At 38.5% G+C, this 72089-nt stretch overlaps 2 protein-coding genes across 2 annotated transcripts in view; both read left to right on the top strand.

Moving 5' to 3' along the window:
* The first annotated feature begins 16444 nt into the window (after positions 1-16444).
* On the top strand, positions 16445-49535 carry LOC140150471 (polyadenylate-binding protein 4-like). The gene is made up of 11 exons (XM_072172490.1): positions 16445-16793; positions 33102-33295; positions 33953-34068; positions 36269-36506; positions 36963-37196; positions 37748-37972; positions 38579-38726; positions 39696-39848; positions 45380-45555; positions 46424-46660; positions 47091-49535. Exons 1-11 carry the CDS (start codon positions 16601-16603, stop codon positions 47151-47153), a joined length of 1977 nt encoding a protein of 658 aa, XP_072028591.1. The 5' UTR covers positions 16445-16600; the 3' UTR covers positions 47154-49535.
* A 12949-nt stretch (positions 49536-62484) lies between these two features.
* The window catches only part of LOC140150469 (solute carrier organic anion transporter family member 5A1-like), a 23283-nt gene continuing 13678 nt past the window's right edge, over positions 62485-72089 (top strand). The window contains exons 1-2 of the mRNA XM_072172489.1: positions 62485-62563; positions 67186-68037. Of these exons, the coding sequence (XP_072028590.1) occupies positions 67338-68037 (700 nt within the window). The 5' untranslated portion in view covers positions 62485-62563; positions 67186-67337. The remainder of the gene's footprint in view (positions 62564-67185; positions 68038-72089) is intronic.

Below are 72089 nucleotides of genomic sequence, written 5' to 3'. Positions count from 1 at the left end.
TCTGCTTCTATTGAAATAAGCTGATTGGTACTTCAAAGGGAACAATGAAGTCAGATTACAGTAAACTTATTGAATCACTTGCGTTTTCGTATCTGAACAATAGACTTACGGAAACTGAAAAGATAAAAAGACCCTTTGACTCAGTGGAACATAAAGACCTCTTTACAACACTACGTAAAGTTGGAGTCAATGAAGGTTATGTCCAAATTCTCGAGGACATATACACAAATGCCACAGCCAAAATCCACATTGAAAACGATGTTTCAAAAACAATCAGAATAATTCAGCGTGGTGTGAGACAGGGAGATACAATATCTCCCAAAATATTCACTACAGCAATGGAAGATATATTCAGAAAGCTGAACCTACAGGAGAGAGGGATCAACATAGATGGCGAGAAGCTAACAGATCTGAGATTCGCAGATGATGTAGCCTTGGTGACAAGATCAGTAAAGGATATGGAGGTCCAGTTAAGGGGGTACTACACCCCTGGCCAATTTTGTGCCTATTTTTGCATTTTTCTCAAAAATTATAACACATTGGTGACAAGTAAGATATGTATATTATAGGGGCAAGGACTGCAACTACTGTACTGAAAATTCGGAAACTCAAAGCAAGTAGTTATTGATTTATTGATCAAACATTGGTTTTCCCCTCATTTTTGACTGTAACTCCACAACTGTTGTCTGTCCTGAAATATAAATTTCCAGTGCAGTAGTTCTAGTCCTTGCCCCTATAATATTCATATCTTACTTGTCCCCAATCCGCTATAGTTTTTAAGAAAAATGCAAAAATAGGCACACAATTGGGCAGGGGTGTAGTACCCCCTTAAATGATCTGAATAAAGGAAGTAAAAAGATTGGACTGAACATACACAAGGGCAAAACAAAATATATGACAAACTACCAGTCAGAGGATGTCATTGAAGTTGAAGGCGATGTTATCGAAAAGGTGGATGGTTTCAAATATCTCGGCCAAACAGTGAAGATGGAGGACAACACCAGGGAAGAAGCTTTGATCAGAATAAAGGCAGGTTGGAGTTGCTTTGGAAGATTCAAGGACATTCTATGTGATAAAAAGTTACCAATGTATCTGAGAAGTAGAATGTTCAACCAGTGTGTATTGCCAACAATGACATATGGGGCAGAAAGTACCTGGAACAGAAATTACAAACAGCCCAAAGAGCAATGGAAAGGAAGATGCTTCACATTACCTTAAGGGATAAAATTAAGAGCACTGAAATAAGACGTCAAACTCAAGTCAAAGACATTATGGTGAAACTCAAAGAAGCAAAATGGAGATGGGCAGGTCACCTTGCACGAAGGGAAGATAACAGATGGACTAAACGGCTAACAGAATGGCAACTAAGAACAGGGAAAAGATCAAGAGGAAGACAGAAGAGGAGGTGGCGTGATGATTACTGCCTACATGGGACCTGCATGGACAAGAAATGCAAGAGACAGAGAACAGTGGAAGAATCATGAAGAGGGCTACGTCCAACAATGGTCGAACACAGCCTGGTGAGGTGAGGTGAGGTGAATTCGACTGCTCAGTGCCAGAAGTTGGCGCAATAGTTGCCCTGTGAACATTTGGCAATTTACACAGGTATTAAAAGCGACTGTTTTATGTGCAGTACCGCATGCGGTACTGCACACTTCCGCTGACAGTCCCGCATGCGGAACTGCACCTTCCGTACACATGGCAGCTATTCTGTTGCAAGGTTCCTTTTATGTGTTAACCATCGCACGTGTTGTTTACATCTGAGACCCCAATATCGATTAAGTGACGTCATCAGAAAAAGGTCTATAGGGCCTTGTGGAAATTAATACGCGCTGGGCGGTTAGCAGTACGCTTTATTTGTAAAAGGAAATCTGCAAAATATTATATTGCACTTACCCACTTCTGGCACTGAGCAGTCGAATTGATAAGTTGACTTGATTTGTGAATGCTAAACATTTTGTTTTCATCACAGGGTTCAAAGGTCACTAGGTCTTAATTATGCTCATCTGTCAAGTCACAGTTCCGTAACCTCAATATGTTTTGCACATTGATAGAATGAACTTTGATTGTGTTGGGTACAAAAAAATCAACTTTTTAGCTATGATGTGCCCTAGAACTTCTATTAAACCTTTAATGTTTCCCCTATAAACTCTAACCCTCATGCAATATGACACCTATTGTCTAGACCTAGCATACACACACTTGAGTCGTTACGTCATTTCAGTCGCCCATACCATTGTTCAAAATCCCTGATCAAGTCAGAAAAAGTGAGAATATTCGGGAGCCGGATCTTCAGCCAGAACACATATTTTCGCTTCTTTTTCAACTTACTCATCTTTTTCTGTTTTTTGTTTTTTGTTTTTTTTGTGGTATTTTTTTTTGTGGTATTTTTTACAGTTTAAACTGTATTTTTCGTGCAAATTGAGGGCGCTATTTACATATATTTTATTTTTATTTAGCCAAATAATATAAATTATTCCTAACATTTCATGATAAAAAGTTTTTTTTACAAATTTCGTTGCTATTTGTTACTCTTTTAGTGACATTATATTAGTGTCTACCCCTTGTAAAAATGAAAACACGATTTAAGATAAATAGCGCCATCAGTGTTCATTTTTTTTTTAATGACGTAGTTTTACATGTTATCAAACAATAGTGGGCGATGTAAATCTAATGGGTTGCTTTACCACGCTTACTATAAAACTTCTCGCACAGAGTTTTTACTCTCTTATTAATTTTTATTAATCCTACTCCTAGTTCCGAGTTGGTGATGAAAAGGCACGCCCAAGCATTTCATTTTTATATGCAGACATGCGCAGATAATTATAAGCTTGTGTAATTCATGTTCATCCAGAGCATCTGGATGGAAATCACGAAAATAAATGTGTAATACAGCCTGTCTCAAAAAAAATTGTGCAAGTAAAAAGCGCCCTCTGTGGCAATTGGAAAATACTGTTGTGACAAGATGCTTACATCAGCGTCACGGGCGCAGTCTTAGCTCTCAAATGCCGTTTGTTCTGTTCAATTTGCTTGTTCCAGTTTTGAGATATAGTTATTTAACCACGAAATGGTAAAATCACAATTGTGCCACTTTTACTAGGGAAGAGAGCTGTACATGTAAAATGATAGCTGATGTTGATGCGTCTAATGCATTCCCCTTTCGGGGCGCATGCATTAGACGCATCAACATCAGCGCGCATGCATTATTTTGTCTAATATCTCTCCCAACAAGTATTACGCGTTCATTAACCTATAAAAATGTATAAGTGCACAATATTTGTTTGCCTTTTAGCATGTCTGAAGTGACTAAGAGAACAGTATTTACCATGATAAAATCATTGACATGCACATGTATTTAATTTTACAGCAGAATGTGAAATATTTATTTATCTTTTAATCTCTTTTAAGTGGAAAAAGATAATCATCATTCCTGCATCATGATAAAACAGTAAAAACAGTCAGAAAATATTGTGTAATTGATGCATTCTTTTGATTTTACGAAGGAACTCTTGATAAACTTGATGCTATCACTGTTACATATAAGCCCTCTTCCCTAGTACATGTAGTAAAAGTGGCACAATTGTGATTTTACCCTTTCGTCTTTAACTAAACATACCTCGAGATTAAAACAAGCAAATTGAACAGAACAAACAGCATTTGAGAGCCAAGACAACGCCCTTGACGTTGATGTAAGCATCATGTCACAACCGTATTTTCTAATTGCCAGAGAGGGCGCTTTTCACTTGCACAATTTTTTTTGAGACAGGCTGTAGTGCGATTTGATGGTGTGAGATGCATACACTCGTCTTATAGTATGTATAGTATAGTATATTTATTAAAAACACATTGCAGCCAAATGGCTGAATTACATGGATTTTACAATTTGATTTAAATAGTATAAAAACATCAAATAACATTTTAAAGACACATTTAGAAATTGTAAAAACATCAAATTACATTTAGAATAATTGCACACGAGAAACATTTAAATATATATGAAAAAACATCAAATATTGCACATTAGAAATACATGTAATTAATAATACCAAACAAAAAAATGAGACCATGGGGGATTACACAGAACAGACCAGCTGTTTTAAAGGGGGAAAAATTTGGAAGGGGGATACATAATGAGCAGACCAGCTGCTTGCAAGAAAATAAATTGGATTTAAATATTTGGAAAAAAAATAGATAAAAATGAAAATGAAATAGCTATCACTGACAAAATTGCACTGAGCAGACCAGCTGCTAAAAAGTTTGAATACCTGATAACAGGGGGGGGGTCAACCAAATTAACACAAGATAATATTCAAAGACAAGATAATATTCAAAAATAAGGGATGCCGGTGTCGAGCATGCAGCACAATACAATACAGTTTGTCGTTATAAAGATGGTGTCGGTGTTTTCTCCGGTTTCGTTTTATCCATATACATACTAATATCTGCAATTGGTCTTATGAAACTCTTTTCAAACGGTATGCCAATTCCAATAACACATTACTGAAGTTGTTGGTAGATATACCAGCACTCATAGCGTGTCGTAAACGAGACTAAAATGTTTCCTTTTCATTCGCTATCTACTCTTATCAAAACAACTATAGGTTAAATTGTACGAATGATTTGAACATTGTCAAGTTTGAACAACCCCACATCGAACACGAAATGTGAATTTGAGGATAGATGAAGTAAGCCAATTGTGCCAAGTAAGGTGGTTTTTACTTGTTTTCTTGCTAGTTGACTCTCGCTGATTTCTGTTCTTTTTCCATGCAGTAGGTTTCTACATAAACTCCAACTATAGCGACAGGTTTAGCATACACCGGTTTATGATATGGTTTTTAAGTGATATCCGTGACATCCGAGTTTTCACTGTTCCGTCGTCATACATTATATTTAACCTGAGGATCGCGAGCAGAAGAGCCCCGGGCCGCCGAGGAAGAGTCCAAGTGTGTATTTCAGGTTGAAGTAATTGAACAGAGCACGCAACAAAGTCCGTTATCTGAAAAGCCTTTGTTTCTTCTTCTCATAATTATGCGTGAGTGGTGAAATGGAGTTGAACATGTTAAATGGATATTTTGTTTAAAGAAAGATAAACTTCTTTTAGGACTCATAAAAGAAGTTGTGAGCTGTGGAAAGTTTCCGAATGTCCCGACCAGGGCTATTTCGTCGATTTCGGAAACACTTTTAGCGTTTATTCAGTGTCGCATACGTGTGTTTACAGAACAATACTTGCAGTTTGTAGCATTGTACGCACAAAAGTGAACAACGGCATCCAAGCTGTCCAAGATGCACCTCCTCTAACAAGCTCTAACACTTGCAATGCATGCAAGGCTTTTTTCAGCATAATTCTTGAAAAGTGCCATTTTTCAATCACATCTATTCTGTTGTTGAAAGCTAAAAAGTGGACGTGAACGGCTTCAAAATCTGCATTAATTCCTCAGATTCATTCTGAACGTTTGATTCGATCATCTACCGTATATGCGATGTACTTTTACTGATTTAATTATTTAAATTTTCGGACCCCTGGTGGAAATGGCGGGCGTAAGCAACCGTAATTGTTTCGGCTTCGTCTTTAAACTTTCCGTTATCATTACGACATTGTCTTTCAACAACGACACAGTGATGAATGGAATGATCGTCGCGTCTCAGTTGTTGGTGGAACCTCTTTGGGATCAGCCTACGTCTCTCAATGAAACCCACCCATGTTTTGTTGATAACAAGACCGAGGGAGTTTTTTTCAAAGGAAGCGCGGATTACATATGTATTATTCAAGTGACAGCATCGCAAGGAACCGTCGCTGAGCTACAAATACACGGATACAATGACTCTACAGAACCGACGTTCCTTTATATTGAACGAGATGGAGACTTACAAGACTGTAAGAATAAGTATGTAGTATTCAATGTACAACCAGAAACGTGTAGCTCAACCTTGTTCGAGTCAAGTTTCCGAGTTAATTTGCAAGGTAATACAAGTCTTTACATAGGTGAAACACGTACTAACGATACCTTATTTGGATGCCCCGAGGAGCAAAATAATGTAAAGATAGATCACCATGGTAACAGAGTAAGTAGAAATAAATGTAGCAATGTTAAAGGGTATAAAAACAAAGTCATGTGTGATTCACAATTTAGCTATAAGTGTAAGCTTACGTTTTCCCAAAACTGTGCAACCTATCTTGGTGCCAGAGAAGTAGTGTATGAAGATTGCGCGCATGACCGGTTCAAAGCAGCGCGGCTGTGATCACCTACCCACTTCACACAACCCATTTAGATTTATCAAAAAATACAATTGTGCAAGTATCCGACAACTTTTTCAAGACTTGAAATATTTAGAGGTATTAAATCTGATGAACAATCGTCTGTTTTTGCTTAATCCAAAAACATTCTGGAAGTTGCCACATTTGGAAGAGCTTGACCTTCGTGCAAATCAGATATCAGAACTGGTGGTAGAATCCTTCTACGGCTTGAACAATCTCAAAAAAATTTGGCTTCACTTCAATTTGTTAAGCATAGTACCTGATAAAATGTTTCAAGATTTGACAAATTTGGAAACACTAGACCTCAGTCAAAATCAGATATCAGTACTGGAGGTAGAATCCTTACAGCTTGAACAATCTCAAAAAATTTTGGCTTCACTTCAATTTGTTAAGCATAGTACCTGATAAAATGTTTCAAGAGTTGACAAATTTGGAAACACTAGAACTCCATCAAAATCAGATATCAGTACTGGGGGCAGAATCCTTCCATGGTTTGAACAATCTCAAAATACTGCGGCTTGAAAACAATTGGTTAAGCACATTACCTCGTGAAATATTTCAAGATTTGAACAATCTCAAAACACTCGGGATTTCTGCTAATGTTTTCAGTAAATTACACGGTGGGATATTTCAAGATTTGATAATGTTAGAGGTACTACTCATTTCTGGAAATCATATATTACATCTGGATGTAGGAATGTTCCAACGATTGATGAATCTCAAATTTCTCTTTCTTTCTGCAAATCTGTTAACTAAATTACAGGGTGGGATATTTCAAGGTTTGACAAATTTGACGAGTCTATACCTTGACGGAAATGTTATATCGCACATCTGGATGTAGGAATATTCAAAGGTTTGGACAATCTCACAGAAATCTACCTTTCTGATAATATTTTGAGTAAATTACCTGTTGGGATATTTCAAAATTTGACATCGTTGGTGTGGCTACAACTTGAAAAAAATCAGATATCAGATCTGGATGTAAATATTTTCCAAGAATTGAAAAATCTCTATTATCTATCGTTTTCTAGAAATTTATTGAGTACATTACCTGATGGGATATTTCAAGATTTGATAAATTTAGATGGTCTATACTTTACTGGAAATCGGATATCGCATCTGTGTGTAGGAACATTCCAAGGTTTGAACAATCTCACATCATACCTCAACCTCCCTGTTAATTTATTGCGTACATTACCTGATGGGATATTTAAAGATTTGGAAAAATTGGAGGATCTAAACCTTGAAAACAATCAAATATCAGATCTGGATGTAGGAACGTTCCAAGGTTTGAACAATCTCGAAAAACTCGACCTTTCTGATAATATATTAATTAAATTACACGGTGGGATATTTCAAAAAATGAAACAGTTGAGAACACTGCACCTTGGTGGAAATCAGATATCCAATCTGGACGTAGGAACGTTCCAAGGATTGAACAATCTCAAAACACTCACTCTTTCTGATAATCACCTCGGTAAAGTACCTGGTGGTATATTTCAAAATTTGACAAATTTAGGTTCGAACAATTTCCAATATCTGCGGCTTCATAATATATAATTTGTTAGATAAATTACACGGTGGGATATTTCAAGATTTGATCAAGTTGAAGGTTCTGCAGCTTAACATGAATCGGATATCAGATCTGGATGTAGGATTGTTCCAAGGTTTAAACAATCTCAAATATCTCTTGCTTTCTCATAATTTATTGACTGAACTACCAGATAGAATATTTTACGATCTGATCAATTTGGAAATACTGTATCTTTATAAAAATCATTTCTCAGATCTGAATGTAGGAATGTTCCAAGGAATGAAAAGGTTAACAGAACTTCGGCTTGATGATGTTAATAATGGAAGTGTCGTGAGTACATTATCAGATGGAATATTTCAAGATTTGATAAATTTGGAAGAACTGAACCTTAATGGAAATCAAATATTAGATTTGGATGTAAAAATGTTCCAACATGCAATCTGAAAATACTCTTGCTTTTTGATAATCACTTGAGTGAAATACCAAACGGGACATTTAAAGGTTTGAATAACTTGAAAGAACTGGACCTCGGTGAAAATCAAATATCAGATCTGGAGGTAGGAATTATTCAAGGTTTGAAAAATCTCAAAAAGCTCTTGCTTAACGATAATTTATTGAGTATGTTACCGGGTGAGATATTTCAATATTTGATTAATTTGGAAGAACTTGATCTTGACAAAAATAATATATCAGAACTTGGTGTGATAATGACTCGAGGTTTGAAACATTTTAACAAACTATGGCTTTCTGATAATTTTTTAAGTAGTGTACCTGATGGGATAGTTCAAGATTTTATATATTTGGAAGAACTGTACCTTGATGGAAATCAGATATCAAAAGTTGACGTGATGTTTATAAATTTTAAAAATCTTGAAATACTCTCCCTTTCTGGTAATTTGTTAAGTATATTACCTGACAGGATATTTCACAATTCGGAAATAGAAAAACTGTACCTCGATGAAAATAAACTATTTCATCTGGGCGGGAGAGTTTTTCACGGTATGAAAAATCTCAAAATACTTTCACTTCAAAACAATGCCTTACGTTCAATACCTGATGGAATATTTCAGGATTTATTTAATTTGGAAGAACTTTTCTTGAACACAAATCAATTGGTTTTCTTACATAAAAGGTGTTTTGAAAATTTACGCAATTTGTATATACTATCACTAAGTGAAAATGAATTTCCCCTTACATTCGACATGAGTTTATTTTCAAATTTAAGGAAACTGGTATCGTTGGAAATTAATGGTACCAAGTTAATCGGATTCCCTCATTATATCTTCAAAAACACGTCATCATTGCAGTTTCTGAATATGAACTCTAACAAATTACGATCCCTGAACAATTATGTGATGGAGGGTTTAGGACATTTACAACTTCTAAATGTTTCAAACAATGATCTGACACATTTAGATAGCGACATATTTAAACACTCAGTCAAACTATTTCTTGTTGATTTGTCAGCAAATAAATTAAACGAAATTCCAAACATAGAGCACCTGGTTCGTCTGAAGTCCTTAAATCTCGTAAACAACACTTTGACTAGAATAACTCGCGAGTCTTTTTCTTCCATGTCAAATAGCTTAGAATTGCTAGTTAGTCAGCATGAAATATGTAATTGTTATGTCCATGATCATATCAAATGTAGTGCCACAGAAAGTAGATCACCATATCTTACATGTGATAGGCTGCTTTCTGATAGAATATTAACGGTGGTAATGTGGTTCATCGGTTTAAATGCACTTGCCGGAAATCTCTTTGTGCTAGTATCCAATAAAAAAAGGACTCAGAAAAATAAAGTAAATGCACTATTGCTTAGCAATCTTGCTGCATCCGACTTACTTATGGGAATCTATATGTTAACGATTGCTTCCGCTGATTTATATTTCGGTGATCATTTTCCAATGCAATCTGAAACCTGGCGGTCTGGCATTACCTGCAGAATTGCAGGAGCTTTGTCAATAATATCTAGTGAAGCCTCTGTGTTTTTTGTGACATTGATAAGCATAGACAGGTTAATTGCTATGAGATTTCCTTTTTCTACGCACAAATTAATAAAAACATCTGCCACAATCGTTGTGATTTTTACATGGATTATTTCATTTGCATTAGGCACTATTCCATCCGCTTTGTCAGAAAAAAGTTTTAAATTTTATGATAATTCTCATGTTTGCATTGGCCTACCCCTAGGTTTGACAAAAATATATTTAACTACAAAAAATGATCCCATAGTAGTCCCTCTGGTTACAAGACATGGTTTGGTCACAGTCACTTTTGATCTAGACTCATTTACTACCGAATTCAAGGGTCTGGCTAATGGGCTTTTTTATTCAGCAGCCGTTTTCATAGGCCTCAACGGTGTATGTTACCTGCTAATACTTGGCTGTTACATTGTAATAGTGCGGGCAGTTTACAAATCCGCCGAGCGATCTGGGCGTTCTCTTGAAATGAAAGAGCAGATCAAGCTCACAGCTAAAGTATCAGCCATCGTTGCCACAGATTTCTGCTGTTTGTCTCCGATAATCGTACTCGGGATCTTGGTTCAAACCAGGGTGATAACTCTACCCCCATCTGTATTTGCATGGTGTGTTTCATTTGTGTTGCCTATTAATTCTGCCATTAATCCATATGTGTACACCATTGCTGACCTCATTTCTGATTATAGAAAGAAACGAGCTGAAAAACGCGAATTGAAAAGAGATATTCAGCAACAAAAGCAAGGTAAATTAAATGAATAGATAATGACATATACAAACAGATGCATAAAAATTGGCAATTAAAATGAATAATTAATTAATGACATGATATTAATTAAAGTATCAAGCAAAATAAACGAGTGCAGATCCATCATGTGCCTAGGTTTTGGGTAACGTAGAAGTGATGCTCATACCCAGGCCGCAGTAATCTGCTCACTTTTCCTTGACCTCTGTGCTAACTCTCCTAACTTGTTTGGGGGTATTTCGTCACTCCTGTCGCGATTGTTGTTACACTTGCATGAGAAAACTTTTTGAAATTTGATTCAAGTTAAATGCTACAAAGTACATGTTAAAGGGAGTCTCCGGCAATCATAACATTATGCCTTATATGTTAGAAAAATAATTATCAAGTATGAAATCACCTGGTTTGATTTAAAACAAACTCATATTGACCATAAAAACAAATAAAAGCAGTCGGCTCTTAGCACGCGATATTCAAAATTCCCGCGCCGAAATTGTCTAAGTGCAATGACGTAATGGTTATTTGTGCTCAATTGTCGTCAGCCTTCATTGTATTACTGGGACGTCATTGCACTCGACAATTTCGGCGCCCGGGAATTTTGAATATCGCGTGTTGAGAGATGGATGTTTTAATTATAGTCACTATAAGAATGTTTTAATGATCATTATTTTTTCTTATACGGCATAATGTTGCTATTGCCGGACACTTCCTTTAATGATATCCAGTGTTGCGGATTTTCGTCCCCAGTTAGTTCATGATCGAGAATAATATTGTACACTAATATTTTGGACTTATATCCAAACATACCAACCAAACATCGCTCGATAGTTGATTTTTGTTCAACTTGTAAAAGCGGTGTTGCTTACTGTTTTTGAGCATACCTTATTACCTTGTGATCCTTACAAACTAAATTTTGGGGTTATTTTAAGTCATGGTTTTTGAGATTGTTCAATACGTCAAACGAAGTTGTAGCCTCCAAACGTGTTTCAATGTGATATCAAGACATGTTTGGAGTGTACGCTACGTTTTTTGTATGTTGTTGTATAAGATTTACTGACTGGTGTCTTGGTCAGCATGATCAGGGAAAATGATTGTAGAAGCAGATGTTGCTATTCGCCGTAGAAGTGACGTAATAGTCCGATAAACTACCATAGCAATAGCAATGATAGATGAATACAATTTTTGAATAGAACGCCCTGCACTACAAACAGATTGCACTCGTCACCTGTGTATGTCTGCAATCATAGATTGAATACAATACCGTTCTTTTCAAATCAGGTGCGAGTGATCAGCATTTCTTTGACATCTATATGGTTCAATGCATAGGTACCGCGTGAACGTTGTAGTGCAGGGCGATCTATTCAAAAATTGTATTCATCTATTGCTATGGTAGTTAATGCAATTATTACGACTGCGAATTATAGTCACGGAATAGCAAAAAGAATCCTATAGCTTTGTTCTGTATATTTTGATTACTAAATTGTCTAAAGTTGTTGCCATGGCGACCCTTTGAATGAAGAAGATGTAGATTCAAAAGTTGCACCTAAACCCATTGGTAATGTTGCTTTTGTTGCTAGAGTGCGCGTAGCCGTCACTGGTCACTGTGGCACACCGATATCGCCTGGTTAATAATTACATTGTACAGCAGAGACACTAAAATGAATACCCGGGGTCGATACACGTGAACGTGAATTTGATATTCAGACGATAAATCTTTGGATACCGGGGTAGAAAATGATGAATATCTCCCGTAATTTTTTTTATTCTAAAGAAGCCATATTTTTATGCTTGCACTTGAATATATGTGTTGAAAGGATATGATAGTCGTTAGCTTGCGTATTGAGAAAGAACCGTGCGTAGTGAACTCAAAAACTGACAAAAATTCTGATTTTATAAACTATAGCGCAGTGTAGGCCACTCGTGGAGGCAGTCTAAAAGCAGATGACCTCATGACGTATGCTCACTGTCCGTACAGTGGTCAGTCACCAGACTATTGTCAATAGCCTTAGTCGGATGTCCCTCGGCCAATTATGCGTCCCAAAACTATTATACAGGTCGGAACAAAATGACCATGCGTGGCTGTGGATTCAACCTACTATGGTGATTTCTGCCATGAAGATATCGGGGCGATGACACTGTGATGAATTTTGAATATGCAAGAGATATTATTATGTATCGTAATATGATAATCGATATTGTGTATCTTAGATATATGTAAGATATATTGTTATATATCGTAATAATGGTAATTGAGTACAGCGTATCTTGTGTATGTAAGAAATATTGTTATGTATCGTAGTATGGTAATTGAATACAGTGCATCTTAGGCGAACTTTACATATACAATAGTATGTAATATGGTAATGAGTACATTGCAGCTTAGGCGAACTTTGCATATGTAATAGATATTCTTGTTTAACGTAATCTGGTAATTGAGTACAGTGCATATTTGATGAATTTAGAATATGCGAGGGATATAATTGTTATGTATCGTATATGGTATTGAATTGAGTACAGTGCCTCTTAGACAAATTTGCATATGTAATAGATATTGTTGTTTAACCTAATAATTATGGTATTTGAGTACAGTGTATCTTTGTTGAATTTAGAATATGCAAGCAAAACAATATTGTTATGTATCGTATATGGTAGACAAATTTGCATATGCAATAGATATTCTTGTTTAACGTAATCTGGTAATTGAGTACAGTGTGTCTTTGATGAATTTAGAATATGCGAGAGATAATTGTTATGTATCGTATTTTGGTAATTGAGTACAGTGCCTCTTAGACGAATTTGCATATGCAATAGATATTGTTGTTTAACGTAATTCTGAATATGGTTGTTTTAATATCCATATTCTAAATTTCTATATTTTAATATGGCATATTCTAAATTCATCAAAGATGTACTGTATTTAAAAATACTTAACCTCATAAATTAAAATTGTGTTTATGGTAGTCATTTGAGTGTGTCTTTTTATTGATAATGTTACTGACATGACATGTCTTTAACAGTTGAAAATGTAAAATATAGAAACATGATTTGGCTCGAAACACAACCTAAAGATATATGCTCACTTGATTAAAGGGATTGGCTGGAATGGCAAGTGGGTCAGGGGTCAAAAACAAAAAGATTGTTACCCTTTTGACCACAGTATAAGTTTGATGTGAACATATATACTATTGAGTTTTAAAAGTTTTGAAAAGTTTATGAATGGTCCAGTGGTTCTGACACCTTTAGATGAAAAAGCGGTTTTATTTATAGCCAGTCCGTAATCATGGTAATTATTGATATTATTATCTTGTACTGTAATTGTGAATGTTTTGCATTAAATTGAAGTAGATAAATATTTTGTGTCCAAAGTAATCTTTTATGTATTTATAACTCTTTAATACAATCTTATATTTCTTACGGTATTTTGGCTTGAGGTAACTCACAATATCTATTTAGACAAAGTATGTAAACTTCTAAAAAGAGCTGTTAGTAGAAATTATAACTCTGTCTCACTATAGATTTCATTCCAGTCCTCTTTTTAAAGATCTCAAGGTTGTCAAAATACAGGATACACATTTTATCTATGTGTATTTACGTATAAGTACTAGTAATCCATGGGACTGCTTCTATCTATATTCAGTAGCTAATTCAATTTAATGCAAAACATTCACAATTACAGTACAAGATAATTATATCAATAATTACCAACTGGCTAGAAATAAAACCACCTTTTCATCTAAAGGTGTCAGAACCACCGGTCCCATTCAATGGAATAATCTTTCTCCTGATGCCAAAACTTTTAAAACTTTTAGTATGTTCAAATCATACTTTGTAACCACTATAATGACTTACATGTATTTATGTTTGTAATATGACATGGAAATAAATTTGATTTGATTGATTCATTTGTATATTCATTCATTCATTCATTCATACATTTTTTTCCATTCATGCATGCATTCTTCTCTTTCCTTTATTTATTTATTTATTTATTTATTTATTTATTATATAATTAAGAAAAAGGAAATAAATAAACAAATAAAATTATTTATTTGATTAATTCATCCATTAGTTTTTCCTTTCTTTCGTTATTAATCATTCAATTAATTATTTACATTAGTTAGTTTACTAAATTAATCACTTAATTATCACTTTATCCATTCTCTATTAAATAGTTGATATCAATTAATCAATTACTAAAATAATTAAAATTAATAAACTGTTTAAATTTCATTAATTCCTTTCTTTCTTACTATTTCTAGTTCATGACATTTGTCAATAGATATCCACGAAAAAAGCTTATTCCCAAAATTTCAGTTGATTCCGATTTTGCGTTTGCGACCGTAGTTCAAATTTCACGATATTTTTGCAAAATGAATTTATCTGCAAGAATTTTTTTGTACATTATAACCGTTATGTAGCCAGAAGTTTCTAGTGGTATAAAAATCTCAACTTTTTTTGAGAAAAGTTGGGGGATGATACTGTGGATCACGAAATGCCCTTTTAAAGCTGATTTTGCTAGCTGAGTAAACAGGGACTGTTAAGCTAAATTTATACTGCATCGCTGAGCGATAGCGATTGCTTTTTAGCCAATGAGCTGGAGCGCTTTTTGTTGCGTTGGGAAAAGCGCACTACTTCATTGGTCAAATACCAATCGCTCGTCGCTCAGCGATGGAGTATAAATTAAGCTCTTGCAACGGGGAGATGATAATCATGGCGATTGGTATCGACGTTGCCAGCTCAATTACGCGGTTGAGGTGTTACCATTATTGCCTCTGCTTTGCCAAAGATATTCTTAGCAACGAAGCTGAGTTGGTTTTTTTTTAAACTTTTCAGTTTGCGTAATACAACCTTTTTTAGTTCTTTCATTTTCAAGTTCTTTGTTCTTTCTCTTTCTTTCTTTACTTCTTTCTTTCTTTCTTTCTTTCTTTCTTTCTTTACTTCTTTCTTTCTTTCTTTCTTTCTTTACTTCTTTCTTTCTTTCTTTCTTTATTTAAGCCATATTATAACATTTCTGTAAAAATAGATTAGCATTTATTTTCCATAAAATGTTAGCTTTTACTGTCAGATATGCCACCTTTTAATTTTGAGCCGAACAAGTGAGGTAAAGCATTATGTATTTCTTTCTTTCATCCTTTCTTTCATTCTTCGGGGTCAAAAATTGTCAGGCCCCCCTTTTTGCATCAGGCCCCCCCTTACAAGTGTTTGTGAACGGTCCCTAATGTCATTAAAAAAAAGAGATAGGCCTAATTAGGAATATAATTGGTTTTATTTGGAATAGGCCTAAGTGGTTTAAAAACTCTGAAAAGTTACCGGTACCGTACCCCATTTTACGGTATCCTTCACTTTTAGCCTAAGCAATTATATTTTTTTACACTGGGTCTGGGATCACTGCATGGACCTATCCGATTTAATACATCACTTCTACAACGACTTTACGGCCGAAATTTACGTTATGGCCTTCATGTGGTACCAGTGTGTATCGAGTGTAGAGGAAATTGACCGTGTACAAAATAATTTTTGTGAACGGTAATTTGTAACTGAAAACGAGGCTAAATGAAAACCGCATTACAAAGAATGGCACGTGTCTCCAATCAATTAGACAAATAGTTCTTCAAATCTAAGTAATTTATCAGTTGCAAATACGAAAAATTTGTCACTGAATAATATAAGACACTTTTTTGAATGAATATTGAATAAATCTTAATTAAACTTATTATATTGTTGCTTATTTTCACAAACTTTGACGCGGAAGAATATTATTCGATACACCAATCTCGTTGATCTGATCAATCGATCAGTGGATTCTCTCTCTGCTCTCCTTTGCAAGCACTGAAAAGCACGGTTGTTGTGTCGTTGCCTTTTAAAACTTCGTCACACGCCGTTAAAAAACACACTTTTGTGTTAAGTTTATAGTAAAAATAAACAAAAAATATAAAATTTAAAAACCTAAAAAATTGTGTTTGTGAAACGACAAGTGGCAATCGGGCATATTTTTCAGCTTCACATCGCGTCGACGTCTTCCATAAAAGGCTACCATATTGAAACTTCCTCACACGTTGTGCATTGCGAAATAAGTCAACGAAGTCATCATGAATCCGGCTGGTCCAAACTACCCTATGGCTTCCCTCTATGTTGGGGATCTTCACAATGATGTTACAGAAGCTATGTTGTTTGAGAAGTTCTCATCGGCTGGCCCGATTTTGTCCATTCGGGTGTGTCGTGATATGATCACTCGTCGGTCTTTGGGCTACGCATACGTGAACTTCCAGCAACCGGCAGATGGTAAGTCACTCAACATGCTCATGTGCTCAACTCAACCACAGATGCGTGATCATCAGTGTTTACTCAGAGGTCGTATGTCTCAATTTTGGCCCAGTGAAAATTATTTTTGTCTCACAAAAATTTGTAATGCTGTATTACAATTAGTGAATTTGGGGAATTACTGAGCCAAAATTGGGCCAATTCGGGAAGAAAATGTTTCATTTGGCGCACCCAATTTCCAGAGAGAGTAAACACTGGTGATCATGAACCACATACATTCAATATGTGTTTTCAGTCAATAATCAGGTCACGGGACACTGCACTTGCATCAGTTGCCATGTTGCGGTGCAGAAAAGACATGAATGAAATTGAAAGAAGTCAAGTTTTAACTGAAGTCTGAATTCACAAAGTGTGCACATGTAAATATTAAAATTGTACAGGTAAATTAAGTATTCATGGCCAAGCTGGAATGTGTGTTGCGTCCATGTAGCGTACTAAGCGTGTATAAATTCGCTATCTGCGCGATTTTATTGTCAAAGTGCAAACAAGAACAAGCATGGCATTGGCAAAGCGAAACTTAACACGTGGATGGTAAAATGCGTCGAAGATGTTAGACGTACAACTTTCTACATGAACTGGTTTTGGAATTTTAAAAAAAGCGTAAGGGGGTACTACACCCCTCGATAAATTTGTGTCCATTTTTGCATTTTTCTCAAAAACTAATAAAACACTGGTGACAAAACTCACAAAAGTTATGTATATTTGGCTCATTCTTGTATTATGTAGGTATCACAGGGAAACCTCAGTTAACACATTTGCTAGTCAGTCAAAATGGCCTAAACCGGCAATACAAATTTACATTGAAATTTAAAAGAAGCTTTTTAAGAAAGAAACCTTCATAAATAATATGTTGTCTATACTTCACTTGTCCCAAATATATGATTTATTTTGGTGATGAGAGACTCGCACATGGAATTTCAGAGAGATTTTGATAGCAGTTCCATTAAAAAAAAGTGCTATCGTCATGAGACTAAGATCTAGAAACACCCCCGTAATGCTGTTTTGGGGAATTTTGCTAGCAGAATCTTTTTGATGAAAGTCAATCTTTGACAAGATGTAACTTTGCTACGGAAAGTGCTATGACAAAAAGGTTTTCAGTGTTGGCTTTCTTAGCTCAAGGGCTTTAATTTGATATATAAAATGATGCAGTTTGATGGCAAATTTGAATTCACCTGGGATACCTATATTATGGGGTCCAATGGTGTGACATACAGTCAAATTTTCAAAATTGAATATTAATGTCAAAAGTTAGCTTAAATTGAGTGGAATTATATACTCTTTCAAAATCTGCAAAATATTTTCAGCGATGATTGCCCAGAAATCTGTAATGAAGCACATAACTGTGGAGAAATCACTCTAAAATGTCATATAACGGGACACCAAACATGTTTTAACCCCTGCTAAACAAAAATATAAATGCCAAAATGGCTAAAAAGTTGAAAGTTAAATGTGGTTTAGGAGCTTTTATAATGTAAAAATAAAATAACATTAGAGTCATTCCAGCCCAGTTCAATAATTTTGGCACCATACCTCTTAGATTTTGCTCAAATTCGGTATAAAGGTGTATTCAAGTTTAACTAAGATAAGTCCGAAAGGAAAAATTCTAATTCACTTGCGTTTTCTACTTCTGGCTCGTCAAAGATCGTCCGTCAAGGCCAAAAATGGGGCTTTTCTATGTTAAAGAAAATGCAAAGGCACTTTGAATGTGCTATATCTGCTTACTTCTACAGCCTATGACCTTCTTTTTTGGTGGATTGGTAAAACTGGTGATTGACATGATGAAGAAAAAACAACGAGCTCTGTCATTGCTTTTGTTTATATTTTACGGGGGGCCAAACTTGGCCCCCAGAAAAGTCTCAAAGTTTGACATGTCATTTTTAGAGGCCCAGGGTGATTAAATAAAGACCAATATTAGTGTATATTTGATGTAGTTGCATTCTTTAGTTGCCCATGGAAAGATTCAGGCACATTTGAAACTTTTTTGTGACCCCCATAGTCGGACATGGGCCCCCCAATATCGCTCCAGCCCATTTTTTGACCAAAATGAACCATTTTCAAGGGGGGAAAATGCAATGTGGGATAGGTGGTAGATTTTTTTAAACTAGATATTCTTAATCTATGGGACTCAATATTATTAAGGAATCAAAAACTTTTCTAGGGTCTTGCATCATTAGATATGAAATCGCACACTCAAAATGGGCTTAGAGACCGAGAATTATACCATTTTATCATGGCTCGGAACATAAAGCCATTTAATTTGAACAACTAGTCACAATGAAAGGTGACTAGGTGTTGCTGAATAGCATGTTTGTGTTGTATGTTGATCATACAAATAGAGTAAAAAGGATTGGATGCTTAAGGGTACTTACATTTTTAGATTGGCCTCCCTTAATTAGGCTCAAAATCCTGCGCACGCCCCAAAATGGCCCAATATCATGAACTCGGAACAATATGTCTTTTCCTCTCAGCCACCATGTAAAACAAGTATGAATAAGTACTGCTAAATGGCATATTATGGTTTTATATAGATCAAATAAAGATAATATAAAGGATGGGATGTCTTGGGATACTTAAATTCTGAATTTAGACCCCCTAAAAAGGGTAGAAATCCCATAAATCGCCCATTTTGTAACAATCTCAGAACTAAAAGAGCTTAAAAGCCACTTTCAACAAGCCGCTTCTGAAAAACATGGATGACTAGGTGTTGCTAAATAGCATTATTGTGGTTTAGATTAAAAAATAAATTTAACAAAAAGGACTGGATGTCTTGGGATACTTAAATTCTTGAGTTTTTTGGACCCCCTGAAATAGGCCTAAATACCACAAATTACCCATTTTATACAATCTCGGAACTAAAACCCACTTTTAATAAGCCGCTGCTCAAAAACATGGATGACTGGGTGTTGCCAAATAGCAATTTTGTTGGTTTATATAGATCAAATAAATGTAATAAAAAGGATTGGATGTCTTGGGATACTTAAATTCTGAGTTTGGACCACCCTAAAATAGGCCTAAATCCAAAAAAAGGCCATTTTGTGGAATTTCGCCTATTTAGGCCCATTTTAGGGGGTTCAAACTCAGAATTTAAGTATCCCAAGACATAAAATCTGTTTTGTTATATTTATTTGATCTATGTAAAACCACAAAAATGCTATTTAGCAATACCTAGTCATCCATGTTTTTCAGAAGTAGCATAATGAAAGTGAGTTTTAGTTCAGAGTTTGTATCAAGTGGACGATTTGTGGGATTTAGGCCCATTTTAGGGGGTCCAAACTCAGAATTTAAGTATTCCAATACATCCCATCCTATATGTTATATTTATTTGATCTATATAACACCATAATATGGGCTATTTCATTATAAATGACAACATTGAGTCCCAAAAGGGGTCAAAATTCAAACTCATTTATTTCATGCAAATTCATTATCATTTCAAAGTTCAGATGGTGTGTCAATAATTCTCAAAATATTAGAGCGTCAAACCCTCAGGAACCATTAAAAAAATTAAATTGAATTTTTGCTGTGTAAAACATAGCTGCTGTCTGGAGGGACATTTTTTAAACAATTTAATACACAACTTTGAAAGAGTATATGTAACCAACATTGGGTTCATACTTATTCATATTTAGTCTGTAATAATTGTTGTATGTTCCTTTACACTTCAGTGTCTTAAATATGCCAGTTTCAATATAAAACAATTAGTAAATTGATACTAATCCAGATAAATGGTGCAAAATTACTACATATTTTAAGGATAAACTTTATCTTCACATGAAAAATTCATGAAATAGTCATTTTGTCCTGCCCAATAGCTACACTGATGCATAAGTGAGTATTCTGCGTCAATCTGTTGTACTAGTCATGGAAAACCTAAAATAAAAAGACCCTCCTGTGTCATTTGTTCTGGATAGGACACATTTTTTAACACATAATAAAGCATACTTTAACTTTAGAAATAGCTGCATCAATATTATTGCATCAATATTATTGCATAAAAGATCCCCAGCATTTAAAATCCACTACAAACAGGGTTAATATTCTGGTTAAATTAGGAATATTGCAATTTTTAGCTAACCGAAGTTCAATGCAGAATAATATCATATGTGTTCTCAACAACTGGACAATAATTTGAACACTAAAGTGGTTTGTAAGCATAATTTGCAATAAAATGCAAAAATTTCTTGTGGGTTTGGCTCTTTGAAATTTTTATTTTTTAGTTTGTTTACCAATTCATGGAAATGACATAATTGTGCTGGAGAGGACATTTGTTAAATTGCAAACAGAATCGTGGATACAGGCTTGCAAAATGCAACAAATACCAAATCATGTGCCACCTTGGTAGAAGGAAGACCACTCTTCCTCTACAAATTTCACATTCTATGATATAATCCTTCTTATTTCAACAATTAGTAATTAACTTCAGTTCTGGAGAGGACAAATTTTTAACGCGAACTGTGGTATCAAGAACAAGTGGTCTACTGTATGTAAAATAAATGAATTCCTCAATCAGTGCCCTGTCCCATCAATTGGTAATATAACACAGATTATACAGGTAGGGTAAGGGTTTATATTTCCTCTTTAATGTTAACAAAAATGGAGGCATGAATTGGAGAGGACACTCATTTTTTTTATTTAACATAAAATGCCAATTTTGCAAGAATCTCTGAATTTTAACATTTTTGCACCAATTTTCACCATTCAACTTGCATGATGTTCCACACATATCATATTTTCATTGCAACAAGCACATTGCCATAGAATGTACCTAATTTTTCAAAGAATTTATTCAGAATACATGGGCAAAATGAAATGGGACTCCAAAATTGGGTTAAAAATGTACCTTTTGGCAATTTTTTTATACAAAAATAGACAGAATTCTGTAAAAATGCTCATGTAGCTTGTAGTTTGTGGCATACTTAGAATTAAGTTAATAACACTGCATTATCACCCTAATTATATCAACCAGATATGATAAAAGCCATTTTTGTGAACGTGTCATTTATAATGAAATAGCCCATATGCCATTTAGCAATACTTATTCATACTTGTTTTTACATGGTGGCTGAGAGGAAAAGACATATTGTTCCGAGTTCATGATAATTGGGCCATTTTGGGCGTGCGAGGATTTTGAGCCTAATTAAGGAGGCCAATCTAAAAATGTAAGTACCCCAAGCATCCAATCCTTTTACTCTATTTATATGATCAACATACAACACAAAAATGCTATTCAGCAACACCTAGTCACCTTTCATTGTGGCTAGTTGTTCAAATTAAATGGCTTTATGTTCCGAGCCATGATAAACAATGATAAAATGGTCTAATTCTCGGTCTCTAAGCCCATTTTGAGTGTGCGATTTCATATCTAATGATGCAAGACCCTAGAAAAGTTTTTGATTCCTTAATAATATTGAGTCCCATAGATTAAGAATATCTAGTTTTAAAAAATCTACCACCTATCCCACATTGCATTTTCCCCCCATTGAAAATGGTTCATTTTGGTCAAAAAATGGGCTGGAGCGATATTGGGGGGCCCCTGTCCGACTATGGGGGTCACAAAAAAATTTCAAATGTGCCTGAATCTTGCCATGGGCAACTAAAGAATGCAACTACATCAAATATACACTAATATTGGTCTTTATTTTTATCACCCTGGGCCTCTAAAAATGACATGTCAAACTTTGAGACTTTTCAGGGGGCCAAGTTTGGCCCCCCGTAAAATATAAACAAAAGCAATGACAGAGCTCGTTGTTTTTTCTTCATCATGTCAATCACCAGTTTTACCAATCCACCAAAAAAGAAGGTCATAGGCTGTAGAAGTAAGCAGATATAGCACATTCAAAGTGCCTTTGCATTTTCTTTAACATAGAAAAGCCCCATTTTTGGCCTTGACGGACGATCTTTGACGAGCCAGAAGTAGAAAACGCAAGTGAATTAGAATTTTTCCTTTCGGACTTATCTTAGTTAAACTTGAATGCACCTTTATACCAAATTTGAGCAAAATCTAAGAGGTATGGTGCCAAAATTATTGAACTGGGCTGGAATGACTCATTAGAATTATAAGAAGTTGCTGTAACCTTCAAAACAGCATATTTGCATTTTGGTCAAAATACATGGTCAAAAATTGACCCAAAAGTTAATTATTGGGCCTGTTTTGTACAATTTCTGTCAGTTTAGATTAAAAGTTGCCATTTTTATGTGGGGCCAGCACAAGTGTGGCATAATAGATAAGTGGATGACTTTCTATAACATCAATTTTGTGCACATGAGAGAATTTAAGGTGCCCAGTGGTGTCACGCATAACTGGACACCAAAATATTTGGTGTCCAGTTATGACTGACAATAACAAGCTATCTGTAATTATGTCATACTTTGAAAAGTGTATTTGACCTGCAAATTTATCTAAACATATCACACTGTTGTTTTAAGTATTCATTGTTTATCAGATACCCAATTTTTAAAAATTATGACATATTATTCATTTTCATGTGTCGGTCATAACTCGGTGTCCAGTTTGTCGTACAATATCCAGCTTTAACTTTAATTCAACTTATTTTGCAATTTCCATTTGTCAGTCATATATTTAAACATGTCATAATATATCATTTGAAGTATTTGTTGTTTACAAATTACCCCATTTTCAAAAAATATAGCACATTTTGCATTTTTACATGTCGGTCATAACGCTATGCATATACGCGGACACCAAAATATGTACTTTATGTAAGCGCTGTCTTTGTTAACAGATGTTTTGTCGCTAACATTTCTTTCATAATACAATTTTAGTATACATCCTATTCACTCAATAAGACCAAAAAAAATAAGCAATGGTCATATATAAATGAAACTAACAGGCAACCAGATGTAGATGATCTTTTTTGTCACAAGTGGTGTCCATGATTTTCGAGACCTTACATGTAATAAAAATTAAAAATAGCTGTTAACAATTTCTTTTTTGAAAGTTTTTAGTAATAACCCACTTGTTTTGTATAAAAAATTACAAATAGGCCAAATACCTGGACTCAGTACACCGGTCGATCTTACCGTTTCCGATGTTGATTAAGATACTTCTTGCATCGATCCCGAGATGCGGAAAAACCAATAGTCATTTTGTCCCACATAAATGAATAAATAACAAAAACCCCGATCCCCGGTGGACTCACCCAAAAGGTGACGTCACACCATATGATCGTCCCTTATCCTCCTTGGTCTCCGACTGACACAGGCGTGCCTATCGATTGTTCATAGCACTGTGTATCAATTTCTCGACCAAAGGCGAGATATACGGTTGTAGTTTCACACCTTAGGTAAAACCAAACCGGTATTGTTCGACTGAGGATAGTTTTGACGGCATTTTCTGGCGAAAAAGTGACAAAAAGCGATCCAAAACTTAGCTACATATCGTGCCTCCGTTTGTATCCGGGACACACGAGCAATTCAAAATGGCCGCTCGTTGGCGCCATTCATTTTGTTTCCCACGTAAAACAACCATTGCAGCCTGTAAGTTACAATAGATGTTTGTACATACACATTGTATTTCATGTACGGTAGGTTATTGTTGCTATGTTAGGGTGATTACTCTATCGTTATGTCTTCATTACCGTCCAATATAGACGAGTTAATCAGATATTCATACGGTGGGGATTGGTAGGGACCCGTCTGACATTTTAGTAATAAAGTTAGCCAGTCCTTACTTTACCACTAACGTTAGCGACCAGCCTCCGTGCTCAGGTTTGCTTACTGGGCTTGAGTCGCGTGTTGGGGGGGGGGGGTAGTGCCCCCCCCTCCCTTTTCTCCTCGCTTCGCCTCGGCCCTGTCGGGCTTGCCCTTCCCTGGTGACGGAGCGGGACCCACACCCGCTCTGTTTCCCCCACAGGAGTGCTCACGATCTTCTAGATGTCTTTCTTTTGCTTAGGACTCTCCGAGTTCCAGCTTGACGATTGGGATAGGCTCCGTCATCGCCATAAGACGAAGAAGAAATCTACCAAGGGCACTGGTAAGGTCGATACGGTGGATTCTGCTGTGACAGCCCCTATGGGTCATGGCAGGTCGGCTTAAGGAGCCGCCGGTCCCCGGACAAGCAAGCGGTTCCTTCGAGGACTGCTAAGCGCGTCCAAAGGCTCAGCAGCCAGCGAAAGCACTGACTATACGTCGGAGCAAAGTAGCAGGCAGCAGAGCGGTAACCACCAGCGAAAACCCTAGCGGGTTTTGCAGCAGGAGGATACCAGTCGATCGGTAGATTCTGCTGTGACAGCCCCTATGGGTCATGGCAGGTCTGCTTAAGGGGGCTCCGGTCCCCGGACAAGCAGGCGGTTCCTTCGGGACTGCTAAGCGCGTCCAAAGGCTCAGCAGCCAGCGAAAGCACTGACTATACGTCGGAGCAAAGTAGCAGGCAGCAGAGCGGTAACCACCAGCGAAAACCCTAGCGGGTTTTGTAGCAGGAGGATACCAGTCCTCTAGCGAAAATCCTCACGGGTTTTTAGCAGGAGGACACCCGTCTGTTGCAGGCATATCTACGGGCTCAAACAGCCACCGTAGTAGCCAGCGACGGGCAGCATGCAAGGGTACCCCGGGCTTGCCTGGGTTGAACCCTAGCATGCATGGGTTCAGCAGAGAGCGATACCGCTAACGCTGTGGGTGTAGTCTTAGCAGAACCAACTGGGGTTGTCACACGGCAGCGTTCCATGGCGGGACCGCCGAGTGATACCCTGGGCCCTAGAATAGCTGCTGGCTGTCCACAGGGACTGGCTGGCGATTATTCAGGGGTTGGGCTCGCAGTCTCTCACGGGACAGCGACCCAGGTGCATTCGGTGGCAGCTACAAAGGCGAGCTACGGCTTGACTTCAGTGGTAGCCGCTATGCACCCGCCCATAGCTGCCGTGAGTGGTCCGCCACACACAGCGACCTTAGGCGAAGCTCTAGAGGGTACAGTAAGTAGCTTGAACAGCCTAGCTGATCAACAACCAACAAAGAGCCAGCGGGCGTGGGTGATCCATTACCGTCAATGGGTCAATTACCCTCTCTTGATCGATCACTGTCAAATCAACAGGGCATAGCTCCATTGATTGGCGCTGCCTATTCAGGTGGCGAGGTGATTGATCGGGGTATGCACGCTCAGCTACCCGTGGTACTAGGCAAGCTCCCTCTAGCCAAGGGACAGCCGGTATAGCGGGTACCCATACACTGCGGCTTGATCCTTGCGGGGAACGCAGTGAGGCATGGGTACAGTGGTACACAGCCGGGAGCCCTCACGGGCACCTACGCTGGAACCACGCATACAGCGGTACACAACCGGGAACCCTCACGGGTACCCATGCTAGTACCGCGCCGGTACCACGCCAGCACACAGCTTGATCCCCCAAACAGGGAACGCAGTGTGGCGAGGGTACAGCGGTCCACAGTTGGGAACCCTCACGGGTACCCACGCTGATACCGCACCGGTACCGCAGCACCGCTTTAGTCGCCACAGTCTCTGTGGCAACAAGGGGAGGCGGTGCTGGTACTGCAGTACCATGGGGTTACCCTGGTGGCGGATCCTTTCAGGGTCAGCTGCCGGCTGGGTATGCCCGTGGTACCCGCCGCAGGGTGTTTCTTCCACGCGCCTAGCACCGTGGCAAGTGTCGCCAGCGATGGCCACGCAGTACCAACATCAGCTGTTGACCAGGCCAGCCGGCATGGGGCTAACCCAGATCTTGATCAGGGTAGGCCCGTGCTGCTAAGCGCTAGGACGGCGGCTGCGAGAGCATCGCGGACCCAGTGGTGCCATGGCGGATACCTCAGGGTCTTGCGGGAGTACTCCCTCTTCTGCTGGCAGGTAGTCGGCGAGCCACACAGTGGTTATGCCTTCTTACCCGCTTTCAGATGCCGTCCTCAGTTACCGTCATCATCGGAGCATGCTACGGATACTGTGGGCGAGGGAAAGGAGTCGGAAGCTGAGTCCGGTAGTGACATCACTACAATCTCCTTCCCCGCTGCCCAGCGAGGGGAGCAACAGCACTGATCTTCCTCCGGACACCCCCTAAGGGGGAGTCCATGGAGGAGGACCAGGGATCCTTTCAGTAGGATGCTCAGCTGCTGCTTCCTCACAGGGGCGCCTGCACTCTCATTCCCGGCAAACCTCACGGGTAGATATCGTGGGGCTGTCGAGCTCAGTAGAGCTATGGCGCCAGCGTGCTTGCACGCTTCCTCTGCGTGTAACGCGGAGGACCACGGGACCTACCTGAGGGGATCCGAGAGGGACCCAGATGTCGTCAAGCGTATCACGCTCAGACAACATCTGAGCTCTTCCGCGAGGTGAGCCTATTAGCGGTGCTAACAGCTAGCCTCAACGAGAGCTCCATGGGCCTAGCCCATAGGGTGTCCACTCAGCGCCCGGGGAGGGGCCTGCCACTCCAATCGCTCAGCGATGGAAAGGCAGGGTCCTTTTTCTCTTTGGATGCTTCTGCGCTACGGTGGAGGACCGTGCAAAGAAGCTACCAACGGGAGCACTCTGAAGAGGTCGGAAACTGCCCTTACCATGGGTAGGAGCTCCGACTTCAGCAGGCCGTGCACCACCAACAGTACCCGAGCCCACTACCTCTGCAGCACCCATTTCTGGGAGGCGCAAGGGTAGCACAGGAACAGCTGGCAAGCCCGAAGAAGAGCAAGCGCTCTTCCAAGGGAAGCTAGGCAGAGCATTCCTGGGGGCTCAGCGTTTTTCCACAGGGGATCTCCCAGTGGGCGACCGCTTATGGCTTTCACCCAGAGGTGGGAAACCATCTCTTTGAGCGCCTGGGTATGGTCAGTGGTGAGTGGGGGTTACAGACTGGCAACCCAGTCTCCCCACATTCGTCTGCACATTTCAGAGGTCCACAGTAGTGCCGTCAGACGGCCCCCAGCGTCGGGCACTACTGACAGGGATCACACAGCTTCTCACGAGCGGGCGATTGTCCCGGTCTACCCCCGTTCTACGGGTGATCTTGGAGCCATTGGCTCCAAGGAAGACCCAGGCGACGGAGCCCCATCCGGAACCGCAGGCTGTTGAACACGTTCTTCAGGCCCAAGAGGTTCAGAATGGGGACTCTCGCCTCGGTGCTAGCCTGCCCCATCAGGGGCATGGGAACAACATCGCTAGATCTCTCGGACGCCTATCTGCATATGCCAATCGCCTCTCAAGATCGGAGGCATCTGCGCTTCTAGGTACAGGATCAAAATTACCAGTTTTGATACCGGCCCATCCGGCCTGTCCATCTCTCCCAGGGTGTTTAACACTCTTGGTCAGAGCGGTGGCAGCGTACCTGAAGCACAGGGGTGTCAACATCAGTTGCTACCTGGACGTTTGGCTCATATACGGACGCACTCCACTGAAGACTACGGGTCTCATGGGGTTGATAGTCCGTGGGGTGCGGGACCCTGGATTTTTGATCAGCTCAAAAAGTCCAGCGTGGTCCCGACGCAGACACCACTATTTGTAGGGGCCCAGATCACCCTCACGGAGGGGTTCGCGGTGCTCCCACCCGAGCGGGCGACGAACATGGTGCGGTGTGCCTGACTCTTGGCCGAGTCTCGGGCAAAACCCGCTGTGGCATGGATGAAGGTGGTAGGCCTAATGGCCAGTATGGTAGACCTCGTACTGTACTGCCGTTTCTACGTTAGGCTTACCCAACTACACCTTCTAGCCTGCTTGCAGGCCCAGTCGTCACTCAATATCCCTCGCGGTTCCGTTGTCGGAGATCGCGCGAGAGGAACTCTGGTGGTGGACCCATCAGCCCAATTTGACCCAGGGTGTCAGGTTTCCTGCACCCCGGTATGTCACGTGGTGACGACCATAGCGCCAAAAGCGGGGCTGGGGGTCCACATCCACGAGACTCCGTCTCGGGCCTATGGGGCCATAGAGACAGAGTTTCACATCAACCTCCCTCGCTTACGAGGAGGTGATCGTGGAATCACATACCGTTGTCCTGACGGATAACACAACCGTGGTAGCCTACCCCAACAGACAAGGGGACTCCGGGCCACCACGATTGAGCCTGCATGCACGACACCTGATAGGGTGGTGCAAGTTCAGGCAGATTACGATGAGAGCGATACACATCGCGGGCGTCACCAGCATCCTCGCGCACAATCTGTCACGAGGAAGGGTGTCGGGACCAGCAGAATGGTCCCTTACTCCGCGCGGTCGCTCAGGCGATCTTCAAGGGATGTACCACCCCTCGAAAGATCTGTTCGCATCTCATCGCAATCATCCACTGCCGGTGTACTGCTCAAGGGTCGCGGACCCCAAGCATTCACCGTGGGCGCTCTGTCCATAGACTGGGGAGGATGACAGCTTATGCAGTCCCTCCGATCTCACTACTCATGAGGGTGGTGGCCAAGATCGGGTGGGAAGACTGCATTGTCATTCTGCTAGCGGCAAGGCCGCTGGCACTCCCAGTACCAGATCTACTCCGGATGCCCGGAGCGGAGGTACCCAGTCTATCACTAGAGCACCTGCAGTTAGCTGCATGGCCCTTACCAGGAACACGCAGCGGAGGGATACTTTTCATCAGAAGCTGTTTTTCTCATCGCCGGGCTAGACGGAAGTCTACCCTCCGTGCGTATAGCCAGAGTCTGGCTCCATACTACGCTTGGTGCAATGAGACAAATAGCTCTCCCGCTAGAAACCTCTGTGCTGCTAGTTCCGAGTTTCTGACAGAAAAGTTCCAAGCAAGACTTCAGCGGGCCACTGGGGCCAGCTATAAGTCAGCTGTCCTCTCCATTCACCGAGGTTTCGAGGCGGGTCGACTATCATAGCCGATGGTTACCTTATTAGTCTCACGCCTCGACGGTATGTTCAGCGAGTGTCTACCAAAAGGAAAGTGATCCTCCTAAGGGATCCCAACACAGTCTTAGATTACTTTAAGGGTCACCCTTTTGACCTTCCGTCAAAAGCGATGCTTAAATACGTAACTCTCAAGATGGCTTTCCGGTTTGGCGTTGGCTTCGGGACGGCGGTGCTGAGTTGCACACGGTCTCGAGGTTAGCTTCCGTGTTCACAAACACTGGAGCGACACTGTTTCGGCGCTCTGTTCTCGTGACTACGGACGGGCGCGGTGCATACCGACATTCGTCCCTCTCCAATCCCCAGGGTTGGGCAAGGTTCGGCTGAAGCCAAAGATAGGCTGGGGTGTCCGATAAGGCGCTGCAGCACTATTTCTTCCGAACACAAGCCTTGCGAGGACTCACGACCGCATTCATCACCCTTACAGAGCCTTTCGGTCCAGCCGCTGTCGCAATGGCTGGTCCAGGTGTTGATGGGGTCCGGGGATCGCGAAGGTTTCGCGTCCCCACGACCCACTCGACACGAGCTATCTCATCATCTTGGGTATACCGTTCGGTTGTCCCTTGAGGAGATCTAGCAGGCGGTGTCCCGGAAGCCACCTTCGCCCTTCTCTACGATACTTCCGTTTACGTTAGTAATCAGAGACGGGGCGGGAGGTTTACCGGGACATTGTTCGGGCGATCATATTACGGTGGTGTACGGGTACCAGGTTTTCAGACTATACAGAATACTCAGCATGGTAAGAACCAGTGTCGCTATTCTTAACCACCAAACTTATTAAGTAAGGAGGTTTATGTCTGTGATCGCGTGGCCTTTTTTGTTTCCCGACCGTTGGGGGAAAATATTTTCTGACCTCGCGAAAACCATCGTTACCCGCTCCCGATCCCTGATCAGATGCTGACCAATCTTGTACCTCCATCCGTCGGTTACTTGCTAGATCGATCTTTCAGATGTTGATGCAAGAAGTATCTTAATCAACATCGAAAGCGGTAAGATCGACCGGTGTACTGAGTCTAGTCCCAAACAGAAATGTTTGGTAGACTCATAACCGGTCGCGATCTTACCTTTCGATGTTGATTATCCCAGACCCCGCCACCCCTACAAGTTTGGTCCGGTAGGGGATCCCAAGTCGGATAAGGGATTTATCATATGGTGTGACGTCACCTTTTGGTGAGTCCACCGGGGATCGGGGGTTTTGTTATTTATTCATTTATGTGGGACAAAATGACTATTGGTTTTCCGCATCTCGGGATCGATGCAAGAAGTATCTTAATCAACATCGGAAAGGTAAGATCGCACCGGTTATGAGTCTACCAAACATTTCTGTTTGGGACTATTACAGTTTTCAAAATTCAGGTCAAATTATGTGTCGGTCATAACCGGACACCATTGGACCCCATAATACAAGAATGAGCCATTTATCCAATTACTACACTGGAATTTCAGTGACCCAAGACAAGCGGTTTGTTATTTATGATCAGGCCTGGAAAAAGTGTGGAAAGTGGGAAGCTCCTTCCCTGGAAATTCGGAAGTTTGGAGGGAAATTAAGTTCCTTTAGGCCCTTCGCACTTGATTATTAGTTTCCTGTTTACCGCCCGCGTCCAAAATTGAAAATCTCAAAATAATAAATTATTTTAGTTATATTTCTAATTTTCTCCTTTAAAATAACTTTCAACTACTTCTACTTGCCATTTTCTGACTTTAATAATATCAACAATATAAATGATGGATGAACAAAGAGTAGGCCTACAACTCCACCTTCACTTATTTATAAAATCACATATTGTTGTGAAATAATTAAATGCCCGCTCTAGTCAAAACGAGTCAATAGTTGCTTGTAATAGTTCAAACTAAATAAAGAAAATAAAAGATAATTAATAATTAAAAGTCACCACGTCCCTTTTTCAAAATCTTTTAACAGGAAACTAATAATCAAGTGCGAAGGGCCTTACAAAGAAATACGTAAGAATTTGGAGGGAAATTTGTCTTTTTGATGGGAAATTTTGATCATCTTCCAGGGAAATTTTCATTTTTTCCAGCCCTGTTTATGATAAGAAATAAGGTACCGCTAGAATGTACCTCATTTCATATCATAGGCCTACTAAACCGCTTGTCTTGAGTCCCTGAAATTTAAGTGTAGTAGGTCGCATGTCATGAATTGGTCATCTTTTGTGTAACACTAACATGATGTAAAATGAGAAAAATGTCACCAATTTTGATTCAATTCAACACAACTTTTAATGAATACATTTTAGACCATTATAAGTATATATTTCTGGAAAGCTTATATTACAAGGATGCCAAATCAACAAAGCATAACATCATAATACAGGGTGGGTGAGAAATATACAGGGTGGAACAACAACAAAATTAGCATCTTTATTGTCATGGTGAACCCCATATTTTTCCTTTTCTAAAAGCTATGTAGTTCAAAATAAATATGGATTCAGAAAGACATTGCATGGGTCCTTCAAACAAATTAGGAAGAAAGAGTTTAGTATCCCTTACATTAAACATACAGGGTGGTCAAAAGTTGTAAAATAATTTCACAATTTTTATGACATTTTTCAATCAAAACTTTTTTCCTCCATTTCTGGCACTAAAACTAATAGCATAATTGAATTCCTCATCAAATTTCCTTAAACAAATGTGTTCTTTTTAATAAGCAGGGTGACTCGGGCAAGAGATAATCATGATTTAGAAATGTCGGAGCACAGTATGCACACTTTATACAGTAACATATAGGGAAAACTGTCTTAATTAGCATTTAATTAGGCAATTAATTGGTTACATCTTTTGTTACAGTTGATGTAATATGAGGTAGATCTACAATCCAAGATGATATATGTGCAATTTGAGGTCCATGCTAGTTGTACTTTTCAAGATACAAAGGTTTGAAGTTTGCCATATTTTCACAATTTTGTGTATAACCCTATGGGGCTCTCCCGAACCGGCTGCTCCATTGACACATCTTACATATTGAGGTATAAATCTCAAAGTACTTGTCCAATTGAGTTGGGGTTTTTTGTATTTGAAAAAGAACATAATTATCTACAAAATGACACCAAACTTTCTACAATAGGTATTATACTTTTAGAATAAACCTAACTTGAAGTGTGAAGAAAGCATTTTCATGTTACGGCTGCTCCATTTTTGGGTGACCTATTTGTGACATGCGACCAGTAATACAAAACTTTTGTTACCAGTGTGTTATTATTTTTTGAGAAAAATGCAAAAATAGTCACAAATTTACCACAGGGTGTAGTATTCCCTTTATACGTAAAGAGATGCATTTTGTTAGACTAATAATTAATGATTTCATCAACTGAAATTGAAGGATTTTGTCATAATCATTCAGAGATGATTCAATTCAAGAAGTCAACAGCCCTATGGTATGTCTCCTGTTTAGTGTTTGGTATATAAATAATACATAACAATGACATACCCTTTTGATTTATTGTATTCATTTCCAGCTGAACGTGCCCTAGATACCATGAACTTTGATGCCTTAAAAGGACGACCCATCCGTATCATGTGGTCTCAACGTGACCCCTCCCTTCGACGATCTGGCGTTGGCAATGTGTTCATTAAGAACTTGGACAAATCTATTGACAACAAAGCCATGTATGACACCTTCTCAGCCTTTGGAAATATTCTGTCTTGTAAGGTGAGTACAAGAAAAAATGAAGCAGCAAGCGTGAAATAATTTGTAAACAGAAATTTGTTGAACACAAAAAGAAAATTCGGCATTGTTTTCTGATTACATCTTAAGTTGAAATGTGTAATTTTATAGCCAAAATAATAAATTCTCGATCATGAGAGGATGTACCTTCTGCGTCAGCGTATTTTTCATAGAATAACACGATCGCGCGACCTGCATGACTGAACCTTGACCTTGCCTAGCAACGACCGTGTGATTGGTCAATTCTCAAAAGCTGTGTTTGCGCCCGTAGCGCCGGTCTTTGTAATGCGCTCGGCGCAAATAACTGCGTTCCCAAGTTGGCTCTCATGATCGAGAATTTATTATTTTGGCTATAGTGTACAACTGCAGCAGAAATTGAGCCAAGTGAGTGGATCAATGGTCAGCTTAGGGTTCAAGCTAGCAGAGCTGGGTATAAAATATACATGGACAAGTTTCAAGTGGTAGGCCCCTGCAGAAATTTTACCTTCAGTTGTGGGCTTTTGAAGTGAGTGGTGAACTCAACTGGTGGGTTACACTATAGTCATTGGTAATGACTTTATTAAAATGTGTTTTTGTAATTTGCAACAAGAATGTGGACAAATTTCAGCTAGATTTGCATTTTTCTTTACAATAATTTTGCAGGTTGCTTGTGATGAGAAGGGCTCCAAAGGCTACGGGTTTGTGCATTTTGAGACAGAAGAAGCTGCACAGAAAGCTATCGTGAAAGTGAATGGCATGTTGTTGAATGGAAAGAAAGTGTAAGTAATCAATGTTAAACTAACTTTTGTTTTAAAAAAAAGAATAGGGAAGAATCCGAAAGATATTTTTGTGTTGTTCACATGTAAAGTAGCATGTTGTGATGGAACAGCAGGATAAAAGACCCTTTCCACCCATTCCACAGAAAAGAAACAGAATTAGTTATATATTGATAAAAATTCCTTTAAAAGGAATAGGGTGGGCAAATGAAAAATTGTCAAGAGAAATGAAAGAATGAGTAAGTCAAGTTCACAATTAAAAACAGGGCAAATATGACACAACATCGATTTCCAATAGGGGAATAACACAAAACGTATAAACAAAGTTTTTTAACTTTATACGTTTGTTATTCCCCCATTGGAGGTTGTGTCATATTTTCCCTGATTTTAATCTGATCTATTGCTTATCCTTTGTTCTCTGCTGGTCAGTTGGAACAGATTTTCCCTGTTTTTATGTTAACCCTTCACATCATAACACAAGGCGTTTTATGTTAACATTTTATATAAAACATGGTTTTAAAACTTTTGTAGATAATAGTTATTTAAAACATTTTTGTAATCATACCTAGAGTTTTTTTTTTATCATCAGATAGAAAGACTTCTGCTCATCTTCTCTGGTGAGACAACAGGGCTGGGGTATCTTTCCATATCAGAGTTTAAAAATCTGTCATATCAATTTCCTCAATATGTTGTATTGCAACTTATGAGGGGAAATGTTGGATTTTACAATATTTCGATATTATTTTTTAACTTTGTAACTTTATTATGATTAACATAGGGCCTAACTGTATTTCAAAGCGTCAAACTATATCATTATTTTGTCCCAACAAAAATAATCCAGGTAATAAAATATTCATTCATATGTTTATTTACTTTATTCAACCTGGGCCATTTCTACTGGTGCACATGCATTCTAATAATTTGTCTATAATACCTTATACAAGCATCCAGCAAGCACTATTTGTCACAAAATTTGAAAAGTAAATAGCCTATGTACACACTGAACACAATGCACATACAAGCGGTATTTAAGTACATGCCAAAGCTGTCAGTATAAAATGATATATAATTATGACCTTCACGATGCTATTAATTTAGCCCAAAGATTAGGAAAACTAGCAAAACTGGTGAACTGGTACTGTTCAAATAAAAACATCTGCAAATCTTGCTGCAATTTCCAAATAGTATTTCTATTACTTAAATAATTATTTTTGTTATTTCTTTTAATACAAACACATTACTGCCTATGACGACTTTATCAGTATTACTTACATATCAAAATCAAGTAATAATTACAAAACTCGCGTAAACTATCACCTCTGTGGGTGTTTGGGATATAACTGCACGAATATTTTCTCAACACTGCGGCATGTGAAAAAGTAGGTCAATAGTCAGAGAATACAGGGTGGGTGCGGCACGCCGCACCCACCCAATAAAAAACTTGGAAAAATTAATGCTATTTATTAAATTTTAATTAAATTGTCAGTGTGAAAGGAAAGGACCCATTTTCAACTCCTACAAGAACTCAAGTAGACATTCCCAGGCAACTCTTTGTTGAAGTGGCCATTAATTTGGTCAATTCACAATACGATGCGCCTCCAGCGATGCCAAAATATGCAGTGCATACTGCATAAATGGGAAGATGTCGACATACAAAGCCTGCGTAATACAATATACAACACAGGAACATAATGTCATTGTATCAATTTAATTATGTTACACGCGAATGTGCAGTAAAACTGTAATTTACAATTACAGTAGATCCATTTTCTTCTATTGACCACACGGAAGCCTTCGTGGAGCTGTTTGCAACATTATTATTATCACAATCACATGAAAATCCAATAGTGGTTAGAACGGCGATGTCGACCCTGAAGGATAAAAATTGGGGCTAGCAATAGCAACCGCTCCAGGAACTGTCTTTTGGAATTTGCAGGAGAGCATTAAATAGCTCTTCTGGAGCCTTCAAGGAGAGCTGTTTTAGCATTTACAATAGAATATAAGGAGAGAATGGTCAACTAAGGAGAGCTAAAAATCATTCTTCTATATCAGATTTAAGGAGAGCAGTCTCCTCAAAAGGCAGTCCCTGCCGCTCTGGCAGTGAATCGCCCGCCACTCAGAATTCAATATCATGATAGAAACATTGGTAAACCTAATGTTAAAATTGGGAGTTTGATCAAATTTCTGTTGGTTTCTCCTGCAGGTACGTAGGTCGATTCATCCCGCGCAAGGACAGGCTGATGCAGCTGGGTGACCAGCAGCGGAAGTTCACCAATGTGTTCATCAAAAACTTTGGTGAGGAACTGGACGACGATAAACTGCTGAAGATGTGCGAGGCATTTGGCAAGGTGACATCGTGCAAGGTGATGACGGACGACAGGTCTGGCAAGTGCAAGGGCTTTGGTTTTGTCAGCTTTGAGAGTCATGAAGCAGCAGAAAAGGTTAGTATGCTATATAGTGTTAGAATTACAATTTACTTTATTCCTTTTGTCTAGACTTGAGCACAAAAGAAGAATCTCAAACGATTGTTCGTAATTTTGGGTTTTATATTGTGCAGTGCTGTGGTAACTTGGCAAAATGCAAATTTGTTTTAGCGCGATTTCAATACACATATTTGCAATAACCAAAATGGGAAAGATATTTAGAACAGCAAAGCAAAGACCACACAAAGGTATATTTAGTAGGAACTATAAATAGAATCTTGTAATAAAAGTACTTTAATGTTGTTTGGAGTTCTCTAATCATGACAATTGTAATCCTGCTAATTATTGACTGAACTTAACAATGTTTTTCAAAAACTGTACTTGATAGTACTTAGTGTGCACAGTATGCAGATTTGATTTGGTCACATCTTACAACCCTTGAGTAATTTGTTTATGTTTCCCCCTCTTATTCAGTGTGTTGACGACATGAACAATTCAGAGGTTAGTGGACGCACGGTATACGCAGGCAGAGCACAGAAGAAGGCAGAGCGTCTTGCAGAACTGAAGGCTCGCTTTGAGGCCATCAAGCAGGAGCGCAGCAACCGGTATCAGGGTGTCAACTTGTACATTAAGAACCTGGATGATGAGATTGATGATGACAAACTGAGGAAAGAGTTCAGCCGCTTTGGGACCATCACAAGTGCCAGGGTGAGTATTATGTTCTGTCTGTCATTGTGGTATTCTTTCAGTTTTTCTCTTACGGTATAATTTGAAGCTTGTATCAAAGACCCTGCTAAGCTTGGGTATCATGTTATAAACCTGTAGTAGATTCTACGCACTTATTAACCTACTAAGCAGAAGTAAATTGTTTTTAAAACCCCTGGTTGTTTTAAAACCTAGTGCTACCCCTGGATAAGGAAGGCCCCAGCAATCCTAGAATGGAGATGTTATTAACGTTTGTGTTGTCGATCAAATTTGCATGTGTTTTACAGACAAAGTTGTTCTCGTTTCTGTTGTATGCTGTGTGCCGTGCGTGACAATCATATTCAACTGGTCGAGTTGTAATATTATGCCATCCCCATAAATTGGTCATATTTAACCAGTTTTTGAGTACTATGTTTGGGGCATGCATTCATAAATGATTAAGGTCACGTGTATCCATCAACTGTGGATAATTATGAAAATGTTTGTGTAAAACATAACTTAATCAATCTCACATCATATAATCATGGCTCTGTTTTATCCTATCTCCTGAATAGGTCATGTCTGATGAGCGTGGTACATCCAAGGGTTTCGGCTTTGTGTGCTTCTCTTCTCCTGAGGAGGCCACCAAGGCAGTGACGGAGATGAACGGAAGGATTCTCGTGGCCAAGCCCCTGTATGTCGCCCTTGCCCAACGCAAGGAAGAACGTAAACTTCAGCTGGCCAGCCAGATCATGCAGCGTGTCACCACTGGAGTGCGAGGTGCAGCGAATGTAGTAGCTGTAAGTTGAGTTTGGTTTTGGTTGTTGGGGTTTTTAGATGTGGATTTTAGTTAGGTGGCAGATGGAAACAGTGGACACCATCATTTCTAAGTGCAAAATGAACTTTTGGGTTGGTTAAGCACAAGAACCACACAACAGAACTGCACAACCACACAAATTATCTTTCTGAACTCGAGGTGTTTATATTGGGGAAAGTCTATGTAAGTCCATAACATTTTCCACCAATTCATGTCTTCAAAAGCATTTCACTCCTGACAAAAAGCGCATCCAGTCAGGAAAACATTGATCTGTAAATAGTAGTTTTAAATTTTAACCAGATAATAGTTTAATGCAACAGAAATGCTAATTGTGTGTGGTTAAAATTAATGAAACACACATCAGGGCCTAGATTTCCTGCCAGTTTGCGAGAATCAAAAACAATCCGATTCGCTTCACTTACTGCATGATTTAATGAAAGAAATTGATTATCGCAACAAATGTTACGCGAATCATTACGAGAATTGATTCTGTGACTCGCGTCAAATCTGAGGCCTTGCACATCGATCTTAATGTTATCTCACGTTTGTTTCACACTCATTGTCACCTTTATCTACTCCTTCTCTCCAGCAACCTGCTCAGCAAGTGAACCAAATCTTCCCAGGTTTTGCAGGCTACTATGCGCCCACCATGCCACAAGCACAGGCTCAGCGTGGTCTGTACGCAGGACAGATGCAGGTGCGCAACCCACGTTGGCCGCAACCAGCACAAAGACCAAGTACGTAAAACACTGTACATTTATTGATACACATTGTAGCTATTTATGAGTCTTGCAAGCAATTAAATGTGAGAGGGCCGAGCGGTTAAGGTGTTGCGCTGCCGGCCGGGAGAATACGATCTGCGAGGGTTCGAACCTTGGGCATGCCTTAGGTGAGAATTCTCTTCCTCTCCCAAAATGTTCCTATAAGGTCGGAAATCCTAAAATTGTGTTCATTTACTTTACAGAATAAAATTGAAGAATTTCTTCTCGCCCCACACTACTTAGCACGTGCAGATATTAGTGTGTGTGCTCGTCACATAAAGCCGTTGGTCCTATGTACAGGAAGAGTCAAATCCTGTGCATGTTAAGTGTCAGAGCTATTCGAAAAGAGAAGGGGGACCATCCCCGGTTCTGATATCTGCAATCAATCCTAGGTTCCAGGATCAAGTGTTGACGAAATGTGGCATATTAATAAAGTCACTCTGTCAACCGAAACGAAGAAGAAGAAGAATTAATTAAAAAAAGTAAAAACATGAATAACAGGCATGATAATTTTCAGTTTTAAAACTGAATTCAGCTTTTTTTTTGTCTCATTCAGGAACTTCGTTGAATTTCAGCCTGTTTTTGGTACTTTTTGCCCAATTTTACGTGCATTTGAAGTTTTTTTAAGGAAAGTGAAGTCTCACCCCTGGAATAAGTAAAAGAAGCTTTAAACACAGCAATGCTTCTGTAAAAAGCAAGAAAATGCAGATATAATGTTCTTGCACTAACACAGTGGTTAATTGTCTTCTGTTAAGTTCCATTATTGGGTAACTCGCTATGTGAACATTAACAGCCTATTTCGCATGTTGTATTTTCACTAGCCTGTTTTGACCAATGTATTGTCTTGCTTTTATGCAAAAGTGTGTTTAAAGAGCCTTTTTTTTTCCAAACAGCTTCCTGTGTGCATTTTGGTAATTTATGTTACTGTATATATTTGTCCTACAGCTACCAATCCGGCCTTCCAGTCGATGGCAGCAGGTCGTCAACAATATGCCAACCCACGTGGCGCAGCTCCAAGCGCTGCTCCGGTGCGCACCCTGCACCCATCAAGAAATGTTCCACCAGTCCAGTCGGCTCCTAATGCCCAGAGAATGGCCAGTAAGTAGAGCGTAAATAAACACATCACAAGAAATAAGTCCCCCTCTGAAAATTACGTCATAACATAGTAAAGTAAAACTTTGTACCAATAAAGCTAGCTTAGAAATAATTGAATACCTGAGTGGAAAAAGGGCCCAACTCCATTTTACAAAAATGAGTTTATCATATTTTAAAAGACCTGTACCGTTGCCATTGCAACATATATCATTTCACATGTATGTTATAATGAAGATGAAAACAGTCTGTCGCTTAAAACAGTTCCAAATATTGTGTTTTTGGTTTATATCTCAAAAAAAAAAGTTGATGGAGTTGGACCCTTCTTCCACTCAGGTATTCAATTATATGATTGCTTACGAAGTGTTGTGTGAAGATGTCCATGCCCTTTCCAAAAGTCACAAAGTAGGCCTATGCTTGTTAACTGCAAGGCATAGTGGGACAAGGAATGGAACTGGCCATCTTACAACTCAATGTGCTGAACTATGCACCAAGGGGATTCGCATGGCTGAATGATCAAGAATCGATACACATTACAGTAAATGTTCACTTGGTGAGGATTTTAAACTGCACTCAACCACATGGGTTTTTCCATTAGTACCAAGCCATGAATCAACTTTTGTGACAAGCATAGGCCTACTTTGTGACATTTGAAAAGGGCAGTTTTTGCCTTCAATTTAGTCTCATTCAGCCCTGAAGTCATAGAAATCTCAATTTTCACACAACACTTAGTATTTAATTGCAATACTGGGTAAAAACCACATGTGCCTGCTAACGGTCAAAAAATTTTTATTGCATGAGGTGAAAGGGGTTTGGTAGTAGGTTACAAAATGTCACATAAAAATTCCTCCGAGCTCGTTGCCATAGCAACGGCAGATTTTATGATTTTGACGATTTTTGCTTATTTTGGGGTGAAAATAAAGGAAAATAGGTACTTTTCTGAATTGCACCTGACTTTAAATTTGAGGTCACATTAAAAAAACAACCTTACCACCATAAAGTCCTATCTTTGTGCCTTCCCCAGATACAAAAAATATTTCAATAATATTTCCCTATGTGCAATTTTAGGGCTGGGCAACATTGCCAATTTAGCATTTTTGAAAAAATGTAATTTTGACCCTATCTTTGAAGTCTAAAAACTAATTTTGCTTGAGCACCGAGAATTATTTTCTCTTTGTTGGTACTTGGGCAGACATTGCCCTTCCAAATTTGGTAAAACATCTCTGGGGCTATTTGACCTGTAAAGCCAGTGTTGCCAGAAAGTTTGATAATTTTCAAAAATGCATTTTTCAAAATAATGCATTTTCTACATATTTACTCATGTAACCTTTAATACCACCAACTTAATTGAAATATTTGCACACTTTGCACACATGATTAGACACACACTGCAACATAAGCAGCACTTTGAGGCTGGGGACAAGTCCTGTCCTGCAAAAACCGGTATTGCCAGAAAATCTTACTTTATTAATCCAAATTTCCAATTTGTGTGTTTTACAATTATTTATTCCGGCTAATTTTATACTATCAATGTTAGTTGAATAGAATGTGCATTCCAACATCATCTGATACAATACAGGTTCAGACACATGGGCGAGTTTTTCGACAGGTGGCATAGCAAGCCATATGCTTAGGGGACCTTGAGGATACTCAGCCTAGTTTTGACAAAAAATAGTCATTTTTGCATGGAAATTTTTTTTTAAATGACATAATTATATGCATCTTGAAAAGTGCATCAGCTTACTAAGATGGATGTTTGGATCAGAAAAGTAAATCACAACATTTTTCTGTGACCTGTGGTTTTTGACCTATGACCTCTTGGAATTCATAAGTAGGCCTAAAATGTAGGATTTTAATGATTTTGGTCATTTTGGGCAAAAATGAGGCCTTTTTACCACCATCTCAAACAGGTGTTGAAACTTAGGCAATAATGGTGTTACCAGATTATATTTACCCATAACGTAACTTTTGAGTTCGTCAAAACATGCGTGCATTTGTTTAGAAATATAGCCCGGTAAAATGAATGATACTGAACAATAATATAAACTTCAAACTCCCATGCGGGCATCAATATTGACGTTTGCATTATTTGACACCCTCATTGAAATTCTCCCCTAAATTAAGACATCCTTTTATTGTTCCGATGCCATCAATTTCTACTTCCACTTCTACGTTTATACTGGAACAGGACCTGTTGACGGGCTACTTGTACAGGGTGGAAAGGTAACATCACTGTCTTCACATGTTCACATGGAAACAACCATGCAGACAATATTTTACCAGTTTACAATGCAAGTAAAAATCCAACTGGTGATGAAGCTAGTGGGTCATGATGTGCTGTTGCAATTAAAACACTCCCTATTTTCAACCATTTTCCCTAGTTTCTAACACAATCCTCAAAATAATTTTCTATCCGTCTGTGTATATGCTATCAATTTGGTTAAAATTGCCATTCCAAAAGTATCATGGTAACAATGATATGATCATTAAAGGGAGAAAAGATATAATACATAATACCCTAAAGGATGTTGAGGTCGAAGGTCATTTAGGGGTTGAAATAGCTGTGATTGGGCTCAAACTTGGTGAATATAAATCGAGAGGGAATGTGTTAAAATCACAGCAGAGGTCACTTCAGGTCAAACATCATGTACAGGTCAAATTTCAAAATTGCTCTGATTAATTTGATTGTGAATAATAAATTGCTAAATAACATTTGACACAGAAGAAGACCTCTCTTACTTCCATACCCTTACTAAAGCTTCCCTTTGAAAGGTCCGATGTTTAACATTTTCCCTGAAAGACTCACAATTTTAAATATCCCCTCCCGAGATGCCCAGATTCAGGTATGTAAGGATGTGATCAACTGCTGAAGATAACATTCGATGGTCTTTATAATAAAACATGAAGGATCTAAAGATTTACCAAATCCTGCATACCAGAAAAATATTTATGTATGTGGTCCTAGATCTTGGCCACATCCCAGTCCACATTGAGTGTTTGGGGTGAATAAAGTGGGCCTATAGAAGAATCCATTGAGCCAAGTGATGGTCAAAATTCAGTTGGCCATTACTGGGTCCCGTCTGCATCAAACTGGTGTTGTTACTGCCCAATTGGTTGGATTATACCGGCTTAAAAATCAATGTTGAATTCAATGAATATTGTGTTGTAAACTTTCATCATTCGGGTGATGGAATGCAGTTTAATATCCCAGCCAAGGCCCAGACGTGAATTCAGGGGGGGGCGGCTTCCTCCTTCCAGACACCCTCCCCCTCCTTCCAAAAAAAGAGGAAAGGAGAGAAGAGAAGAGAAAGGGGGAAGGGGAAAAAGAGAAGAGAAAAGGGAGGAAAGGCGATTAATTTTACAAACATTTCTGACAGCGAAGTTAACATCCTGTAAAAATTCTTCTGAAAAATTGTAAAATTACGTAACAATAAAGTATATTTTCTTTATAAATTTATATCTTTCTTATAAATTTTGTAATTTTTTTTTTTTTGATAGGCCTATTGTTAGTATAGAGCAGTGGTTTAAATCAGAGAATACACTTGAAACTGTTTTTCGTTGATACAAGTTTACTCGGCTATTCTTTTTGGATTCGTAATCAAGAATCAGCAGTTTCGAGTAGACGATTAACAGGATTATCATCAAGCCAAAACAATTGTTTTATTGGCATAACATTTTAAGCTATTAGGAGAATTCAAAGAGAAGACAGTTTCCATGGAAACGGCCATTTATATCCATTTTTTACTAATTTTACTGGGAAATTAGCTCTATTTTACAGATATTTAATTAAAAATGAGCATTAATAGCCGTTGCCATGGAAACTGCATACTCGTTGAATTCTCTCAATAGCCTAAACTTAAAGAAGCCCTATTTGTCAATGAACTTAAGTGTAATTTAAACTTTTGTAATGCAAAACATTGCTAAAAATGGTAAAAAAAAAAGGTCAATTTTTGCCCCAAATGACCAAAATCATTAAAAACCTGCATTTTGGGCCTACTTATGAATTCCAAGAGGTCATAGGTCAAAAACCATAGGTCACAGAAAAATGATGTGATTTAATTTTTTTGATCCAAACATATATCTTAGTAAGATGATACACTTTCCAAGATTATGTCATTTTTCAAAAAATTTCCCATGTAAAAATTACTTTTTGGGTAAAAACTAGGCTTAGTATCCTCAAGGGCGCCTAAGCCTAAGGTGTCTGAAGGCACCTGTCCGACTACCCATGTGTCTGAACCTATATTGTACCAGATGATGTTTGAATGCACATTCTATTCAACTAACATTGATGGTATAAAATTAACCTAATAAATAATTGTAAAAAGCGCACAAATTGGAAATTTGGATAAATAAAGTAAGATTTTCTGGCAATACCGGTTTTTGCAAGACAGGGCTTGTCCCCAGCCTCAAAGTGTTGCTTCCGTTGCAGTGTGTGTCTAATCATGTGTGCAAAGTGTGCACATATTTCAATTAAGTTGGTGGTATTAAAGGTTACATGAGTAAATATGTAGAAAATGCATTATTTCGAAAAATGCATTTTTTGAAAATTATCAAACTTTCTGGCAACACTGGCTTTACAGGTCAAATAGCCCCAGAATTTTTTTACCAGATTTGGAAGGGGCAATGTCTGCCCAAGTACCAACAAAGAGGAAATAATTCTCGGTGCTCAAGCAAAATTAGTTTTTAGACTTCAAAGATAGGGTAAAAATTGCATTTTTTCAAAAGTGCTAAATTGGCAATGTTGCCCAGCCCTAAAATTGCACATAGGGAAATATTATTGAAATATTTCTTGCATCTGGGGAAAGCACAAGGATAGTACTTTATGGTGGTAAGGTTGGTTTTTTAATGTGATCTCAAATTTAAAGTCAGGAGCAATTCAGAAAAGTGCATATTTTCCCTATTTTCACCCCAAAATAAGCAAAAACCGCCAAAATCATAAAATCTGCCGTTGCTATGGCAACAAGCTCCGGAGGAATTTTTGATGTGCCCTTTTGTAGACTACTACCAAAGCCCTTTCACCTCATGCAATAAAAAAATTTTGACCGTTAGCAGGCACATGTGGTTTTTACCCAGTATTGCAATTAAACAGTCATATAATTATTTCAAAGTTAGTGTTATTGGTACAAAACGAAACCTTACAATGTTATGACGAAATATTGAGAGGGGGACTTATTTCTTGTGCTATGTTTACTTGAAATTTAAAAAACAACGAGGCTTGTGCTTACAGTTACGTGACTAATTGTGTACCCATCATTCTCTTCAATGTCATTTTTGTCATTAGTATGAGCCTAAGAAGAGGACATACTACTTTAATTTTTACGGAAAAAAATTCTAAATACTTCACAATATGATAATTTACTCTGAATTGGTAAGAACAAATGTGGCGGTGCCTGTGTTTAGAAAAAAAAAACATGTTTGTTTAGGTATCATAGTTCATTCAAGCAGTGTCACATTTGGTGTTTGAAATATCTCATGACACATAAAACTATGTTTAACTAATCTTGAGACAAACTTTGTTTTGACTTCTTCTCCTGTAGATATACCGGTACCACCCACCCAACAGCCAATGCAGCGTATGGCTATGCCAGGACCAGCAGCCGCTGCTGCTGCCGCCGCCGCTGCAGCACAGAGCCAGCGCGCTGGATTCAAGTATGCCGCCGCAGCCCGTAACACCCAGAACCTGCCTCAACCCGGCGCATCAGGTGTGCCTCAGGTTAGTAGGAATGATGATGCCACTGGGCTAATCCAGTTGAAATCCATACACCCCCCTGTGCAAGACATTCATGACCTCCCACGCTGGTGTAGATTTCAAATGGAGTACCCCATTCTGATAACCCCATTTGAAATTCGCACTCCCTGTGTGGAAGATTAAGCAGGCAAGGTTTCCTCTGTACACCAATCTCAGGAAAATATGTGTGCGAGACCAGATCAAACTGCACTTTCTGTATGACATGGCATTATATAGATTATCCTACCCCCCCCCCCACCCCCATTTGAAAGCAAAAATTCTTGTGTAGGTAAGCTTACTACGATCCACACATGATCGGTAATTGCCGAAGGTGAATCGGAAATCATTTGATTCTAAATTCATTGTTCGTAATATACGCCCACATGTATCCCTTTTGAAAATATCATGCCCTGGGGATGTTTTTCTGTGTAAATTTGCAGAATTGTGTATGGTTTAACTTTTTGACTTGCCCTTACAGTGGGTGAAACTAATAGCTATGAAGTATAGAATCTAATTCTTTTTGCAAAAAAATTTTTCCAAACTATTGTCTCAACTTCCCTGCCCTTTAATTATTTTATGACCTGCCCCACTATGACAGATAGAAAAAGCCCTTTTGCCAATCAGAGTAAGTACAAAAAAGTATCGGCCCTGTCTGTGAATGTCTCAGAAACAGATTTAGACTTCGAGGTTATTGCTGAGAAATATGTTTGGTTTGTTCAGAGACCCCAATACGGGAACCATATATAATTATATAACAAGTGAATTAATTGTGTAAAATCTGTTTGAATTTGAACTCCATTGCACTATGTTGTAGTAAAAAAAAATGTGTACTCTTATTCGATTACATCACCAGGATCCATCGGCTGGCGCACAACATGCCATCCAAGTGTCTGGCCAGGAGCCACTGACCGCTCACATGTTGGCCCAGGCCAGTCAGAATGAACAGAAGCAGATGCTCGGGGAGCGCCTCTACCCCATCATCCACCAGATACACGGAGAACTGTCCGGCAAGATCACCGGCATGTTGCTAGAGATTGACAACGCCGAGTTGCTTCACATGTTGGAATCCCGCGACTCACTCAACGCAAAGGTAAGCGTGAACTCCATGGGTAGCTTTTTACAATCAACAAATCTGGAGAGTTTTGAAACTTGTATACTAAAAGAAAAGTTCTTTTGTTTGTTTAATTTATTACTCATCAGTGGATTATTCTAGTATGCCTCTGTTCTTCCATGAGGCCCATGAAGAGTCCCTCAATGTTGGTTCCAAACGCATTGTAACTTATTCATAGCATATACATGTTGTTATGAATTATGATTGTTTTGGATTTTCGATAGGTAAGAAGACTTTGGACGTGACTGTTTGTGAAATCAACCCCTGGTGGTGATAGCACTTGAATTTTGATACCAAGATAAGCAGAGTACAAAGTACTAAAAGACTTGGTCTGCAATTGGTGTATGAAAATGAGATATATGCAAGAAGTCAAATTTCATTTTTGTTTTTCATCCATTTTGACTTACAGGTTGAGGAAGCTGTTGAGGTACTCAAGGCTCATCAAGCCAAGGAAACCGGCGGTAAAGTCTAGACCGTTGATGAAGATGTCAGAGAAGAGATATCCAACCCAAAAAATAGAAAAAACAAAAAATGTAACGAATCTTAACACACATCTGGTTGATCATTTGCAGGATCTAAGTACTTAGAATCTCCAAAAACTGTGTGACCTGCGTCGTATTCTGCACATGATGTTGATATTGTGTTCATTTATCATACAGCAACATTGTGTGCAGCACGGACAAGTGTACTGCACAGGTCACACAAATCGGGTCATCTGTCGCATACCCACCAATAGCCAACTGTTGAAAGGTGCAGAATACTATATGTATTCAACAAAAGCAGTGCTTGCAATTATTACCTTACAGTGGCTCGCCTGGTCAGATATGCAAGTGACCTGTAAAATTATGTAAAGAACATTTCCTCACTCATGTGTTACAGTTTTGGAGAGAGGAATCTGGTAAACATTGCATGTGCTTAATTGCCAATTGCATTGTGCGATTCAAGAGATTGAAGCCTGTTAAAAAAAATTACAATTGTTTTGGGCGCTTGTTCCAAGCAACATCTTAGTGAGCATAATGTGGGACGCATCCTGTGTAAAAAATGTCAGCCGGTGTGATGTTTAAAAAGTACATAAAATAATAAAAAAATATATAAAAAATGTACAAAAAAATAGCAAAACCATGAAAAAATATAAACAACTAGAATTTGAAACCTTTTACTGTCACACTAATGACAAAGAACACAAAACAAAGGAGGGCACATATATTTAAAATTTCTAAAAAAAAATGGAAAAAGAGCACCTGTATTATGAGAGACATTTGAATAGTCTCAAAAAATGATATTATTATTATTATTATTATATAGGTGAACAACTTGAAAGAAAAAAATGTATACCTGAAAAATACCATAAAAAGAGAAAAAATATGTGAAAAAATGAGTGACTGTTTCATCGAGTACACCATTGTGTGTTTTAATTTGTGGTATATTAAAGTGCGTAGTATTCAAACTTGGCGTTTCCAAAGCGCTTGAAATGTTGTAGTAACTTGAACATGGCTTGGATCTGTATTTAGTATGTCACCTTTGACCTTTTTAATGCAGTAATGTAGTACTACTTAGCACGTATCTTGATATGTATTGGAGATCAGGAGTAGACCAACTACATGTTTTATTGGTTGGAGCATTTTTGAAATTTTTTTGTGTCGCGTGTTTGCGATTGTAACGAGTTGAAACGGCTTGAGCTGGTTTCACACCATTAAATCCAAATAGCTTTGAAGTGAATTGATTTTAATACTACTTGCAGCTTTCAAAATAAAAATGATTTTTTTTTCTGTAAAGCTTTCTCTTACTGTTACTTGAGACTTGCTACTACCAAAATGTATTTTTGCTACTTTTATTTTATATTATTAAGTTTTAATTCTTTTTCACAACTTGTAATTCTTAATTTGTTTAATTTTTTTTGACGTGTTACATTTTAAAGAACACTTTTTGCTTTTGAAATATTTTCTGTCAAAAGATGAATTTTGTATTTACAAAATATTTGCATTATTGAAATTTGAAGCGAGTTCTGAATGCTCATCAACTAATTACAACATGAATGGATTTTACTCTTTCACATAATGTTATTAGGGTATAACATCTGAATAAACTTCAGGTTTGTATCACTGCAGCGGCAGCTTTTATTGTAATATTAAGACAATGAAGAACCCAGCTGGTTCTGAAATTGGTATTTTGGGTTCACTAATGCTGGGATTTCTGTTTGGTTAAATTTGTAACTGCAATGCTTTGCTCCTAAACTTTGGTATTGGGAATAAACTTGAGCCACATTTGGCTATTCCAGTTGAAATTCATACTCCCCTGTGGAAGATATAACCTTAATCTTCCACACAGGGGGTGTAGATTTAAAATGGAATCACTCATTCAGGTAATCCCATTTGAAGTTCACACTCCCTGTGTTGGAAGATTAAAAGTCATGTCTTACATAGGGGTGTATGGGTTTCAACTGGAATAGCCCAGGGGGTGGTTTGTGGTAGATTTGTGTGGCATCTCTGGATAACAATGCATAAGCTCGTCAGGAGATATTTTATCCATGGCTTATTGTAGGTGAACTGTAAAAAGGGGCTGTATGCTTAGGCTGATAAAACTTGCATTTAGGGTAAAATCTGTATTTTTATGCATTCTTGAGCAACTGTTATAGATAATTATTAAATGGTGTACTTGATTGTCATGGTATAAATAACCGTGGTCACTCGGTAAGACGAATCTTAGTAGATAGATGCTATTGTTGTTAACATGTTTCATTGTATTTCCCTTAGTTTTTCTTGTGTAATTTGTAGAGTAGGGACTGTTACAGTCCAGTTTCCCCCTTTTTATTTTCCCCGTTTGTGTTCTATTAAATAATCAGTTGACAGCATAACTTGTGGTTTGTGAATTTCTTTGTTGTGTACAAGGTTGTGAGAGTTCAGATTTAAATCTGAATTCAGATTGTGATTTTCAGTGCACTTGCTCTGAACAAAAGGATAAGAGCTTTCCAAAGTTGTTCATATTTTTCATACGCGTTTTCATACTTTTTTAACTGTGGTCCCTCGCACCCCTGGGTGGGGAAAATTCTAGCACTACTTTCGGGCTCTATTGCTTTTATATACTATCCAGTGAGGTTGCGCTAAAGCGCTTCGGTTGAACGCCTCGCGCTACGTGCTCGCTAAGTCTGCAAGGGCCATAAACTGCAGCTAGAAAATTCCTGTGTTATAAAAGTTGGATACCAGTGCTCTCTTCAAATGTAAGCCTATGGGAATAATGAAGCCATGTGTGAGGAAAATGGTCTTGGTACCAAATGTGAAATTTAATTCCAGGGAAAAATTGGGGAACAAAAAAATTAGTTGGTGCAACCAAGTATATATATGCAAGCTAATTCAGTATCGAAGTTACGTAATGTTACTATGTCAACAGGATCACGTGCTTGAGTAATGAACCATGATCAAAACAATCACCACACGAAGTATATGGCACTCGAAGGCATACCAAAATAGTGTGATCCGGTAACCAAGAGAATTACGTAACCACCTCGATGCTGAATTGGGCAGGTTTATGATGATATCTTATTTTTCAAACTTATTGCTGTCTGAAGGGGATCAAATTATGTTGCACCTGATCCAGTGCCAATTCAAGGGACGCTGATGATTAAACAAATTTTTGCCCCAAGCAAGTTATGACAGAGGGAGGGTATTTTTCTCAACCAATGGCACCTCGCCCCATTCTTGAAACACACACAAAAATTTGGACAAATAGGCCCTACCATGAACTAATTTAGGTTATAGTGCAGTTGAATATCGGTCTTAAATTTATTGATCTTTCAAATGATTTTGTGCTGAAATGCACACAAAAATTTTGACTGTGCACGAAAATCATTGCTGGGGGTGCAGAATCAATTAGTCAATTTGGTACCCCCCCCCTCTAAGGGTGGTGCCCAGGGTACCCCCCCCCCCCAGCCACTGTTCTCAATCTTGGGCATGACACAAGAAAAATATTGCTTCTCCAGCCAGAACAAAATAAATCACTCGGGGGGGGGGGGGGGGCCATATTTGTAGGGAAAATACTTCCCCTGGAAAAACTTGGGTGCCTTTTTGCCGGATTGGAGGAAATATTATGTAGCAGGCAGTTTGGAAGATTTTGACAAACATGAAATCACAACATTTGGCATTTACAAAGTGGGGACAAAAAGTAGTTTTACTGAAAGATGAAATTTGACTGTTATGTTTACTATATAGTTTCTTACAAACATAATCAAAATTGTCAAACTTTTTGACCCCATCATCCCACTAAGGAAAGGACATTGGATGTCATGAAACGTTTGGTTCGTTCCCTAAAGCTGGGAAGTTTTACTGTTTCAAACAAATGTAGTGACCTGATATTTGACTGTACACAAAGAATGAGCCGTAAATTCCTCCCCCGGTCAATTTTGTTTTATTTTGTGTTTAGAAAATATACATAAGCTTTAAAATGGTATATCATTTGACTTCAAATGATATGCAGAAGCAGGGTAATGGTTTGTTGAACTTTGCTCCTTCAACAAAATGGTAGCTTTTTTCATTTCTACATGTGTCTCTTTTACCACTTTGCTGTCAATAAATATCACAGTCATAAGGCCAAAAAAAAAAAAAATTGTGTTGCCCTCAAGTGGGAAATTTGGGTAGGACGGTCGGATTATTTTTTTTTTCTTTTTTTTTTTTTTATAAGTAAACCTTCAGTTTTTAAAAATCCCCTCAAATATTAAATAATGCTTGTTCAATTAGGGGACATTTGTCAATTTTGACTTCTGGATACCTGTTAGACAACAATTAAAGACTAGTCTTACAATAAAATATTAATTTTAAGTGAAAAACATTGAGTTTTTGAACAAATCTGTAAAAATCTATAAAAATTCTATAGCCATAAAAGGTTGAAGCTTATTATCCCCTTCAACAATAGCATTATTGATTGGTGTTTGACTATCAAATGAGATAGATGTCGCGCCAACTTGAAGTACAGATGAATACGACCTTCATGCATATTTTACACTGTAACTCAGAATACAATTTAGGACATTTACGGCTCATTCATTTGGTCCAATCAGTTCATTGGAAGTCATGAAAATGACATTTTTAATCTGCATGTGACGCACATTCTATAGTGAAAATGACTGGTACATGTAGAGTCAAATCTCCATTTTAAACATTTGGACTGATAGGACTATTAGATTGGGTCATATTAAAGCAATGTACAATACACACCTGATGCACCTGAGTCCACATTCACACATACAAGGTGGTTTTTTTATATAATTTTATAAAACTTCATATTATACATTTTTCAAATATTGAAAAGAATCAATTCAATTCTTAGTGTCAAAATTACATGCATCTAACCTTTTCAGAAAACTGCAATTACATGTAATTTAAACAGTTCAAGCATTCAAACAATCTTTTTCATCGATTTATTTCTTCGGCTGATAATAACTTTTAGAGAAGCCACTGGGTTTGCCATTGAATACGGATTTGAAGTTCAAAAAGAACTTATCTCCCTCAATTTGCCATTTATAATTATTGGAAGTTTAAGTTTATTTGACCAAGATAGGAAGCATTATGAAAATATAATGCATCCCTTGCATGTAATGTGATTATTGTTCAAATCCTATATCCGGGGGTACTCAGTACAAGTATATCAATGACCCCTTTTTCAAAGCATATTTTGGTATATGAATGGGTCCTTTTTTCAAAATTTTTTCGGAAAATAGCCCAATTTTTCCTTAATCTAGCCAAAATTTGTAAAAACTAAGACAATTTGGGTTAAATTTGGCCGAAAATTTTGAATTTTGGTATATCAATGGGTCAAAGTTTCTTGAAAAATTGGTATATTTATGGGTCCACTTTCAAATTCTCAGCGGCACATCCCTACCAAAACCAAACTTGAGTACCCCCGGTCCTATATACCCTTAACTGAGAGCTAACCGGCTAACCCTGAGTAACTGTCTTGTATGGTATAAACTATAAACCATTATGTACCAAAAGGGTGAGAGTTTGTAACCTTATTTCGGGACCCAGTGATGGGAAGAGTTGATATACCATGACCACAGCAATTTTGGTTAGTTTTCTGATTGACAAATTTACTCACTATTTTTTTACTTTTGCCATCTTGGCTGATGGCTTCTTCAAATTTCCAGTGGTCATTCTGAAGATAGCAGAAGTCTAAAAATAGTGAGTAATTTTGGATTTGTCATTCAGAAAATCTAAGGGATCATTCACAAACACTTGTAAGGGGGGGGGGCGATGCAAAATTGGCCCCCCCCCCCTTTTTCAGACCTAAAACATTTCAGGCACCCCTTTTGACATGCAAATTATGGGTCAACCCCATAGAAAAGCATATAAACTCAATTTTTCCAGGAAATTTGTGGTCATTTTTTCAGGCCCCCCCTTAGGAGGGTCAAAATTTGCATCAGGCCCCCCTTACAAGTGTTTGTGAACGGTCCCTAACCAATTTTAATCTACAATCCTACAAATGCATCTATTTCACAACCATTTTGTTCACTACATTTGATTTAGACTTTCTAGAGAATAAATGCAATTTTGGGTCAGTCGGTGGAGGGCAAGCAAACAATTTTTTTTTCGCCTCATGTCACCCATCTTTAAATATGATTAGAGTGGAAACTCGTTAATACAAGTTAAGTCAAGCTTGATTTTCAGGTCCCTGGCACTGAATCCCTATGCAGGGGCGGATCCAGGAATTTTCAATAGAGGCGCCGGCCGCCGAGCCACCGCGGCTCGGCGCCCACACAAAGTCAGGCGCCACTCTGCAAAAATACACAGAGTCAGGCGCCGATCTGCACAAAATAGAGGGGGCGCGCGCTGCGTGCGCCCCCTCTAAATCCGCCACTGCTATGTAATATGTATAAATGGATAAGACTTTATAAATCCAAAATTTATTTAATTTATTATAGACAAACTAAAGTTTGTGGCCCCACAAATTTGTATTAAAGAGTTTCCACTGTATATAGTATTGTGTATAAATTGCTCATCATTCATCAATGTTATTTCAGCACCCTGAGGCCGTACTCCACCTCTGAAGCTGGTAACCAAATATGTGATATGATCTAGGGGAATAAGGCACATGTCTGCAATTTCCAATTTAATAGAAGTTTTTAAATCATTTTCTGGCAGTTTACGAATGCTACATATTGATGCAAATTAAAATCAAAATCGGACATCTGCTTTATACCAAGTCAATGGCTGAAAACAATATTAAAACAAAAGAATTTGAACACTGTTTTGCCAATACCTCAAAAACAATATTACCGACATACTCATTCCCCTTGATCATGTCACATTATATTCTATCACAATATGAGGTATTGCCAAATAGTCAAAATGTACTCCTTTAGAGTATGAATATGATCTCTGTCCATCTATTCATATTAAAATGTTTCAGGGTCAGAATTTTTGCGAGAATCTGAGAATCGATTCTTGCCAAGATTCTCGTAAAGAGATTTACGTGAATCAAAGTTGTTTCTCCCAAACTTTTGTAGTCACACAGCAGTTGATTTGCAAGAATCAAATGATTACCGCAATATTTATTCAGCAAGAATCAAGATTGATTCTCGCACTATGAAACAAAATTCTGACCCTGTTCATAAGTAACATTTCAGTTATAAACTAAAGCTTGGCATCATCAGTAACATGGTACTCAAAACAGATAGATTCAGATTAGATCTATGGTCCTGAGGTTGTTTTCTTCAATGAAGATTCTACATCATCTTCATCACCCAATAGGTGAGGAAACCTGTTGCAAATTTGGTCCATCACAGATGCCCCAATTGCTGGTATTACATCATGAGACAGCACACACAATTCTGGCAACCATTCTTGTCTAGTCTCCAAGTTCTTTTGTCTTTGTTTCAGGGTTTCTTTGAAAAGAGAACAGGTTTACTGAAAGAGAAGAAGAAAATAAAAATGTTTCATCAGTTTACATAAAAATTAAAATGAAACAAGCACAGCATACAATTACTAGCCGAAACAGTAAAAAAATTATCACAAGGCCATCTTAATTAGGTTTTTAAGAGGCTTTATTTATCTGTCAGACGAGCTTTGACACGAATAGACTAGCCGTACTATTACGCTGACTTTCCTATTCGGCGAGGATGACAATTTTGACCTCCTCGTCTGTTTACAAACAGAGAGGTAGACAAAAGACTGTTCCGCTTGTCCAAACACTCAAGTACATGTATCAGAAGGATGGTCCACAATAGTGTGATTCACATAAACATGAATAGGGATTAAAAAGCTGTCAAGTAGAACCATGTGCTTCTTTTGTCCAATTTGCCATCAAGATTTAGCATGGAAACAGTTCAGACCCAGACAAGCCTTACATTAAGGATATCAAGACCAGGAGCCAAAAAGCGGCTCCTGGTCCTTGGGATTTTTGCTGAACCAGGAGCCATTTTTGCAAACCCAGGAGCAATTTCAAGAAATGAAGAAACTAATTAGTTTTACAGGTTTTATCCATTCCAGCATTCATACATTATGTGTATACCAGTAACCAAAGTGTAAACAAAACTAAACCAACAAATTTAAAAAAAGAATATAATAATTTTTTATAATTTTTATATGATAGGCCAAGCTTAAATCATACAAAATCAAAGAAAAAACATCCATATAATTATTAAATTTGTAATACAAATGAATAAAACTGGCAATCCAGTGACCCACTCTTTTCATGAACTGAACCAGATAAGAAAATCATGTTCAAAAAGTGCATTTAACTTCAATGAACAAGAGTATTGAGATTCTGGGATTCAATAAGGTCAAAGTGGCATCCAAGGCCAATTTAAATTGCATCTGGACTTTTACTTTATTTGCTGAGGACTTTAAGGGCATTGTAGTTGCTTGTAAGATGAATTAAACTGCTAGGCCTATTCTTTTTTTTTCCCTTTTTTTATAAAGCAATATCCTAGTGGTTTGTCATGTATGTTGACTTGCCAACTGAGCACAAAACCAGTCAATTACAGTTTATACTGATACTGGTCAATTTAAGCTTTTATACCAGGAGCCAAACACTTGTTTTTAGTGGCTCCTGGTCCATGCATTTTTCACTTGAACCAGGAGCCAAAAGGTTAGAACCACTGGGTAAAAATCGCCCGGCGCCTGTCTAATGTAAGGCTTGGACCCAGAATACGATCATGTCAGAAATTAATATTTTGTTCTGCTTCTGGGTCCGATTATTCGGACTATAAATCATGACCAGACAATTTTACTATTTTAGCGCCCGGGAATTTTTATTTTTATTGCGTATTATGTGATAATTCAATTTTTACTTGAAGGGGAAAACAACAACAATACCGTAAAACCTTGTCTATAAGCATATAGAATGCTTCTGATGAAAGCTAAATTAATCCAGGTGCCATTATGGAGTTTGAGCAAATAAATGACACATCCGAGCATATACTGAACAAGTATTATTGTAAGACCAATCTTTTGTATTGACAAATTAACGCTAGTTTCGCGTGAACTTAGCTTTCATCAAAAACACTATGCTTGTAGACGGGGTTTTACGGTATTATTGAAAACAATATTATTGAAAATAACAACAACAGCAATATTGTTTCTATCATGATACAGTTCATATCACCTACTAGGTTGAACAGTTATTTCGTTTCTTCTATCGGGAATTTTTTGTAGCAAGTACCAGACTGGAATCAAGCCAAAACACATTGCACTCAACCCTGCAAAATACAGTCCCGCTCTAATTCGCTCTGTTCTCTGATGGACGGCTCTGTAGCGAGTTTGATGGCGTCTTTTGTACGACTCTCTTACAATGAAAGTCAAGTTATTTCCTCGCATTTTGACAGCTGTATATAAGCTTAAAAGTAGCGAGAAATTGATGTGAAACGTGGGTGACAGGCTGTTCCTTTTAATAGCCTATGGGCTGGCGATAACAATTATTTTAATTGCATAGCTTCAAAGTTATACACACTTAAACATTCAGGTTTATAGGATTTAGTAATATAAATATAAACACTCAATGGGATTAGATGTTTATATATTCATTATTGTTTGGTCTCCAATCATTTTTCAATTAATATTAGAGAAGTAGTCATTGTTTTATGTGTATAACTCTTAACCGTATGCAAAGAAGATAGATTATATTAAAACGCCCAAAAATGTTGCCAGATTTCTCACCCACAATAATTATGTTTAAAAGGCTTTTAAAGGAGGTTGTTCCGGTTTCAACACCGAGTTAGCGTATTATTTTCACACGATCACTACCCGGGATCAGGCGGCGAGGAGGCTAGGAGCTACAAAAGTTTTAACGGACCAATCTCTCCCGCAATCTCTATCCAATTGTTTATATTTGGTGTGCAAATAGGCCTACATCATGCAATATTTCATAAAGTTGAGAGAGGTGCTGGAATGAAATAGTAATTTTCTTCGTTTTACATAAAAATCAGATTAGCTCAGATTAACCAATGGATGATAAAAATCGTCTTGTTTTGGATGGCAATTACAAGTTGAAATTGACCAACAGGTCCGAACAAAACTGCATGTAATCCTTAAATTTGACGAAAAGCTTGAATTATGTAAATCCTTTGCCGAATTAATAATAATCATGATCATAAAATTTCGTCATTGTCCATACAAAAAAAAAAGAACCAATGACACAAAAAAAACCCAAGAAAATATTCAGAATATAGCATTCAAAATCAATACAATAACAACACAATAACATGGATCTTGACCAGTTACCATCTACTCCTGGTTGCGCATCAGTATTTGACCATTTTCAAAGTTCAGAACTTTGGACCCTTTAAAATATAAAGTGAGGAACACGGGCAAAAACAGAGGAGGTCTTAGCGAGTGCACATCTGAGCACTGAGCGACCCAAGTTTCTATTTCACATTATAACTTAAGCGGCTTGCCATACACTACCCTGGCGTTACGGACAGAGGGCGCTAGTGGTGGGCGGTCCTATTATAATTGGCAGTCTCCACCTGTTACCCCGTAACACGTGTACCATTCCTGCAGTTGCAAACACATACACATGATACAGATGAAGTTCTTTTATCAAATCGAAAAGGATACATATGAACCGTAAAATTACAAAAATGATCACAATAGAATTGAAATTATTTTGTTTCTGTGTTTCTGGTTAAAGTGATAATAACTAACATACCGCGGGTAAATTCCCGGGGGTAAATTAATTTTGGATTTATAACACGACAACACCACAGCTTTTATAAATTGTGTTAGTGATGAATTAAATGCTTGCCCATTCATTAGTTATGCAAATAACAATGACTTATGCAATGGCGATTTCGCCTAAATCTTAAGCTCATTAATAGTTTTTAGCTAGCCACTCGTTGCAAAGGGTGGCTTAATTTAATGTAAAGATAGATAATTTTCCGGAAAGAAGGAAAAATATTTTGAAAGAAGGACCCATCCAATCGCATCCATATACCAAAATTACTAGAAAAATGGGCCATTGAAATTCCAAAAGACCGAAAAGCCCACCCACGTTTGCGGCACGTCCCCGTATGGTCATTTGTACTGAGTAACCCCCCGGAATTTAGCAACTGACCCAACCCTATTTAGCATCTTACCCCTAAAGAACCCACTTTAAATTAGCATCTGCCTGTGAAAGACCCTATCAATTTTCAAGTGCCCGGCCCGAAAGACCCCATGCAGGTGGTCATGCGGCACGAATTACCTAATTCAGGAATTTTCCGTCGGGGTAAGCCGTCTAACTGAATGGGTTTATTTGAATATTTCAAAAACGCCAACAATATCACAAACCAAACAAGTAGGCCTAGGTTAATAAATAATATTAATACAAGCTAAAACCGTTGGGGTTCGAGTAATGAACCCACAAACAATCAACCGCCAATGGGGGTCTCGAGAACTGAACTAAGGTAATTTTCATTTTTTATTGTTGCATTTTTAGGTCTTTTTTGAACAAAAATCCATATCTTCAATATGAAAGGTCAAAATTTTCAATTGATCGTCGGCTTTTCCTCCCAGCTACATACACTTTAAGAATATATCATTAGATTTATCAAATTTACTTCGAGGACTGACTGTTATAAGGCCGTATAAAATTAATGTTTTGGTTCTCGTCCAGAGGATTTTCATGAATTGATGAGGAGGGAGGTGTTTTTTTTTTTTTTTTTTTCAATGCAAAATTAGCATTGTCAGTAGTTTTCGGTCTTCTCCAACAGTGCTCGAGGAAACGATGAGGCCCTTTTTTTTTTTTTTTCAAATGTGAGATTCTGAGGATAAACCCCTAGAGTACCACAAAAAGACTTGGAAGTGATGCTTGTTCTCTAATAAACTTATTCATATGTATGAAGATTTCATAAATCATTCCAAAGTCTAAAAAATTGAAAAATCTAAAAAAAAAAAAAAAATCTGACAAATCCCAGAAATTGAGGAGGGAGGGACGAGAACCAAAATATTAATTTTACACGGCCTAATATAAAAAATGTGAAAATATCAAATTTTAATAATTTGTCATAAAATTTGTATTATATCGTAAATTTCAAAAAATGAAAATTAATCACCACCTATAAAAAAGGGGGTCATTTTGTAGCCCCACCTTAAGGGGTTATCCCGTAAAAGAGGGGCATGTGTGACAGGCACATACCGTCACTCCTGAAGTTGAGTGCCCACCCCGGGGTTTGCAATGTCTTTATAAATGATAACCAAGAACTTCTAAACATGTCTTTTCATCACAATTTTAGAAAGAAAATTTTAGCAAAATAGGAAAAATATCAAAAATATCTGAAAATTTTCCCTAGGGATGCCCATGTTACTTACTGGTCCTATCTGTCCTTATGGTATTTTTGAGCCACCTTGACGATGGGGTGGCTAGCCAAAAAAAAACTATTAAAGCTTATAACTTGGACTAGCTTAGTGCTAGAGGAAAATAACATTAATGTGTATTTTATTCACTATTGACAAAATTCATAGAATCTGTGGTGTTATGTTATAACATTTACCGGTATGATTTTTTTAGCTTGTTTACCAATACTTACTCTGGTAATTTTACAGTTTGTGTGTGTCCGTTTCGATTTGTTCAAAGAATTTCATTTTGATTTGCGGTGGTTTTGCAATTGCAGAAAGAAAGGGCACATTCATGTCTAGATGATGTACGTATCATAATGGGTGTGGGCGGACACTGCCAATTATAATAGGACCGCCCACAGCTAGCGCCCTGTTTTTGATGGCAAGCCAATGTGTGTAAAACTGTAAAAACTTGGCTCATTTATTGACACGTGCATTTTGTGCACTCTCTGATCTAAGACCCCTTGTTTTGCCCGTTTTCCGTCAAAAGATCTCATATTTTTCTTGTTTTCCCCATGCAAGAACCCGGACCTTTTCCCCAAAGACCCCGTATATGTTTCTTGTTTTCCGAAAAAGACCGATTTTTTGCTCTCAAAATCCTATCAGAAAAATTCCTTCGCTGTTGCAACATCTGCCCCTAAAACTAGACCAATTTATAGAATTCCCCCGGAAGACAAAAATACAAATGTTTTTTTATTTTTTTTAATTTTTTTAATTTTTTTTTTTTTTTACAAATGTTTATTTGTTCTTGTGCAGGATGCCTATCCCCATTACCTACTTTACCTAATACTGGGACACGATTATAGCATCATGAGTATAAAAATGATCTCCTTCACTTGTGAACTTGCGTAATATGTGTTTGTGTGTATTGTATACCACGACTGCTAACATTGGACCCCGGCGCGGCATTGGACCCAGTTTTAACCGCCGTTTATCAATGAGCTGGTAGCCTATTGAATGGACGATGCGTCTGTCTAAGGGGCTGTGCAATAATTATGAGCCCCCCAAAAAAAAATCACTTGCCCCCCCCCTCGGCCTGCCAAAATCGCTTGCCCCCCCCCTCTAGGCCCGCCAAAAATCTTTGCCCCCCCCTTGCACATGCCAATTTTTTGGGATCCCAATTTGCAAACTTTAAATGGTCTAGATATATGCCCGGTCCCCGCACTCCGTGCATCCGCGGGTATTCATGCTCGTCGAAAATTTCGCGAAATAAGGGTTGTTTTTAGATGAAGAAACGCGATTCGCGAAACACACAAAAAAGGGGTGTTTTTTCAAACCACGTGTTCGCGAAATTGAAAAAAAAGGGTATTTTCATCGAGCAGACTACGCGTTTCTGCCAGAAAAGGGTGTATTAGAAATATAGTTCGCGTTTTAGCGAAAATAGGGGTATTGTCGAAGGGCAAATAATTCGCGAAATCGCTAAAAAAAGCGGTGTTTTTCCCCTAAAAACTTCGCGAAATGAGATGCAAAAGGGGGTGTTTTTAAAGTTCACCGACAAGCATGAATACCCGCGGATGCAGTGCGTGGACCGGGGATATATGTTGCGGGCACAGCGAGCAGGAAAATTTGCATAAGCATTTCCGTAGGCCTACTGTTTTCCTAAGCCTTTTTAGAGCGTTTTATTTAAAAGGCGCCCCATGAATGTGTGCCAAAAATTGCTTGCCCTCCCTCTCAGCTGGCCAAAATTGCCCCCCCCTTTCGGCTCGCCAAAATTTCATGCCCCCCCCCAATTTTACCCTCCCCAGGGCTCATAATTATTGCACAGCCCCTAAAGAAAGCCGTGGGATCGATTCCCATGCCGGCACATTCCCTTGCTTTTTTTTCAAGTGGCTGTTTACCGGTCGGGAATTGTATTTATTTGTTGTCATGTTTAATTGTAACACTTTGGGTTCAAACTGTTCATTCAGTCTTTCTTTCAACTCATTATTACAATTTTGCTTTTTGTGAAAGCCTGCATGTTCTTAGCACATTATATAACAAGCTTTTAACGGTTTTTATGGTGGTAAATAAGAGAAGAACAACATTTCGTACTTTTTGAACCAAAATTTAACTTTTCCAAATTCTATGATATCTGCAGCACCCTGTAAATCAGCCTACAAGTTACACAATTGTCTTCTGTACACTTCCAGCCTCATGGTTTTGGAGGTTTGTGAGATGAATTACAATCAATTTTGTGTGAAAGCATGGTTATTTTGCTAATTTTGAGCATAAACATGTTTTACCCTCAATTCATGGCGCAAGACCTGATCCATCATATTAAAATAATAAATTAATATCAAACACTAGTTATCAAACAAAGGTCATCCGAAACCAAAAGTCAGTAATAACGAAATCTACTAGTAACAAACCAGCCACATAAGTTTACTTTGCCTTATCTTTCTGGTATTTTTAAGCCACCTTTGCAACGGGTGGCCAGCTAAAAAAAACTCAATTCAATTCGTTTCGTTGTTAGTTTGGAATTGAGTATATTTATTTAGCATTGACAAAATTCATAGAATCTGTGTTGTTATACGCCTATGATTTTTCAGCTAGTTGTATTCCCGGGTTGTATTTTATCTTTATCTATCATCTCAGTGGTTGAAACTCCTCCAACTCCTCAACAGAAATCCAGAAACAAAATAATTATTGTGATCACGTTCCCCCAATCGCTTGCAAAATTGAGAAAATCCCATTTCGTTCTGGTATACCAGAACGAAATTCAAATTTCACGATATCTTTGCTAAACGAATTAATCTGCAAGAAATTTTTGTACATAAACATTGTGTAGCCAGAGGTTTCCAGTGATATAAAAATCTCAACTTTTTTGAGAAAAGTCCTGAGAGAAAAGTGGGGATGATGCTGTGGATCACGAAATGCCCTTTTAAATGAAAGCACACATACGGCAAGCCATACCCATATTGTGGCAAAAATGTGTATTGTGCCGCAAAATGAGGTAAGTGGCAACACGTTAATGATAACTCGATGGGTTAAAATTGGTTGTCAGGCACAGTGTATGATCGCGATCGGAGGGCTGCAAATAGGGGTAGGAAAAACTAAACTTGAATCTAAATCCGGGATTTAAATACAACGATAGCTGCATGTAAGTTTTAATATTTTTATATAAATTCAAGGCGTGTAACGGAGTCTTTTACTTATAGAGTCAGCATGCAGGGTGAGGATAATTTTCTAGTTTCACTTGTTCAAGTGTTGTTTTCTTTTCAGCATGTCTCTGGAGACTCTGGGACATTTTGCCCTCTGGCCATATCCGTTTTTTATGCCTCCACCGGAGGTATTATGTTTCCTGGTTGTCCGTCTGTCTGTCTGTCTGTCTGTCTGTCTGTCTGTCTCTCTGTCCGTCCGAGCTTGCGAGTGCAATTTCTCAGAACTGGTAAGACGTACAGTGATGCAAGTTGGTGGAGGGATGGTTATTGGGGGTCTTCAAATTATAGGAGATTTTCGTCGCAAAATATGGTAATTAAGTACCTAATTTGCATAATTTATGCGTAATATGCGTAATAAGCAAAATACCTTGTGAACAGATTATCTGGAGATCCGTATGGGGTACAGTGACGTAACTTGGTGGGAAGTAGCGTGGCCAGATGTTCTCGACCGGATTAGATTTTCAGTGCAATATATGCTAATTAAGTACCTAATTTGCATAATTTATGCGTATTTGATGCGTATCAAGCCAAAAAACCTTGTGAACAGATTATCTGGAGATCCGTATGGGTTACAGTGACGTAACTTGGTGGGGAGTAGCAGGGCAAGAGGTTCTTGACCTGATTAGATTTTCAGCACAAAATATGGTAATTAAGTACCTAATTTGCATAATTTATGCGTAATAAGCAAAATACCATTTTCTCGGAGACTAGCCTAGGGTCACACGTTCCTCAAACTTGGTGGGTGGGTGCATCTTGACCCTAGACAGAACAAGTTTGTATTGGTCAGTGGGTCAAGGTCACCTGAGGTCATGCAGGGGTCATCTGAGGTCAAATTAGCAAAAACTGCCGTATGGACATGAAACTGGGTGAGTACAGTCAACATTTAGAGCCAAAATTTTGGAAGGTCATTTTGGGGTCATCTGAGGTCAAGTTACTAAAAACTGTCATATGGGCATGAAACTTGGTGGGTACAGTCAACATTTAGAGTCAAATTTTTGGAAGATCATTCCAGGGTCATCCAAGGTCACCCAGAGGTCATCACTGGTTAAAATGATATGCCTCAAGGTGGAGGCATTGTGGCCGACGCTTTGCGTCGAGAACCGCGCAAGTCGAGAACCGCTCTAGTTACTTCTAGGGCTTGCTCGAGAAGTCTAGCCAAGAATTTGCTCACCGATAGCTTCACATTCTACCAGGGCCATGACACTCAGTTCAGAAGTACATGTATGTTATGCACAAATCAATTGTAGTCCCGGCCCCCCAGGGGCCTGGCAATAGCGTGGTCCGAGCCGGGACTTGGCCGGGGATGTAACAGCTCAATGTGTCCCAGCAGTGCGGGGACGTAGTGGGGGAGTGTACTAGACTCGCTTGCCAGTCCTATATACGCCGTACCTATATATATTAAGGACTGGCTTACGCCATTTTGGATGTCAACAAATGGGAATTCACGATTTGCGCCGGTTAGAAACTTGAAAAAAAATCTTTAAAATTTCATCAATGTATATAAAAGTGGTACCAACCTTATTGTGCTTGCTAATTTAAGACTCGGTTGAAACAAAATTAAGGATCGAATGCATTTTAGTGTCCAAAAAGGCACAATTATCGTCAAAGTTCTGCCGAAATCGGCACCCTTACGAAGGGTTCAGAATTCGAATCAGGAACGAAAATATCCGATCTTTGCGATCAAAAACACAAAATTACGACTTTAAACATAGGCCTACTATTGGCAAAAGACATTACCAAACAATATAGAATAGAAAATTTGACATCATTTTCTCAAAATATTGAAGAAATTTGTTCACTAGACATCGAAAAAGTACGCAATCCAATTCCCGTTCAAACGCGTGGGAAAGTGAAAGTGCATAATCCCCACTAGAGTGTACGGGGATGTAATGCCTCTCAAACAGGCCGGGATCTACACCGGGAGTGTACCCGGGACGTAATAGAAGAGTACTCACAACCTGTGCCAGGTCGTATGCGGGGGAAACACTCGCGGGGACTTCGAACATGGTGCCCGGGGCTAGGGGCGGGGACTTGGCCGGGGATGTACCCCAGGATGTACACAGAAATAGTGCCCCGCCCTGCGGGGACTAAGCCGAGACTGTAACATGTTTGTAACAGTTTCCAAAATTACATCCCCGGGTAGGTCCCCGCTATCCCCGGCCATTGACATGATTGACCCTGTACTGTATTGTAATCGCGTATCCAGGAACTACCGGCTGCGTAGGCGCGCTTGAAGTTGAATGCGCCCTATACGCGTTATTGATCGTGTTGGACGCTTGTGCTGGCGACGCGTTCGTCATACGCATATTTTGGGGGGGCTTTGGCTTTTTTTTTTTTTTTGCTCTTCACTTTTTCAAACGACCGAGAAAAAAATTGGGTCAACCTTTTCGGGCTGTTGAGGAAGGGCCAGGGGCGGCAAAATTTAATTTTCTTCAGCCCCCGGGGTTGGGGCGGCCACGGTACACCACTGTCAGTGTTCGTAAGCACCCCAGCGACCCCCCGCGTTGCTGTTAGCACCCGTTAGCATTCTATGGCAGCGCCCATACGCGTGTCAATTTCTGGTTCGCGGGGTCTTTTTTTCAGGCTCTGAAGCGTGCAAATTTTTATTTGGCTGGTGCGATTTTTACAGTGGGGGACCTGATTCTACAGTTTGATCAGCTCGTAATCGGCGGAAATTGTTAGGCTTTTATCAGTACGCCAAAAAGTAAACCCACATTAAAAGTGTCATAGACAGTTGACCTGCCTGGTCTCTATTAGTATTGTGCTTAATGTTAAAGAAAATAGACAACGTATCGGACTTGAATGAATAATTTGTGATGCTTCTGGCAAGATCATGAAGATGGCATGAGACAATTCTCGAAATAAAATATATATAAATATTAATCTGCGATGCTAGGGCCCGCCGATTAAGAGCTAATCAAAGTATAGGCTAGAGATCATTGCATTCAAAATATAGTCTGATTCGCTGAAGCATGGCATCGTGTTTTAAGCAATGGAAGTTCATACGTTCAGAAGTAAACATAGCTGATCACGACAGGCGATCGCATCAAAAATGTTGCTAAAATTACACTTCAGCAAAATTTTAGACTGTCCAAAATCGGCAAATCTTGCTCAAAAGATACAGACTCATCGAAATAACTCATCCAAATTTCAACATTAACAGAATAAATAACCACCGGTGCAAAAAATTGCACTGCTGTCCGACCGAAAACGATAGCAACGTACTCTAGCATTGAATGCATAACTATCGTGTACAAATTCAAAGCTAGAGTTCTCGAGTAAATATAAACATGATAAAACCCACTTGAGAACACAAAAAAGATGCAAAATCCCTAGGAATGGCCCTGGTTGTATGTCAACAAAATAAGCAAGGGTATTACACCTGCCAATTTTGTGCCTATTTTTGCATTTTTCTCAAAATTATAAGCGCATTGGGGACAAGTAAGATATGTATATTATAGGGGCAAGGACTACAGCTACGGCACTGGAAATTTTATTTCAGCACAGACCACTGTTGTGGAGTTACAGTCAAAAATGAGGGAAAACCAATATTTGATCAATAAATCAATAACTACGTGCTTTGAGTTGCTAAATTTTTAGTACAGTAGTTGTAGTCCTTGCCCCTATAATATACATATCTTACTTGTCACCAATGTGCTATAATTTTTGAGAAAAATGCAAAAATAGGCACAAAATTGGCCAGGTGTAGTACCCCTTAAATTTTCAGGATGATCTTATTTCATGTTGGTATAGCAAATATAATGTTCCAGATAACGCTAGTTAAAGGAGTATTTCGTGATCCTAGCATCCTCTATTTATGTCATTTTTCATTAGATATCCACGAAAAAACCTATTCCCAAAATTTCAGTTGATTCCGATTTTATGCGTTCATGAAGTTATGCATGATTATGTGTATTACACTGCTCCATAGACAATGCGTTGTAATTTCGTTCTGGTGCACTAGAACGAAATTCAAATTTCATGATATCTTTGATAAACGAATTAATCTGCAAGAAATATTTGTACATAAACATTATGTAGCCAGAGGTTTCCAGTGATATAAAAATCTCAACTTTTTTTGAGAAAAGTGGGGGGATGAGGCTGTGGATCCCGAAATGCCCTTTTAATACATACATTAAGAAAAGCACCTTAAAATTGCACTTTCTGTTAGTATTCCTTTTGGACTTAAACTTTTAACATGTTCTAGCAACCCTATATAAAACTGTGACACTCAAAAGGCCATATCTCTGGAATGAAATGTCCGATTAAGATTATTTAAAAACAACAAAATGTTTCTTTCATCAATTCCCAGCCAATAAGTCTGAATCAATTAAAAAGTACTTCAATTTTTAGTGGACATGCCTACTACATATGTACTTTGCAATTGTATGTGTCGGTATAGGGAGTCCCGGTTCTCCTTCTCTAATTCTGTGGGTGTACTTCAAAAGCAGATGATAAAAACAGGGTCTTTAATATGTCTTGGTATCACCAAAAATATGTTGATCTTATTTGGCTTTGTTACTATGTTAATGGTGTATTTTGCGTTTTTACTTTGATACAGGTATAGTGAATGCACCATAGAAAACCAACAACAATGATTTGCTACAGACCACCCCTATCTTGTTGAAAAGAAGTGAGATCAATGCGCATGAAAAATCAGCACAAATATATGGTGGAGGTGACCAGATCTTGACAAGAACTCGTTGTCAAAATATGGCTGATACACGTTGGAGAGCTTTGACCAATGAATCTAGTAGTAGCGGAACCAATTCCTCAACAGATTCTAGCATGGGTTTAACAATGTCCAATTCACTATCCAGCATCAACGGGCGCCCTCTATGCGGATACGGAGCATGGCGTCCAAAGTGGCTCCAGCGTCTTGCAAATGCCAAATTCTTTGTGTTGTTTTCAGGCTTACTGTCTATCGCACAAAGTCAGCTAACTCTTGGTTATACGAGTAGCGTCATCACGAGTATAGAACGGCGATTCCGTTTAAGCAGCTCGCTGAGTGGACTCGTAATCAGCTGTTACGACATCGGGACTTTAGTGGTCGTTTTCAGTAGTTATTACGGAGGAAAACAAGGATCACATCGGCCAAAATGGATTGCGTACAGCGCATGGTTGATGTCGTTAGGCTCGCTGATATTCGCAATCCCACATTTTATTGGTGGACATTATCATGCAGTGTTCTCAGACTCGCAAGATATTTTGCCGACCTGCAACTTGACTGCGTCTAGTTATAATCAAACTTATGAGGACTTAGACTGCCTTAAGGCCAACCCTATATGGCATAGTCTGTTGTTTTTCTTCACAGCCCAGGTTCTTATCGGTATCGGGTCTACCACTATGATCACTTTAGGTACTACTTATATTGATGATTTTATCAAACGGAGTGAAGTTTCTGTGTATCTTGGTAAGTTAAAATCAAATTTAAATGCAATCAAAGGCTCAAATCACTCGCAAGTACGGTACAAAATTATGAAAGCAATACTATAATGTATGATGTACAGTAGGTGTGTTCACTGCATGTAACACTATATGGGTCACAATGGCCTCATCCCAATGGCATACAGTCCAACCTCTCTTATCTGGACCTCTTTTATCCGGATCTCTCTGTTATCCGGCTTTGAAATCTTCACTGGAAAACATGTTTTTGATAATTTGACACCTTAATTCCATGCTCTGAATGTCTAGAATGACATTTCTATGTTGCATAAAGTACCCAAATGCCATCTATTAGTGTTCCCCATGTTGAAACAATTTTTGTTGTCCCAATTTCAGTACTTGGCCAGTCAATGCAGAATTACATGTAATTCACTTATCCGGATTTTTCACTTATCCGGACAATGCTCCCACCATGTCCGGATAAAAGAGGTTGGACTCTAGTTCAATAACCTCAATTAAACAATCATAGTGCAAAATTTGACCTCAAGTTGCAGAGTATGAGTTTTTGTGCCCAAATTGTCAAAGGTCATTCAATGAATGTACAACTGTATTGGGATTAAAGAAATGTGTAGAAGAGCATGTTGTGGATCCTAGACATTGTTTTTTGTCTCGCCTGATAAGGCAGGAGACTATCACTTTTGCGTATGTATGTGTGGGGGTGTGTGTGTGTGTGTGTATGTGACAAATTTGGTTAAAGTTTTGGTTAAAGTTTGCCTTCCGCCTATTTTCTCGGAGACTATGAGTCGCACGTTCCTCAAACTTGGTGGGTGGGTGCATCTTGACCCGAGACAGAACCGGTTTGTATTGGTTAGTGCGTCAAGGTCACTGAGGTCATGTAGGGGTCATCTGAGGTCAAATTAGTAAAAACTGTCGTATGGGCATGAAACTTGGTTGGTACAGTCAACATTAAAGCCAAATTTTTGGAAGGTCATTTCAAGGTCACTAGGGGTCATCTGAGGTCAAATTAGTAAAAACTGTTGTATGGGCATGAAACTTGATTGGTACAGTCAACATTTGAAGCCAAATTTTTGGCAGGTCATTTGGAGGTCACCAGGGGTCATCTGAGGTCAAATTAGTAAAAACTGCCATATGGGCATGAAAGGTTGGTGGGTACAGTCAACAATTAAAGCCAAATTTTTGGAAGGTCATTTCAAGGTCACCAGGGGTCATCTGAGGTCAAATTAGTAAAAACTGTTGTACGGGCATGAAACTTGGTGGGTACAGTCAACATTTAAAGCCAAATTTTTGGAAGGTCATTTCAAGGTCACCAGGGGTCATCTGAGGTCAAATTAGTAAAAACTGTTGTATGGGCATGAAACTTGGTGGGTACAGTCAACATTTAAAGCCAAATTTTTGGAAGGTCATTTCGAGGTCACTAGGGGTCATCTGAGGTCAAATGAGTAAAAACTGTTGTCTGGGCATGAAACTTGGTGGGTACGGTCAACATTTAAAGCCCAATTTTTGGAAGGTCATTTGGAGGTCACCAGGGGTCATCTGAGGTCAAATTAGTAAAAACTGTTGGTCGGCATGAATCTAGGTGGGTACAGTCAACATTTAAAGCCAAATTTTTGGAAGGTCATTTCGAGGCCACCAGGGGTCATCTGAGGTCAAATTAGTAAAAACTTTCAGATAGGCATGAAATTCGTGGGTACAGTCAACATTTAAAGCCAAATTTTTGGAAGGTCATTTCAGGGTCACCAGGGTCATCTGAGGTCAAATTAGTAAACCTGTTGCATGGGCATGAAACTTAATGGGTACGGTCACCATCAGCCAGATAATCGTGCCCAGCCGATAACCACCAAATTCATTTACCTCTACCAAAAGTAATCGCGAAAGCAGGCGAGACTTGTGGTTCGAGAACCGCCTTGTATATATTTGTGTAGGATAGCATTTTTAAGTGCATTGTCTGTTTTATCAATTGATGCAAAATGCTGCCATGCATGGCACAGTTAGCACTGGACTCAAATAACAACTAGACACCTAGGCAAGTTACAGGTGTTTACAGATTGCCCACCACCTTTACAACTTTCAAATGCAAATAGGTTTTAGTGTCTAATTCAAGCCTTAACCCCCCATCTTAATAGTTACCTTACCCTAACCCCTTATTCTAACCTCTAACCCTAACCTTAAATAAATAATAAACAACCTTACATCTAAAGACTGTTAACAAATGAAAAAAAATATGTGAGGTCATCATTAACCTAAACAGTACAAAAACCGAAAAATGAAATGGTTTGTATTAGGAACCACAAACTCAAAAGGTAGCTCCTGGTCCATAGTAGGGGAGATTGGGTTAGTTGGAACGTGGGGTAAGTTGAAACATTGTATTTTTTTCTGACACAAAAAATTAATTTGGTAAAATACTGGCACCTAGTAATAGGTATTAGTAAGGGTCATCCACCAAATTAGCAACAGCACTGATGCCCCACCAGTGTTGGCTTGGGAAAGGAATATCTGTTTTTTCACGGCAGTGAAATGATGCCACTTTCCCCCACATCTCATATGCACAGTTTATCCCTTACATATCATGTGTCATGAATAGGTATTGTAGCACACCAGCCTTGTGAATAAGAGTCTAGGAAATAATTCCTAATATCTCATACCCTAGTTTGTATGCCTTAATATCTAATCTTGCCACACTGACAACTTACTAATTAGCCCTAACCCAGAAAAGAGTCTGTCCAGGAGTAGGAATTTTTTAGCCTTTTTTTAGAAACATGTTTTCAATTGGCTTATAGCCATCACATGCCTACAATACACATAACTGATTGGTTAATCAAAACTAGCAGGATCCTGGCCTGGCCTGATTACAAAGTAAACATCATTCTGTATAGAAAACTGTGTAGCAAGCGATTTACTTCAGAAAATTAATACACTGCTCAAAACTAAGTCCATTATCTATCATAGTTAATTCAAGGTTAGTTAATGTTTATTGACTTCATATTGGTGTTCATACATATCCCTGACCCTGACAAAAGCTAGCAAGAGCAAGCTGTGTGTGATAAGATACAATTTTCCAAATTTGTTTCCTAGGTGACTTAGTAAAATTCCTTTAAAAAGGAATGGGCGCCCAATGTGAGCTTGGTCGTGATGTGGTAAATTTCATGGTGTTTAGATTTGGCATTATTATCTCTTGCAAACCCGGTGACACCTCATTATAGAAATCAGACCTGTCGATAGGTTGTAAGAGGGGATAGCCTTTTCCAGGCTCGAATTGGTCCATTATATAGGCCTAAAGAAAGTTTTGCTACTTTGCAATGCAATAAAATCCTAAATGCAAAACGAGATCCTGTAGGTGGCTCCCGAGGTGGCTTAAAAACTAAATGCAAAATGAGGTTTTTAAAAAATATTGTTTTCCAGAGTCAAGACGCAGGTATCATTATTAAGCCTCAAATCACTTATTTATTGTCGAATAGGCCTAAGTGCAGAGTAGGTTAGATATAAATATTGAATGTTAGACCAAAGTAGCTCAAAGTACATGTACTGTACACTTGATCCGTGAACTTGTCTTTTTTAAAGACAAATTCTTGTTTGACTTACTGACTAATTTTTATACCCCTCAGAAAAGATTCGTTATCTCCATGTTGTTTGAAGATTCAGGGGATTATTTTTTGAGTATCATAAGCACTAGTAGTATAGTAAGTCCCAGAATAATGTTAAATAAAAGTTTTATTGTATTTCTTCTTTTGTGTAATGAACTTTGAAATTTAAAAATAGGCATCAGGGTTAGTTGAAACTTTTGAGGTGGGGTTAGTTGACACGTGAAAATCGCATAGAAAAATATGGTTAAAAATTTGACTTTTTAAAAATTTGTAACATGTTTACCATTTCTTCAATATTGCTTTAATATGGTTAAAAAGCAATAATACAAGCAAAAAGTGCAGAAAGTACATTTTATAATATTTTAAGCTTCTCATATTTTGATCCATGGTGACACTCGTCACCTTGTGTCCAAAGTATTGACCCACACTCCCACATATTTATTTATTCATTTTTTCACACTGATTGTATGTTAAAGGG

This window comes from Amphiura filiformis, chromosome 4 (assembly GCF_039555335.1).
Source record: "Amphiura filiformis chromosome 4, Afil_fr2py, whole genome shotgun sequence".
NCBI lineage: Eukaryota > Metazoa > Echinodermata > Ophiuroidea > Amphilepidida > Amphiuridae > Amphiura > Amphiura filiformis.
The sequence above is the reverse complement of the archived record's forward strand: the minus strand, read 5'-3'. Positions and strand labels throughout refer to the sequence as shown.

Coding starts and splice junctions, on each gene's coding strand:
- LOC140150471 (XM_072172490.1), top strand. CDS start 16,601: ATGAATCCGGCTGGTCCAAACTACCCTATGGCTTCCCTCTATGTTGGG. Junction 36,507..36,962: donor GTCATGAAGCAGCAGAAAAG/GTTAGTATGCTA, acceptor CCTCTTATTCAG/TGTGTTGACGACATGAACAA. Junction 46,661..47,090: donor GCGACTCACTCAACGCAAAG/GTAAGCGTGAAC, acceptor TTTGACTTACAG/GTTGAGGAAGCTGTTGAGGT.